We start from the raw sequence: 72,089 nt of genomic DNA, 5'->3' as shown, positions 1-72,089 counted from the left end.
AGCAGCAATTTTAATCATCACTAACTCTCATGCTCAACTCTAGTGCCCACATTTTTATTTTTTATTTCCATCTCTCAACTAAAATAAAGGACAACTGATAACCATATTTTAATCAGGAAAACTGAGGATGGGTCTGAAATGTCTTTCTGCTGTTAGAAATCAAGGATTATTTCAAAATGGGAAAGACCACTAGTCAAAAACCATCAGGAACATGTTTAGATTTTTTTTTTTTTTTTTTTAAGCTTACAAGGAAGAACACAGTCCAGGGGAATTTTGTGGTGTCAGGGAAATAGGTAATTGGGAAGAGCTTATTATAAGATTTTTGCTTATGTTGAGTAATTTTAGGAAGAGATTGAAGAATCAGGGACCATCTCTGGATTGGAAAATGTCAAGAAGCTAGGAGCAGTTTGGCAATTGAGTATCTAGTAATCTTTCTATAAAATTTGCTAGGAGTAAGGCTAGGCTGGGATGTCATTGGTAAGAAAACAAAAATCACTCAGATATATTTTTTCCTCTAGCTGAATTACAACTTTGGCTATGCTTGTTAGAGACTGTTTATCATAGCTTGATAGCCAGCTCGCAGGGCTGATATTCACTTTCTCGAAGATATTCAAGGCAGTGTAAAAAGTATAAAGAAACTGACTTAAAGGGATTCATACTGGCTAAATTGAGAAAATTTAAGCATCAAAAAGAGAATAATTATGACTATGAAAGCTATGAGGTCATTCAGGTATTCAAATGAAAAGTTAATGGAAGTATACAAAATGTAGCTTTAATAAAAAGAAAGGTGACATTGTGGGATATATTTAATTTTACTGATTACATAAGCTTCTAATTAATACCTACATGCAGATATTTTATACCTATGTGTTAAGAAATGTCAGCCATGCCAAGGATGAATAACATATTTCTGGGAATACAACATGTTTCAAAAGTTTAAAACCTATCTGAAAGGCAGAGACATAAAAGTCCCTTGATGTAATACATAAAACTTTATTATAAAAGAAAGCTCAGTCTAATGCCCCAAGGCTTGGGTTTAAATCACAAAGGTTTACACAATCAGGATTCTTGGCCAACCAAGATGTATCAGTTGCAAAATTCTACAACTTGTCATTTCAGCTGGTCTAAGGTGGTATTCTTTTGCTTTTGTCACTAGTAAAACTACTTCAGCCTTGAGAAACCTTGATAATACTTAAAAATCCTAGAAAGGAAGAAGCATAAGTACATATGATAAAATTTATCTTGATTTCAGTACCTTTATAACTGGTTTAAAATGAAAGTATAATAGAGATTTAAAGCATTTCTTATTTTTGTATTTTGTTTGATTTTTCAGAAAATATAAAATATTACAGTACTTTAAATTATTTAGGACTTTTTTAAAACTTTTAAGTTCAAGGTACATGTGCAGGTTTGTTACATAGGTAAACTTGTGTCGTGGGAGTTTGTTGTACAGATTATTTCACCAGCCAGGTATTAAGACTTATACCTGTTAGTTATTTTTCCTGATCCTCTCCCTCCTCCCACCCTCCATCTTAAAATAGGCCCCAGTATGCATTTTTCCTGTCAATGTGTCCATGTCTTCTCATCATTTAGCTCCCACTTATAAATGAGAACACGTGGTATTTGGTTTTCTGTTCCTGCACTAGGTGGTAAGGATAATGGCCTCCAGCTCCATCCATGTCCCTGGAAAGGACATAATCTTGTTTTTTTTCACGGCTGCATAATACTCTATGATGTATATGTACCACATTTTCTTTATCCAGTCTGTCAGCGGTGGGCATATAGGTTGATTCCATGCATTTTGGACATACTATTAAAAATGTTTGTGACCAACAAGTAAGTTTTAGTAAATCTAATTTGTTTTATTCCAAGTCTATATTTATTAGTTTTGAAAGTACTATGTGAATACCTAAAATAGTGATGGTTTACTCCTTCAAAAATGATAATTTTTTAATAAAGTCATACAGTTAACAAATGGGGCATTAAACAATAGTAATGAATGTTCCTCTTTATGTACAGAAACTTTTCAGACATCAAAGAATCTACCCATAGGGCAGAGGTGAGGATGTCATAGAATTGAAAAGCAACGTATTGGAGAATCACTCATCCATTTTCCTTTGGTACGTTTTCACAACAAAGCTCCTTTTGAGAGCAGCCCATCACCTATAAACCTTGAGAACTTTGTGATTCTATCATCCTGGCTATAAATAGGTTAGAGAAGCTGATGTGTGTTTCTCTTGGCCTTTCTCTTCTGGTCACAAAATGTCACCTACAGATCAGGCAAGAAAAAGAATCAGTAACAAGGATGCTGCTGCTCAGAGCTGTCCACAGACAGGTGAATTCAATCAGTGATCTCCCACCTCCTTGCATTATGACTTTCTTCATATGAAAGTCATACATGGTGATGCCCTGAAGTTCCCAACTCTAATATGGGGTCCCAAGGGTTCCCTCCCTCATATTCCAACTAAGGGATGCATCTGATGTCTCTCTGGCTAAAAAGGTAAAGGAAGTTGAGAAGGAAATAATTTATGTGGGTTATTGCCACTTTGAAAAAACTTGGGCAATTTAATAAGGAAGATAAGAAATATGGATGTTGGGTGATCAATTGCAGTATCTACCACAGGTGTGATCAATTTCCCAAACCAGGTATAATGCTTCAAATGAGGAAAAGAAAAGAAAAATGGTTCATAGAGGGAAAACTCCCAGGAGATTCTTACCCAGGTGAGGACCAGGCACATAGAGCAGTCCATCTGGATGTGGGAAGATGCTATCTTTTGTGATTTGGGGCTTGACCTGTTGTAAGATATAGTAATCAATTGTGCATTCTAAGAGCCCTGGACTTTATCTCTCAACAGCAATTTTCCTCTCATGATACTCTCACACTTTCCCTGTCTCAGAGGCAGAAAAGGCCTGATGTCTATTGAGGTCATAATTGCAGTCTGCCCCTGTACCGTGGACCCCATTGATTCCAGCTTTATAATGTTCTTGTAGTCTGTCTGTGTGCCTCTGTCTCTCTTACTCTGATTTTCAATCTCTCTCATCCCCTTGCCTTCAAACATTTGTACATTTTTCTTTGTAAACTGTGAAATCACAGCCCTGACATTTAATCCATCATAATTTTTTTTCTATGATTCTTTCTGCTACTAAATACTTCAATCTCGTGTCTCAAGACCACAGTTTTTTTCTTGTTCTGGCCCTAAAATTTGAAGTTACTCATTTCACTACTTTATGAACTGTTTCCCTTAGAGGACACCCAGAATTCTTCCTTTACAAATAGAATGGATTTTTAAAAAACTTTTATTATCACTTTCCGACTTCTGTTGTAACAGGTATTCTTGACCTTATACTCTTCCTAAAGGCCTTTCCTCTTCAGTGTTCTTTCTTTTACAATTTTCTTATTAGCTCTTTTTCTCTCTCTGCCAATCTATTGATATCCCTGAAGACTGTTGTTTCCCATTTTCTTTTCTTCTGTCTTTAGAGAAAAAAAGTCACACAAATGTTTCACTGAATGTTCTGAGTTAGAAATTCCAAATCAATATGCACCTCTAGTTCTCTTGTCTCTCTTCTATACTAGTTCCACATTGTGAGTTGCCCTGGGAGATTTCCACTTCAAAGTTCCACAACCATTTAAAGCTTAACTAATCTCTTGGAAAACCATTTCCCCTTCCCATGGTCTCTATTTCTAACAGTGAGGCATGGTGCTTCTCAGCACAAACTTTGGAATCAGACAAATAGAAATCCAGCCCTTATGATTATGTGCCGAAGAACTTTAGGCAAATTACCTAACCTCTCTCTTTGTTTTCTTACCTGCAAAGTGAGGATGCCCACCTCAGAGGAGCTGATACTTCTTGTGAAGTTATTAGCTGTTTACAGATATTAGTTCTCTCCTTGTAGGTAAATAGGAGGGCTATATTAACCTGTCCTGTTGAACTCGGTCTAGGCATTTGCTTTGGTCAATGAAATGGGAGCTGAGGTGACAGGTTCCATTGCTCAGTTAAAAGCCACAACAGCATTTTTCACAATGGTGGCTTCTCTGGCAGAAAGAATGACATGGGGCAAAGTCTCACCCATCCTTGAAGGATGTGTAATGTTAGTGAGAAATAAACTTTTGTTATTTAAAGACTGAATTTTAGGATTGTTTTGTTACTGTAGCACAATGGAGCCTACACTGATTGTTACATCTTTGCACTAAGAACAAGACAGGGCCGTGGGGACAAGATGGCTGGCTAGAAACAGTGGTGTTCAGAGGCTCCCATCAAAAAGAACCATAATAAGCATGTGACTCCTTCACTGTCAACCAAAGTATCTGGGTTCTCTCATCAGAACTGAGTAGGAGGCTGGCGTGATCCACAGAGAGGAAGGCAGTGAGTGAGCATGCTCCCCAGCCAGGGAAACCATGCTTTTTTCCATGGAACTGTGTAACCTATGGATCAGAAGATTCCACTTGTGAACTCATGTCACCGGGGCCTTGTGTCCCAATCCTGGAACTATGCAGATTCTCAACAGCCTTTCAGCTGGAATCTGCTTAAGCCTACCGAGCTCCTGGGAGGAGTGGGTGACCAGCACCACAGCTGCGGCTGTGGCTGCCTGCTGTCTAAGCCATTTGCATTCTTTGGTGGAGAAGCAGCAGCCAGCACTGGGACTCACAACTGCCTAACACACTAGAATCCCTAGGTGGGGGAAAGGTGACATCCATCCCCGTAGCTCCAGGCTGTGCTTTCCCCTGCTAGAGCCAGGGAGGCTGGATGGCTTGGTTCCAAGATGTGTCCCCCACAGCCCAACATATCAGCTGGGGCAGACTGGCCAGAGTGCCTTTTCAGGCCTGACTCTGACCCATCCTTCCTCATTGGGTGGGGCTTCCAGGCAGGAACTCCAATAACTGCAGCTAGAGGCTCAGGTACAGAACCCAGATCTCCTTGGGCCTGAGCCCCTATGGGGAGGGGTGGCTGCAGTCTCTGTGGACCAACAGACTCAGCCTTTCCCCCTGGTAGTTCTGAGGAATCCAGGCAGCCCATATGAGTAGGTTTTACCCCAGTGAAGCACACCCCCTCCACCAAGAGACAAAGTGCTTCATTAAACGGTCCCATTCCCCATGCCACCCAACTGAGTGAGACCATCCAACGGGTTGGCAGACACCCTATACAGGAGCAGTCCTACTGGCATCAGGTTGGTGCCCCTTGAGGTCAGAGATCCCAGAAGGAGCAGGCAGCCATCTTTGCTGTTTTCCAGCCTCCATGAGTGACATCTCCAGGTGCGGGAGCAAACCAGATGAATAAGGCCTGAAGTGAACCCCCCAGAAAACTGCAGCAGCTCTACAGAAGAGGAACCTGACCATTGAAAGAAAAACAAGTAGAAAGCATCAACAACAATGAAAAGCCCCCACAAAAACCGCATCCAAGAGTCAGCAGCCTAAAAGATCCAAACTAGACAAACTCATGAAGATGAGAAAGAATGGAAAAACGCTGAAAACCCAAAGGCCAGAGTGCCTCTTCTCCTCCAAATGATCACAGCATCTCTCCAGCAAGGGCGCAGAACTGGACAAAGGATGAGATGGATGAATTGACAGAAGTAGGCTTCAGAAGATGGATAATAAAAAACTACGCTGAGCTAAAGGAGCATGTTCTAACCCAAAGCAAAGAAGCTAAGAACCTTGATAAAATGTTGGAGGAGCTGCTAAGTAGAATATTCCATTTAGAGAGGAACATAAATGACCTGGTGGAGCAGAAAAACACAGCACAAGAATTTCTTGAAGCATGCACAAGTATCAATAGCTGAATTGACCAAGTGGAAGAAAGCATTTGAATTTGAAGATACCTTGCTGAAATAAGGCATGCAGACAAGATTAGAGAAAAAAGAATAAAAAGGATTGAACAAAGGCTCCAAGAAATTTGGGATTTCATAAAAAGACTGAACCTACAATTGATTGAAGTACCTGAAGGAGATGGGGAGAATAGAAAAGAGTTGGAAAACGCATTTCAGGATATTATCCAGGAGAACTTCCCCAACCTAACAAAACAGGCCAACATAAAAACTAAGGAAGTACAGAGAACATAACTAAGACTCCATGAGAAGATCAGCCTCAAGGCTCATAATCATCAGATTCTCCAAGGTCGAAATAAAGGAAAAAATGTTAAGGGCAGCCAGAGAGAAAGGCTAGGTTACCTACAAAGGGAAGCCCATCAGACTAACAATAGACCTCTTAACAGAGGCTCTACAAGCCAGAAGAAATTGGGGGCCAATATTCAACATTCTTAAAGAAAGGAATTTTCAACCCAGAATATCATATCCAGCCAAACTAAGCTTCATAAGCAGGGAAATAAAATCCTTTCCAGACAAGCAAATGCTGAGGGATTTTGTTACCACCGGGCCTGCCTTGCAAGTGCCCCTGAAAGAAGCACTAACTATGGAAAGGAAAACCCAGTACCAGCCACTGCAAAAGCACACCAAAATATAAGGACCAATGACACTATGAAGAAACTGTATCAACTAGTGCATAAAAAACCAAATAGCATCAAGATGATAGGAACAAATTCACATATAACAATACTAATCTTAAATGCGAATGGGCTAAATGCCCCAATTAAAAGACACCAATTGGCAAATTGGATGGAGTCATGACTCATTAGTGTGCTGTATTCAGGAGACCCATCTCACATGCTCACATGCAGAGACACACATAGGCTCAAAATAAAGGGATGGAGGAAAATTTACCAAGCAAATGGAAAGCAAAAAAAAGTAGGGGTTGCAATCCTAGTCTCTGACAAAACAGACTTTAAACCAACAAAGATCAAAAGAGACAAAGAAGGGCATTACCTAATGGTAAGGGGAACAATTCAACAACAAGAGCTAACTATTCTAAATGTATATGTGCCCAATACAGGAGCATCCAGATTTATAAAACAAGTTCTTAGAGACCTACAAAGAGACTTAGGCTCCAACACAATAATAGTGGGAGACTTTAATACTCCAATGTCAGCATTAGATCAACGAGACAGAAAATTAACAAGGATATTCAGGACTTGAACTCAGCTCTGGATCATGTGGACCTAATAGACATCTACAGAACTCTCCACCCCAAGTCAACAGAATATACGTTCTTCTCAGTGCCAATGGCAGTTATTATAAAATCAGCCACGTAATTGGAAGTAAAACACTCCTCAGCAAATGAAAAGAATAAATCATAATAAACAGTCTCTCAGACCAAAGTGCAATCAAATTAGAACTCAGGATTAAGAAACACACTCAAAACCACACAATTACATGGAAATTGAACAACCTGCTCCTGAATGACTCCTGGGTAAATAATGAAATTAAGACAGAAATCAAGAAATTCTTTGAAACCAATAAAAATAAACAGAAAATGTACAAGAATCTCTGGGACACAGCTAAAGCAGTGTTAAGAAATTTGTAGCACTAAATGCCCACATCAGGAAGCTGGAAAGACCTCAAATTGATACCCTAACATCACAATTAAAAGAGAAAGACAAGAGCAAATTAATTCAAAAGCTAGCAGAAGACAAGAAATAACTAAGATCAGAGCAGAATTGAAAGAGATAGAGACACGAAAAACCCTGCAAAAAAATCAATGAATCTAGGAGTAGGTTTTCTGAAAAAATTAACAAGATAGATAGACTGCTAGCTAGACTAATAAAGAAGAAAAGAGAGAAGAATCAAACAGACACAGTAAAAAATGATAAAGTTGATATCACCACTGATCCAACAGAAATACAAACTACCATCAGAGAATACTATAAACACCTCTATGCAAATAAACTAGAAAATCTACAAGAAATGGATAAATTCCTGGACAATATGCCCTCCCAAGACTAAATCAGGAAGAGGTCAAATCCTTGAATAGACCAATAACAAGTTCTGAAATTGATGCAGTAATTAATAACCTACTGTATTAATCTGTTTTCATGCTGCTGATAAAAACAGACCCGAGACTGGGAAGAAAAAGAGATTTAACTGAACTTACAGTTCCACATGGCTGGGGAGGCCTCAAAATCATGGCAGGAGGGGAAAGGCACTTCTTACATGGTGTAGGCAAGAAAAAATGAGGAAGAAGCAAAAGCAGAAACCCCTGATAAACCCATCAGATCTCGTGAGACTTATTCACTATCACAAGAATAGCATGGGAAAAACTGGCCCCCATGATTCAGTTACCTCCCGCCTGGGTCCCTCCCATAACATGTGGGAATTTGGGGAGATACAATTCAGGTTGAGATTTGGGTGGTGCCAAACCATATCACCTACCAACCAAAAAAGGCCCAGGACCAGATGGATTCACAGCTGAATTCTATCAGAAGTACAAAGAGGAGCTGGTACCATTCTTTCTGAAATTATTCCAAACAACTGAAAAAAAAAGGGACTTCTCTCTAACTCCTTTTATGAAGCCAGCATTATCCTGATACCAAAACTGGGAAGAGACACAACAAAAAAATAAAACTTCAGGCTAAGATTCCTGATGAACATTGATGCAAAAATCCTCAATAAAATACTGGCAAATCAAATACAGCAGCACATCAAAAAACTTATCCACTACAATCAAGCCAGCTTCAACCCTGGGATGCAAGGCTGGTTCAACATATACAAATCAGAAACATAACCCATCACATAAACAGAACCAAAGACAAAAACCACATCATTCTCTTGATAGATACAGAAAAGGGCTTTGATAAAATTGAACATCCCATCATGTTAAAAACTCTCAATAAACTAGGTATTGATAGAATATATCTCAAAATAATAAGCTATTTATGACAAACCCACAGCCAATATCATATTGAATGGGCAAAAGCTGGAAGCATTCCCTTTGAAAACTGGTGCAAGACAAAGATGCCCTCTCTCACCACTCTTATTCAACATAGTACTGGAAGTTCTGGCCAGGACAATCAGGAAAGAGAAAGAAAGAAAGGGTATTCAAGTAGGAAGAGAGGAAGTCAAATTGTCTCTCTCACTAGACAATATGATTTTATATTTAGAAAACCCCATCACCTCAGCCCCCAAACTCCTTAAACTGATAAGCAACTTCAGCAATCTTAAGATACAAAATCAATGTACAAAAATAAGCATTTCTTTACACCAACAATAGGCACACAGAGAGCCAAATCATGAGTGAACTCCCATTCACCATTGCTACAAAGAGAACAAAATACCTAGGAATCCAACTTACAAGGGATGTGAAGGACCTCTGCAAGGAGAACTACAAACCACTGATCAAGGGAATAAGAGAGGACACAAACAAATGGAAAATCATTTCATGCTCATGAATATGAAAATCAGTATCATGAAAATGGCCATACTGCCCAAGGTAATTTATAGATTCAACGCTATTCCCATCAAACTACCGTTGACATTCTTCGCATAATTAGAAAAATTCTAATTCTTTAAATTAGAAAAACTTTAAATTTCATATGGAATCAAAGAAGACCCTGTATAGCCAAGACAATCCTAAGCAAAAAGAACAAAGCTGGAGGCATCACACTACCTGACTCCAAACTATACACAAGGCTACAATAACCAAAACAGCATGATACTGGTACCAAAATAGGCATATAGACCAATGGAACAGAACAGAGACCTCGGAAATAACACCACACATCTACAACCATCTGACCTTCGACAAACCGGAGAAAAACAAGCAATGGGTAAAGGATCTCTATTCAACAAATGATGCTGGGAAAACGAGCTAGCCACATGCAGAAAACTGAAACTGGCCCCTGTCTTTACACCTTATACAAAAATTATCTCGAGATGGATTAAAGAGTTAAATGTAAAACCCCAAACCATAAAAACCCTAGAAGAAAACCTATGCAATACCATTCAGGACATTGGCATGGGCCAAGACTTCATGACGAAAATGCCAAAAGAAATTGCAACTAAAACCAAAATTGACAAATGGGATCTAATTAAACTAAAGAGCTCTGCACAGCAAAAGAAACTATCAGAGTGAACAGGCAACCTACAGAATGGGAGAAAATTTTTTCAACCTACCAATCTGACAAAGGCCTAATATCCACAATTTACAAGGAACATGAACAAATTTACAAGGAAAAAACCCCATCACAAAGTGGGCAAAGGATGTGAACAGACATTTCTCAAAAGAAGACATTTACATATCCAACAAACATATGAAGAAAGCTTAACATCACTGATCATCAGAGAAATGCAAATCAAAACTATAATGAGATACCATCACACACCAGTCAGAATGGCGATTATTAAAAAGTCGAGAAACAATAGATGCTGGTGAGGCTGTGGAGAAATAGGAATACTTTTACAATATTGGGAATGTAAATTAGTTCAGCCACTGTGGAAGACAGTATGGTGATTCCTCAAGGATCTAGAACCAGAAATACCATTTGACCCAGCAATCCCATTACTGGGTATATACCCAAAGGAATATAAATCACTTTACTATAAAGACACATGTATGTTTATTGCAGAGCTATTTACAATAGCAAAGACATGGAACCAACCCAAATGTCCATCAAGAATAGACTGAATAAAGAAAATGTGGCACATATACACCATTGAATACTATGCACTCATAAAAAAGGAAAGAGATCATGTCCTTTGCAGGGATATGGATGAAGGTGGAAGCCATTATCCTTAGCAAACTAATGCAGGAGCAGAAAATCAAACACCGCATGTTCTTGCTCATAAGTGGGAGTTGAACAATGAGAACACATCAACACAGAGAGGAACACCACACATCAGGGCCTGTTGGGGGGGTGGGGGGCGAGGGGAGGGAACTTGGAGGATGGGTCAATAGGTGCAGCAAACCACCAATGGGACACGTATACCTATGTAACAAACCTGCATATTCTGCACATGTATTCTTTTTTTTAAGAAGAAATAAAACAAGACATGTAGTTCTTGACCTCTTAAAGTTCATAGCTGAATGGGGGAGAATAAACACTGAAAAGTAATTACAGAAGGCTTTTCCGTAGCAGTTCTTATGTCTTTACAATTTAGCATTTAACACTTTCAAGTGCTATTAGCTCTTTGACAAAAGCTTCCCTTTTAGCTTACCTAAGTCCTTTCAGTTGCCATTAAAAACATTTGTTTTATTTAAGTTGCTTTCAAGTGGAAGCATTCATTAAAATCACCTGAAGGGCTTGTTAAAACAGTTTTTTTAAAAAATTATATTTTTAACTGACAATTGTATATATTTATATAGTAAATATGATGTTATGATACATGTATACATTGTGGAATGATTAAATCAAGCAAATTAAGATATCCATCCCCTTACAGACTTATTTCTTTATGGTAAGAATATTTAAAATCTGCTCTTAGAAATTTTGATAATAGCCATTCTAATAGGTGCGAAGTGACAGCTCATCATGGTTATAATTTTCATTTCCTTGATATTAGTGATGTTGAGCATCTTTTCATACACCTGTTTTGTATTTGTATGTCTTCTTTTGAGAAATGTCTATTGAGGTCCTTTGTCCATATTCTAACCAGGTTATTTGTTTTCTTGCTATTGAATTGTTTGAGCTCTTTATATATTTTGGACATTAACTCCTTATCAGATGTATGATTTGGAAATATTTTCTCCCATTCTGTAGGTTGTCTCTTTACTCTGCTATTTTTCCCCCCTGTGGAGAAGCTTTTTAGTTTGATGTAATACATTTGTTTATTTTCACTTTTTTTGCCTATGCTTTTGGGAGCACATTTTCCCAGACCAATGTTACGGAGCTTAGCTTTTCTCTTATGTTTCCTTCTAATAGTTTTACAGTTTTGGGTCTTATGTTTAAATCTGTAACCCATTTTTAGTTATTTTTTTGTATATGATGTGGGATAAGGGTCTAATTTCATTCTTCCACATGAGGATATTCAGCTTTCCTAACAACATTTATTGCAGAGACCCTTGTCTCCCCATTGGGTTCTTGGTATCCTTGCCAAAAATTAATTGACAGTAAAAGTGAAAGGTAATAAGTGTTGGCAAAGTTGTGGAGAAAAGGAAACCCTTGTACACTGTTGGTGGAAATGTAAATTCGTATAGCCATTACGGAAAACAGTATGAAGGTTCCTCAAAAAATTAAAAATAGAACTACCATACAATGCAGCAATTATATTACTAAGTATGTATCCAAAGGTAATGAAAGCGGGAAGGGATAGCTGCACTCCCTTGTTCACTGAAGCATTATTTACAATAGCCAAGTTACAGAATCAAATTAAGTGTTTAGCAATGAATGGATAAAGAGAATGTGATATATACACAATGAAATATTATTCAGCCTTAAAAAATTCTCTCATTTGCAACGACATGGATGAACTTGGAGGACATTATGTTAAGTGAAATAAGCCAGGCTCAGAAAGACAATAATACTGTATAATCTCACTTATAGGTAGAATCTAAAAAAAGATGAATTAGAGTAGAATGGTGGTCACCAGGATCAGGGACAGCGAGGATACAGACTGGGAGATGTTTGTGAAAGAACATAAAATTTCAGTTAGGAGGAATAAGTCAAAAAGATCTAATACACAACATGGTTACTATAGTTAATAACAATGTATTATATATGTGAAAATCATGGAGAGTAGACTTACAGGTGTTCTCACCACAAAAAATGATATGTGAGGCCAATTTAGCCATTCCATAATGTATACACTAATTTCACCATTCTGTAATGTATACACATTTCAAAACATAATGTTGTACATATAAACATGTACAATTTTAATTTGTCAAGACAAAAATAAAAAAGCAAAAAAAAAGTTAAAAAACCAGATTGTTAGGCCCCACCTGAAATCCTTATTCAACAGGTCTTGAGTGGGGCCCCAGAGTTTGCATTTCTAGCAAGTTGCCAGGTGATACTAGGGACCACACTTCAAGAACTACTGTTTTACCAGCTCTGGTCCCTAATGACATGGAGCTTTGTCATCTTCTGTAATGCTAGTCTTCCTATACTCACTAGATACTGTTAGGTCCAGCTCCAGTTCATGGGAATTGTTTATATAACACCAGGGAGAGAAAGAATACTGGTGGGTATTTGGAAAGAAAAACCACAGGAGTAGGAGTCGTGATGTTTGGATTTCCTGGGGTCTTTGTGATGTTAGGAGCAAGGCAAACAATGTTTTCTTTTTTTTTTTTTTTTTTTTTTTTTGAGATGGAGTCTCGCTCTTTCACCCAGGCTGGAGTGCAGTGGTGCGATCTCGGCTCACTGCAGGCTCTGCCCCCCGGGGTTCACGCCATTCTCCTGCCTCAGCCTCCCGCATAGCTGGGACTACAGGCTCCTGCCACCTCGCCCGGCTAATTTTTCGTATTTTTAGTAGAGACGGGGGTTTCACCGTGTTAGCCAGGATGGTCTCGATCTCCTGACCTTGTGATCCGCCTGCCTTGGCCTCCCAAAGTGCTGGGATTACAGGCGTGAGCCACTGTGCCTGGCCAGCAAACAATATTTTCAAACTGGAGCTCTAACCATGGTGGAGTTCAGCACTGCTTTTATTGATTAATGAGGGGGCCACATTGTCTCTGCCAAGAGCTGATCTTGGTAGAAAAATAATGGGATTAAATCCTCCCTAGAGCATCGGCCTCCTACCTTCAGCTGTCTACTCACACAAAAGGAGCCACCCTTACAGAAGAATTGGGTCCAGGATAAAATAAAAAGTCTGGTGCAGACTGAGCCATGTTGATTTAGTCCATAAGGTATAGGTTTGTAGATTTTCTTAAGACAAAACAGAATATATTGAAGGCAATTTTCATTTAAAGTGCAGACAAAAATCCACTATATCTTAAACGTCCAACTCATTCCTTGCTATTCCTTTAGGAACCCTAACCACTGATGTTCTTTAATAGCTTGTTTTCCTTCTACAGTTTGTGGATCCTTGAAAAATAATAAGTATAACTAGTGTCTACTACATCCCAGATGTCATGTTAAAACCTTTTATTGCTCATTATCTTATTAAATCTTAACTTCAACACTAATGTCAACAAATTAATTTTAATCCTAACTTTGATGTGGGCATTGTTATTCTCATCTTCTTATAGTCAAGAAAACCAAGGCCCTGGGAGGTAAAATTGCCTAATTTTACCTGGATCGTAAATGTCAGCATTGAGGCTAAAACTCTGGCTTCTGAATCCAGGCAGTTAAATACTGTGAATAATGTGCAAAATCTCAGGTTAGGCTTACGATTAAACTGGAAGTCCTCTCCTTCCTTCTACACTTTTTCAAACTTTCCTTTCTGTGTCAAAAGCACCCAAAAAGGATCATTAGGCAACAGGATGAGTCAGAACAGGGGATGGAAAAAGAATAACCCTAGGTAGGTTTGTCTCCAAAATTAACTCTTATTTTTGACTTTAAGACAAAATGGGGAATTTTTATCTTTAGGCTTTTGGCTGACATTCCCAGACTCGTCCTCTTTTTAACATCTTTCTGATGTTTTTAATTAAGGCCAGAACCCTCACATATTTGCCTGATTACTTAGTAGATATTTAAGTGCCAGATGGCAGGTCTGCCCAATACCCTCCATCTGTGATGGTGTAAGATCGTGGCCTAGAGAAATATTTTTCCTCAATGACAGTACCTTTCTTCACACAATATATTACATGGTGCTTCCATATATAAAAGACATCCTAGTGGCACTGTTGAAGTTGGGCCTCACTTGCTGACCCTTCCCTCCACTCTGGTGGTTCTAAGGACATAGAGGGGCACTTGTTCTGATGGTCAAACCTCACTAGAGCATCAACTTCCAGCCCTCCCTTAGCTGGGACCACTGACTACATATTAAACTGACTTTCAACCAGTCCTGCTTTCAGCACTACATTTACCTCCTCTTTCAGAACTACTTGGTGCTCTGAAATTCCTGAGCCATTTGGGATTCTTCAGTATAAATGAGTTTGCCTTTTCCTGGCATATTTCAGCACTCTTGGGTCTGTTGGTTTCCATATTTTTCTATCTGCTTCTCAGCTTTTATATGTATGTATGCACATATGTATATAGCGTATGTATTTAGTCACTCCTTCCATTTTGTGGGATTGTGCCTTTACAAATCCATTCATGATCACTTTAGTAGAGTTTTGAGAGGGACAAAGGGGCTTCTTTAAGCAGAAGCCATCACTGACTCTTATTTTTCTTTTCTTGTCGGTATATAGCAGATATGCATATTTATGGGGTACTGATCTATTTTGACACAGGTATGAAAGCGGAATAATCACATTATAGAAAATTGGGTGATAAACTCAAGCATTTATTCTTTGTATTACAAACAATCCAATTATACTCTTTTAGTTATTTTAAAATGTACAATTAAATTATTATTGACTATGGTCCCCCTGTTGTGCTAACAAATACTAGGTCTTATTCATTCTAAATATTTTTTTTGTACCAATTAACCTCCCCACACTGCTCCTGCCATCTCCCTACTACCCTTCACAGCTTCTGGTAACCATCCTTCTATTCTCCATCTCCATGAGTTCAATTGTTTTGATTTTTAGATCCCATAAATAAGTGAGAACATATTTGTCTTTCTGTGCTTGGCTTATTTCACTTAGCACAATGACCTTCAGTTCATCCATGTTGTTGCAAATGACAGAATCTCTTTTTTTTTTTTTTTTTGGCTGAAGAGTACTTCATTGTGTATATGTACCACAACAGACATTTTTCTTTACCCATTCATCTGTTGATGGACACTTATGTTGCCTCCAAATCCTGGCTATTGTGAACAGTGCTACAACAAACGTGGGAGTGCAGATATCTCTTCGATATACTGATTTCCTCATTTTGGGTATATACCCAGCAGTGAGATTGCTGAGTTGTATGATAGCTTTATTTTTACGTTTTTGAGGAACCTCCAAACTGTTCTCCATAGTGGTTGTACTAATTTACATTCCCACCATCAGTGTACAAGTGTTCCTTTTTCTATGTGTCCTGGCCAGTGTTTGTTATTGCCTGTCTTTTGGATATAAGCCATTTTAACTGGAGTGAGATGATATCTCATTGCATTTTTTTTTTTGATGAAGTTTCGCTCTTGTTGCCCAGGCTGGAATGCAAAGGCATGATCTCGGCTCACTGTAATCTCCACCTCCCGGGTTCAAGTGATTCTTCTGCCTCAGCCTCCTGAGTAGCTGGGATTACAGGCACCTGCCACCACACCCGGCAAATTTTTTTTTTTTTTTTTTTGTATATTTAGTAGAGATGGGGTTTCACCATGTTGAGCAGGCTGGTCTTGAGGTTCTGACCTCAGGTGATCCACCTGCCTCGGCCTCCCAAAGTTCTGGGATTACAGGTGTGAGCCACCGCGTCTGGCCCCTCATTGTAGTTTCGATTTACATTACTCTGATCAATGATGTTGAGCACTTTTTCATATGCCTGTTTGCCATTTGTATGTCTTCTTTGGAGAAATGTCTATTCAAATCTTTTGTCCATTTTTTGTTATTAGATTTTTTCCTACACAGTCGTTTGAGCTCCTTATATATTCTTTTTTATTTATTTATTTATTTATTTATTTATTTATTTATTTATTTTTTATTATACTTTAGGTTTTAGGGTACATGTGCACAATGTGCAGGTTTGTTACATATGTATCCATGTGCCATGTTGATTTCCTGCACCCATTAGCTCATCATTTAGCATTAGGTATATCTCCTAATGCTGTCCCCGCCCCCCTCACCCCCCACCCCACAACAGTACCCGGAATGTGATGTTCCCCTTCCTGTGTCCATGAGTTCTCATTGTTCAATTCCCACCTATGAGTGAGAACATGCGGTGTTTGGTTTTTTGTCCTTGCTATAGTTTACTGAGAATGATGTTTTCCAGTTTCATCCATGTCCCTACAAAGGACACGAACTCATCATTTTTTATGGCTGCATATATATTCTTGATAGTAATCCCTTGTCAGATGAGTAGTTTGCAAATATTTTCTCCCATTCTGTGTGTTGTCTCTTCACTTTGTTGATTGTATCCTTTGCTGTGCAGAAGCTTTTTAAACTTGATATCGTCTCATTTGTCCATGTTTGCTTTGGTTGCCTGTGCTTGTGGGGTATTGCTCAATAATTTTTTTCCAGACCAATATCCTGGAGATTTTTGCCTAAGTTTTCTTGTGGTAATTTCATAGTCTGAAGTCTTAGATGTAAGTCTTTAATCCATTTTATTTGATTTTTATAGTGAGAGATAGCGGTCTAGTCTCATTCTTCTGCATATGGATATCCAGTTTTTCTAGCACCATTTACTGAAGAGACTGTCTTTTTTTCCAGCGTATCTTCTTGGCACCTTTGTCCAAAATGAGTTCACTGTGGGATTTGTTTCTGGGTTCTCTATTCTGTTCCATTGGTCTATGTATCTGTTTTTATGCTAGTACTATGCTGTTATGGTTACTGTAGTTCTGTAGTATAATTTGAAATCAGGTAATGTGATTCTTCTAGTCTTTTCTTTTTGCTTAGAATAGATTTGGCTGTTCTGGGTCTTTTGTGGTTTCATATAAATTTTAGAATTATTTTCTATTTCTGTGATGATTGTCATTGGCATTTTGATAGGGATTGCATTGAATCTGTAGATTGCTTTCAGTGGTATAGACATTTTAACACTATTGATTCTTTCAATCTATGAACATGAATTAGCTTTCCACTTTTTGCTGTTCTCTACAATTTCTTTCTTCAGTGTTTTATAGTTTTCATTGTAGAGATCTCTCACTTCTTTGGTTAACTCCAGGGTATTACATTTTATTTGTAGCTATTATAAATGGGATTGCTTTTCTCATTTCTTTTGCAGATTGTTCATTGTTGGCATATAGAAATGCTACTGATTTTTGTATGTTAATTTTATATCCTACAACTTTACTAAATTTATCAGTTCTAATAGTTTTTTGGTGGAGTCTTTAGGTTTTTCCAAATACAAGATTATATCTTCTGCAAACAAGGAGAATTTGACTTCTTCCTTTCCAATTTAAATGACTTTTCTTTCACTTGTCTGACTGCTCTAGCTAGGACTTCCAGTACTATGTGGAATAACAGTCATGAAAGTGGGTATCCTTCTTGTGTTCCAGATCTTAGAGGAAAGCCTTTCATTTTTTTTCCCATTCAGTATGATACTGGTTGTGGGTCTGTCAAATATGGCTTTCATTATATTGAGGTATGTTCCTTTTATATCTAGTTTTTTCAGGTTTTTTTTTTTAATCATGAAGGGATGTTGAACTCTATCAAATGCTTTTTCAGCATCAATTGAAATGATCATCTGATTTTTGTCCTTCATTCTGTTGATAGGATGTATCACATTGATTGATTTGCATATGTTGAACCATCCATGAATCCTTGGGATAAACCCCACTTGGTCATGATGAATGATTTTTTTTTTTTAATTTCAATAGGTTTTTTGTGGGAACAGGTGGTGTTTGAATACACGAATAAGTTCTTTAGTGGTGATTTCTGAGATTTTGGTGTACCCATCACTCAAACAGTGTACGCTGTACCCAATGTGTTGTCTTTTATCCCTCATCCCCCTCCAACTCTTTCCCCTGAGTCCCCAGAGTCCATTGTATTGAATTATCTTTTTAAATGTATTGTTGATTAGTTTTCTAGTGTTTTGTTGAGGATTTTGCATCAATATTCATCAGAGATATTGGCCTGTAGTTTTCTTTTTTCTTTCTTTCTTTCTTTCTTTTTTTTTTGATTTGTCTTTGTCTGGTTCAGGTATCAAGGTAATAGTGGCCTCACAGAATGAGTTTGGAAGTATTTATTCCTTCTCTACTTTTGGGAACAGTTTGAATATATTGGTATTAGTTCTTTTTTAAAATATGGGACAGTTTGAGTATATTGGTATTAGTTCTTTTTTAAAATCTGGAACAGTTTGAGTATATTGGTATTTGTTCTTTTGGTAGAATTCAGCAGTGAAGGCATCGGGACCTGGGCTTTTCTTTACTGGGAGACTTTTTATTACAGCTTGGATCTCATTACGTTTTATTGTTTTGCTCAGGTATTGGATTTCTTCCTGGTTCAATTTTGGTAGATTGTATGTGTCTAAGAATCCATCCTTTTTTTTCTAAAATTTCCAGTGTATTGGCATATAGTCGCTCATAGTAGCCACTAATGATCCTTTGAATTTCTGTGGTATCAGTTGTAAAGTCTCCTTTTTCATGACTAATTTTATTTATTTGCGTCTTCTCTCTTTTTTTCTCCATTAGTCTGGCTAAAGGTTTGTCAATTTTGTTTATCTTAAATTATTTTGTTTCATTTATCTTTTGTATTGTTTTCTTCGTTTTAAATTCATTTATTTCTGCTTTGATTTTTATAATTTCTTCTACTAATTTTGGGTTCGGTTTGTACTTACTTTTTTAGTTCTTTAAGATCCATCATTAGGTATTTATTTGAAGTTTTTTTTTCTTTTTTGTTGTAGGCACTTATAGTATAAATTTCCCTCTTAGTAACTGTTTTTGCTGTATCTCATAAGTTTTGGTATGTTGTGTTTCCATTATCATTTGTTTCCAAAAAATTTTCAATTTCCTGTTTAATTTCTTCTTTGACCCACTGGCCATTCAGGAGTATATTGTTTAATTTCCATGTGTTTCTATGGTTTCCAAAATTGCTCTTGTATTAGTTTCTAGTTTTATTTCATTCTGACCAGATAAGATGTTTGATATTATTTCAATGTTTTTGAATGTTTTCAGACTTGTTTTGTGACCTAACGTGTGGTGTATCCTTGAGAATAATCCATGTGTGGAGGAGAAGAATCTGTATTCTGTCGCCTTTGGATGAAATGTTCTGTAATTTTCTATTAGATCTATTTGGTCTATAGTGCAGATTAAGTCTGATGTTTCTTTGTTGATTTTTTATTTGGAATATCTGTCCAATACTGAAAGGTGGGTGTTGAAGTCTCCAGCTATTATTACATTGGAGTCTGTCTCTCTCTTTAGCTCTAATAATATTTGCTGTATATGTCTGGGTGCTCCAGTGTTGGGTGCATATATATTTACAATTGTTACATTCTCTTGCTGAGTCGATCCCTTTATCATTATATACTGACATTCTTTGTCTCTACTTATTGTTTTTGGCTAGAAATCTATGTTGTGTGATATAAGTATAGCAACTCCTGTTCTTCTTTGGTTTCTATTGGCAAGAAATAACTTTTTCCATCTTTTTATTTTCAGTCTATATGTGTCTCTTTAGGCAAAGTATATTTTTTTATAGGCAACAGATCATTGGGTTTTGTTTTGTCATCCATTCAGCCAGTCTGTCTTTGGATTGGAGAGTGTAGTCTATTTACATTAAATGTTATTACCGAAAAGTAAGGACTTACTCCTGCCATTTTATTTATTTATTTTGTGGTGGTTTTGTGGTTTTCTTTTTCCTTCCTTCCTTCCTCCCTCCCTCCCTCCCTCCCTTCCTTCCTTCCTGTCTTCTTTTTAGTGAAAGTGATTTTCTCTGGTGGTATACTTTCATTTTTCACTTTTCATTTTTTTGTGTGTATGTATCTGTTATATGTTTTTTTAATTTAAAGTTATTGTTATGAGGGTTGTAGATACTATCTTGTAACCCATTATTTTAAACTGATGACAACTTAACAGTCTTTGTATAAGCAAACATGCCAATAGAAAAGAAAAACTTTGCATTTTAACTTCGTCCTCCCACTTTTTAACTTTTCTTATATCTCTTTATGTCTTATTGTACAGTTTGTTTTGAAAAGTTTTAGTTATTATTTTTTATTGTTTTATCATTTCATCTTTCTACTTAAGTGTAGTTTACACACTAAAATTACAGTGTTGTACTATTCTGTGTTTTTCTGTGTGCTCACTATTACTTGTGAGTTTTATACCTTCAGATGATTTCTTCTCATTAACATCCTTTCCTTTTAAATTGAAGAATGCCCTTTAGCATTTCTTGTTGGACACGTTTGGTGTTGACAAAATTCCTCAGCTTTTGTTTTTCTGGGAAGGTCTTTATTTTTCCTTCATGCTTAAAGAATATTTTTGGTGGATAGGCTATTCTAGGGAAACAGTTTTTTCCCTTTAGCACTTTAAGTATGTGATGCCATTCTCTCCTGACCAGTAAGGTTTCCCTTGAAAAGCTGCTGTCAGATGTATTGGAGCTCAGTTGTATGTTGTTTCTTTACTCTTGCTGCTTTTAGGATCCCTTCTTTCTCCTTGACCTTTGGGAGTTTGCTTATTAAATGTCTTGAGGTAGTCATCTTTGGATTAAATCTGCTTGGTGTTTTATAACCTTATTGTACTTAAATATTGATAAAACAAACCTTTCTCTAGGTTTGGGAAGTTCTTTGATATTATACCTTTGAATAAGTTTTCAACCCTTATTTCTTTCTCTACCTCCCCTTTAAGGCCAATAACTCTTAGATTTGTTCCTTTGAGGCTGTATTAGTCCACTCTCATACTGTTATAAAGAACCAGTGGGGGTTGGGACCCCCACTGGGGCACTGCCTAGTGAAGCTGTGGGAAGAGGGCCACCAAAATAGTAGATCCACAAACAGCTTACACTGTGCACCTGGAAAAGTTGCAGACACTCAATGCCAGCCCATGAAAGCAGCTGGGAGGAGGTCTGTACCCTGCAAAGCCACAGGGGCAAAGCTGCCCAACACCATGGGAGCCTACCCATGGCATCAACATGTCCCATACATGAGACATGGAGTCAAAGGAGATCATTTTGAAGATTTAAGATTTAATGATGGCCTTGCTGGATTTTGGATTGTATCTTGACCCACTGGCCATTCAGGAGTATATTGTTTAATTTCCATGTGTTTCTATGGTTTCCAAAATTGCTCTTGTATTAGTTTCTAGTTTTATTTCATTCTGTTTATTTCATTAGTTTTTTATTTCATTAGTTTCTAATTTTATTTCGAGACTAAATAATGTTTAAAGGAAAGCGGTTTAATTGAGTCACAGTTTTGCATGGCTTCAGGAAACTTCAGGAAACTTACAATCATGGCAGATGGGGAGCAAACACGCCCTTCTTCACACGGTGGCAGGAGAGAGAAGTGCAGAGTGAAGGGGAAAGAGCCCCTTACAAAACCATTAGATCTTGTGAGAACTCACTCACTATCACAAGAACAGCATGAGGGAACCACCCCAAGATCCATTCACCTCCCATGAGGTCCCTCCCCCAATGTGTGGGGATTGCAATTTGGATTACAATTCAAGATGAGATTTGAGTGGAAACATAGAGCTAGACCATATTATTCCACCCCTGGCCCTTCCCAAATCTCATCTTTCTCACATTTCAAAGCATGATTATACCTTCCCAACAGTTCCCCAATGTCTTAACTTCAGCATTAACCCAAAAGTCCAAGTTCACAGTCTCATCTGAGACAAGGCAAGTCTCTTCCACCTATGAGCCTGTAAAATCAAAAGCAAGTTAGTTACTTCTAATATGTAATGTGGGTATAGGGGTTGGATAAATGCACCCATTCCAAATGGGAGAAATTGGCCAAAACAAAGGTGCTACGGCTCCAGGCAAATCCAAAATCCAGCAAGGCCATCATTAAATCTTAAATCTTCAAAATGATCTCCTTTGGCTCCATGTCTCATGTATGGGACATGTTGATGCCAGGGGTAGGCTCCATGGTGTTGGGCAGCTTTGCCCCTGTGGCTTTGCAGGGTACAGACCCCCTCCTGGCTGCTTTCATGGGCTGGCACTGAGTGTCTGCAACTTTTCCAGGTGCACAGTGTAAGCTGTTTGTGGATCTACTATTTTGGTGGCCCTCTTCCCACAGCTTCACTAGGCAGTGCCCTAGTGGGGGCCCCAACCCCACATTTCCCTCCTGCACTGCCCTAGCAGAGGTTTGCCATGAAGCCTCCACCCCTGCAGCAAACATCTACCTGGACATCCAGGGATTTCCATACATCTTCTGAAATCTAGGCAGAGGTTCCCAAACCTTAATTCTTGACTTCTGTGCACCTGCTGGCCCAACACCCCATGTAAGCTGCCAAGGCTTAGGTCTTGTACCCTCTGAAGCAATGGCCTAAGCTGTACATTGGCCCTTTTTAGCCATGGCTGGGACATAGGGTACCAAGTCCTGAGACTGCACAAAGCAGCAAGGCCCTGGTCCCAGCCCACAAAATCATTTTTTCCTCCTGGGTCTCCAGACCTCCGATGGGAGGGGCTGCCATGAAGACCTCTGTCATGCCCTGGAGACATTTTCCCCATTGTCTTGGGGAAAGGAGCCAAAACATTAGGCTCCTTGTTACTTATGAAAATTTCTGCAGTGGGCTTGAATTTCTCCCCAGAAATTTTTTTTTCTATCACATCATCAGGCTGCAAATTTCTCAAATTTTACGCTCTGCTTCTCTTTAAACATAAGTTCCAATTTCATATAATCTCTCTCAAGTTCAAAGTTCCACAGATCTCTAGGGCAGGGGAAAAATGCCACTTAGTCTCTTTGCTAAAGCAAAGCAAGAGTGACCTTTGCTCCAGTTGACAATAAGTTCCTCATCTCCATCTGAGACCACCTCAGCCTGGACTTCATTTTTCATAATACTATCAGCATTTTGGTCAAAACAATTCAACAAGTCTCTAGGAAGTTCCCAACTTTTCTGCATCTTCTCATTTTCTTCTGAGCCCTCCGAAGTGTTTCAACCTCTGCCTGTTACACAGTTCCAAAGTCAATTCCACATTTTCAGGTATCTTTATAGTAGTGTCCCAGTACCTCAGTACCAACTTTCTGTATTAGTCTGTTCCCACACTGCTATAAAGAACTGCCTGAGACTGGGTAATTTATGAAGGAAAGAGGTTTAGTTGACTCACAGTTCTGCATGGCTGGGGAAGCCTCAGGAAACTTACAGTCACGATGGAAGGGGAAGCAAACACACCCTTTTTCACAGGCTGTCAGGAGAGAGAAGTGCAGAGTGAAGGGGGAAAGAGCCCCTTATAAAACCATCAGATGTCATGAGAACTCACTGACCGTCATAAGAACAGCATGGGAAAACCACCCCCGTGATCCAATCATCTCCCATAAGGTCCCTCCTCCAACAAGTGGGGATTACAATTCAGATTGCAATTCAAGATAAGATTTGGGTGGGGACACAGAGCTAGACCATTCCGAGGCTATTTTCTGGATCTTATAGGAATGCTTTATTGTTTTTTATTCTTTTTTCTTTTGTCTCCTCTGTGTATTTTCAATTTGCCTCTCTTTAAGCTTACCAAGTCTTCTTTCTGCTTGATCAATTCTGCTGTTAAGAGACTCTGATGCATTCTTCACTGTCATTTGTCTTTTTCAACTCTAAAATTTCTCCTTGATTCTTTTTAATTATTTTGATGTCTTTGTGAAAATTACCTGATAGAATTCTGAATTTCTTCTCCATATTATCTTGAATTTGAGTTTCCTCAACAGTTATCTTTAATTCTCTGTCTGAAGGATCATATATCTGTTTTTTCCAGGACTGGTTCCTGGTGCCTTATTTAGTTCATTTGCTGAGGTCATGTTTTCCTGGATTGGGTTGATGCTTGTAGATATTTGTCAGTGTCTGGGCATTGAAGAGTTAGGTTCAATATTGTTCAATATTGTTGTATTCACAGTCTTGATTTGTTTGTGCCTGTCCTTCTTGGGAAGGCTTTCCTGTTATTCGAAGAGACTTGGGCTCCAGGCTCAATAATGTTGTGGTTTTGCACCAAAGTAACACCTTATTGGTTTTGGATAAGATCTGGAAGAATTCTCTGTATTAGCAAGCAGGGACTCTTGTTCTTTTCCATTACTTTCTCCTAAATGAACAGTCTCTCTCTCTGTGCTGAGCCACCTGAAACTGGGGATGTGGTGATGTAAGCACCCTTGTGGCCACCACCAATGGGACTGTGCTTGGTCAGACCTGAAACCAGCACAGCACTGGGCCTTGCCTAAGGCTCTTCCTTTCAGGGAAGTGAGTTTCCCCAGGTCCCAGGTGTGTCCAGTGACTCTGTCTGACTTTTGGTTCTTGAGATGGTGCTTTTCTGTATGCAGATGGTTGTTTAAATTTGGTATTCTAGCATGGAGGGGTGACAAATGTTATAAGCTTCTATTCCTCCATCTTGCTTTGCTCCCTCTCCCTCATTAACTCTATAAATCTTGACTCTCCACCTCTTTCTTCTGGCCTCTTTTTCTGCAACATGTTTTGGCCATATGTGGGTTGTTGTTAGCCTATCCTCCTGTGTATGTAACTTCTAATTTACATACTTATAAAAAGTTTTCTACATTGATATGTTCTAAATTTCTTAATACTTTCTTCTCATTTACTTATTCTTTCCCACTAAGATTATTTTATTTCAGTGATTATGGTTTAATTTTTGGTATTTCTGATGGGTTCTTTTAAAAATATTAAACTGTTCTTGATTCATAATTGCTTGTTTTTGTTGCAGAATTTATTTTTCTTGTATGTGGATATTAGTCATTTCTTTATCTCATTGAGGATTTATACTATTTTAAAGTCATCTTTTACAGAAGCATGCATTATTACTTACAATCTTATAAAAGGGAACTCTGTTATTTGTTCAGTTTGTTGGCTATCTTTTCTGACATTAATTTTGCTCTTGTGATTTGAAATTTTAGTTTGTGAGTTTAAGGGGGTGGATATTTATATATACGACCTTTTTCTTGTTGTGCTCATCCTTGTTGCTTCCTCCATTCTTCTCAAAGCTCCAGAACCAGGGTTATGCTGGTGGCTTAGAGCTCTCTTTTAGGGACGTTGCAGGTTTATGAGTTCACTGGTAGCTGCCTCTGCTTCTTCTGGTGTTCCCAGGCAGCATCATGTTACAGCCATGGATACGGCACTGGCCACAGCCTCGTTATCCTTCCGGGTAACAGACGGAGATGCCAAACCCACCTCTAGTTTTACTCCAGGTGCCAGGCTTTGATATACCAACATCTTTGGGGACCATTATCTCTCCCAAGCCCAGTATATCCATGGCTTCAGCCCTTCAGCTGTTCTTGTGTTGTGCCATAATTGTTCTGTGTGTTTCAATCTCACCTCCTCAGTAGTGCAAGCCCTGTTCTATTTATGGTGTTTGTGAGTGAGGTTAACACTTGTATGCTGTTTTTGGTGTGAATGAAGGTTTTGTATACAATCACAGTTTATCCTGTCCAAAAATCAGGTCTTTCAGATTCCTTGTAAGATACACCTTCCTTTTGCTAATATTTACACCTTTTCTTGTATAACTTACATGAATCATTGGTAAGATCTGGAAGAATTATCTGGATTACCAGTCAGGAACTCTTGTCTTTTTCCTTACTTTCTCCCAAACAGATGGAGTCCCTCTTTCTGCTGAGCCACCTGGAAGTGGGGGTTGTGGTGATGTAAGCACCTCTGTAGCCAATAATTGGTTAATAAAGCTTGTGTCTCTTTGCCATAGAACCCTTTTCAAGCCTTTTTAGGAATAAAGTTTAAAGGATGTAGGCTTTTCAGGGGGAAGGAAACTCTATTCAGCTGTAAAATATATTTTTCAGGTCAGTAAGATTAATTAACATTGATCTCATTTCTAAACTGAAGTTTACAGTGTTAGAAACTTTTAAGGGTCCAAGAACTAGTGGTTAGTTCTTGGACTTCAGATGTTTTCTTCAAGTCTTAGCTCAACTGTTTCCTCTTCCATAAAGACTTTTCTCACTGCTTGAACCGTTTTCTCCTATGCTTTCCCCTACTGTTACATGCAAACACATTCAGAGTTTGTGTATGGTAGTGTCGCTTACTTAAATTCCTTGTTTGGGAGAGGGGCAATTTGAGCTGGAATTGTTCTGTTTCAATCTCACCTCTTTAATAGTATAAACCCTACAAGGGCAGGCTGTATCTTTTCCCATGAGCACATTATGATGGTTTATGCAACAATAAATGCTTATTGAGTACAGATTTATTTTCTTGGAGATGTATGAGATAGTTCCAGCCAGGATTGCTACCCTAGGTGTGCAAGTTTTGACACATCTTGGAATCTTATACTTCCAAGACCAGAATTTATCTTCTTGTGTGGTGTATTTCATGTCTCCAGTGCTAGAGAATGTTAGCTTGTCAGATAGCTATTGGATTGGAAGGAATATTGGGGGCCTATGATCCAGTGGTTTTCAAATGTTTTCTTATCCAGGGAGTGTTGCCTTCAAAAATCTTAGTGTGAAATAGATAGAGAGTGATAAATCTGTTCTTCTTACATGGGATCTGGAGGGAGGGACTCACACTCCTTTACCTCCATGCCCTTACTGTTCTCTTCTCCACCTTTCCAGATGTGACCTGAAGTATCACTGGGGAATCCAGAATCTGCAAAGCATATTTAGAAACTGTGATCTAGTCCAAACTTATCATTTGTACAAATTGAGGCCCACAGAGGAAAAGTAGTTTGTCCAAAGTCTCATGGCTGGTAACAGACAGCGTTAGGACAGACTCTTTACTCAACTCTGCTTCTACTAGGGTGCTTTTTCCACTTTACCATGGTGTTTTAACAGAGGCAGAAAAAAGTGAAAATTTAAATTAGACTGTTAACCAAAACGTTGCTGAATGCTCCCCACTTTCTAACCTGTGCCTTCAGAATCCCCATCCTGTGGTGAGCTCCAAACAGCAGAATCTGCTCAGCCAGCTGCCTGACTGACACAGCAGACCACCTCCTGGAGACATGTGAGAAGGCCTAGGCTTCATGTGACCTTCCAGAAAGTGTTTCATTGAATGTGTAATGAGGAGGAAACATTTAACTTAGCCCAACAATTCCTTCTAGCCCCCATTAAGCCTCTGACCCATGCACAATACCCCAGTTCATGAGGTCTTTGCTAAGAGCACAAGTAAGCAGAGAGCTGAGGTCTGGGGAGGATTCAGATATAAGGGTGAGGAAGTGAGACGACACAGGAAGGCATTAGATTCTGTGACCCACTTTGTTCACCACAAGATTTCAGTTAACTTCCCTGCTAATTTTTTTTGAAGTTGAATATGCTAAGGTTTCCTTTGAAGGTCAGAGACCCCAAATTTTTCACAGCTTTGGGATTATTTTTATTTTATTTTATTTTTTTTTGAGACGGAGTCTCGCTCTGTCGCCCAGGCTGGAGTGCAGTGGCGCGATCTTGGCTCACTGCAAGCTCTGCCTCCCGGGTTCACGCCATTCTCCTGCCTCAGCCTCCAGAGTAGCTGGGACTACAGGCGCCCGCCACCATGCCTGGCTAATTTTTTTGTATTTTTAGTAGAGACGGGGTTTCACCGTGTTAGCCAGGATGGTCTTGATCTCCTGACCTCGTGATCCGCCCATCTCGGCTTTCCAAAGTGCTGGGATTACAGGCGTGAGCCACCGCGCCCGGCCAGCTTTGGGATTTTTTAAAGATGTATTCCTACAAAAGTCAACAATTGAATTTCTTAAAAGAAATGAATGATCTTCAGGATACATATGAAAAGCAAGCTTTCCCACATCATTCAGCTACATTAATTCACATACTTAGACTGCAGAACAGTCTATAAAGTATTTTTAAAGATAGCATCTCGTTGAATTTTCACAATATCACCAAGAAGAAGGTATTATTAGTGCTGTCTTACAGATGAGTACATTGAGGCTGGGAGTAGATAAATAACTTGTTCTTGCGGTTCAAAGTGGTAGAAACAAGCCCGAAATCCAGATACTTCTGTCTCCAAATTGCATGTTCTTTTATGTCCTTAAAAAGCAAAATACTGGACAAGACAGACCATTGATCTGAGCCAGTTTGGTAGTTTTTATGCACAGTGATGCCTCATTAATCTCATATTACTGGGGAATGAGCTGTTCTACATAAGTGAATATTTCATGTAATGGAAGCTTTAAATACTAAAGCTTAGCATAAAACTTAACCATTTTAAAGGGACTCTTTTTGGCCTGTGTTAGATATTTTTCTTCTGTAGGTCACTTCCTGTGCCAGCTCCATTTTCTCTGTCTCTGGTGTTGTCTGTCATCTGCAGACCCAACCCTGCATAGGCTCAGGACCAATGACTGTGGACCTGGGTGTGCGTGTGTAGTCCCTACCACTGTGGAAATTGTAATCTGAGTTTTCAGCTACAGTTGCTTGGATTTAGGCCCTTGGATGCCTTTATAATCACTGAGCTGTGGCTTCCCAGGCTGATACTATCTTGTGCCTGGATAGTAGCTGTTATTGGCCTTTTTTCTTTGTGCCTCCTGCTCAGTTACCCCATTAGAGACTTTGGAGACTGACCTGAATGACTAACTATTGTCTCCAGAACTGGAGGCCAATCCATGACTCTCCATGACCATTTTTCTTAAGACAGAGGCCTGCTTCAATTCTTGACTTATTTAGGGCCCCTGAATTAAAGGCTTGTGCTCTTACCTGATGTCAAGAAGCACAAAACTCAGATTATTTTCATTGCATCTTGCCTCATCCCTTTGGACAAGACCCCTTGGACTTTGATGATGTCTCAGGTCACCCTCAACCTTGCTGGTCTGGTCAGTTTTCCATAAATCCCCACACTAGGGTCATTCTAACTTGATTGCATCATGCAATTATTAGGCTCTTTATGATATCTGACTTCATTTTTAAAGTAGCTTAAAATTTTTTACCAAGTAAATTTTTATCAAAATTAAACAATTAAAGTTAAAAGAAAAGCAAAACAAAAACCAAACACAAAATAGCACTTTCCTGATCCACTTCTCCCTAAACTCTATTGAATAGAATGCTAGCTCTTGGTTTATAAAATTTTATCATTTTTTCACTTTTTATTGGCTTATTACGTAGATGAGGATTTAGCATACTTATATAATCCAACATCCTTGCTCCCCCTCCTGTTTTCCAAGTAAAATTATATAAAAATGTTTGGATAAAACAATGTAAAATGTTTTCCTAATTTTCCACCTAGTATTTTGTATTTACATTTCCTTTCTTGTTCAGAATGTTTTGCTTTCTAGAGTTAATACTTAACTCATTTTTTTCCTTACTTGATTGATTGTGTGTATTCCTATCACTATTTTCAAACTTCCCAACACCAATGACTGTTATTTCTCAACCAGGCAGAAGCATCAGCTTTTCATTATTCTTGGAAACACTCCTTCAGGAGTCCTCTCTCCTCTTTCAGGCTGTGCTCTGGGTGTTCTGTACAGCTGGCCCCTGGCCCTTCTCTTTACCTGTATCCCAGGATGTATCTCTTATTTCCTGCCTCCCCATCTCTTTCTCTTCTTTGGTTATATCCTGATTTCAGTAGAGCATCTCCAGTAGCTTCTTGAGAAAGCATGTGTGAGCAATATTTTTGACACCGTGAAAGTCTTAATATGTATTATTCTTTCTTCACATTTTAATTGGTAATTTGACTGAATGTAGAATATGAGGATGCAAGTTTTCATTCCAAATTTGAAGCTGTTGCTCCACTGACTTCCAGCTTTGATGTTGTTGAGAAATCTGATGACATACATTCATATTTCCAGTCTTTTTTTTCTGTGAACTAGATATTTATGATGTGAAGATTTTAGTATCTTCTCTTTATCCCAGATGCTCTGAAAATTTATAGTAGTGTGACATGGCGTGGGCAACCTCTTTATTCATTGTGCTATACATCCAGATGTCATAGAGAGCCAACAGACTATTTTAATCCAAAAACCCATGTTTCTCAGTTAAAGGAATATTTTGGGCATCAATATTTTGATAATTCTATTTATTTTACTCTCTTCTCTCTCTCTTTTTTTTGGAACTCTGTTATACTGTGGTTAGGCTTCTTGGACTGATTGACACTCAAACTTCCTCTTATCTACTACTGTTTTATCTCTTTGTCTTTTTGTTCTGAGAGATTCTCTTGACTGTGTATTCCAAACTTTCTATTGAATTTTTTTCTGTTGAATTTTTTATTTCAAGTATCATATTTTCCAGTTTTAAGAGTTCTAATTTGTTTTCTGTTCCTTAAAAAAATGATGTCTTATTATTTTGCCAAGGATTAATATTTATATTTCTCTAAAGATATTATTTCTGTACAAAATTTTCTTCTCTATCCATTGTCTTGATTTCCTCTGAGTTTTTCTGTTAATTTTAGTCTTGTTTTTTCTTACTGGAGCTTAATTTTAGAATTTTTTTGTCTGTTGATACTTGAGAATATTACATTAGAGCTGACTGGTCACTCTTTTTGGATAGAGGCAGAGCTTGTCAATTACAATGTGCTAGTTGGGCATCCAGCTGTTTGTGGGAGAAACCTGAGTGTCAGAATCTAGAGATTCTGGGTATATTCCATTTCACCACCTAAGAATCCTCCAGTTTCCTGCCTGGGAAGGTGGTAGTGGGAGAGTTATATCCCCAAGCTGCCAGTATTTTTAAGCCCAGAGAGTCCGGGAACTTGGAGGCTCCTTGTTCTGTATGTACACTCACTCACACCCTTGTTTTCAGATGTGTCTCTCTCCCTACCATCTCCCGCAATCCTGGCTAACCTTTCTCTGTATCCTTTTCTTTGTTGAATAAATCCCTAGTTTACTGCCAAGGTAGGAGAAGAAACTTGAGAATTTAACTACTTTCTTTTTTTTTTAATTTAAAGATTTTTAAAAATTTTTATTATTATACTCTAAGTTTTAGGGTACATGTGCACAACGTGCAGGTTTGTTACATATGTATACATGTGCCATGTTGGTGTGCTGTACCCATTAACTCGTCATTTAGCATTAGGTACATCTCCTAATGCTATCCCTCCCCCTCCCCCCACCCCACAACAGTCCCTGGTGTGTGATGTTCCCCTTCTGTGTCCATGAGTTCTCATTGTTCAATTCCCACCTATGAGTGAGAACATGCGGTGTTTAGTTTTTTTTGTCCTTGCGATAGTTTGCTGAGAATGATGGTTTCCAGTTTCATCCATGTCCCTACAAAGGACATGAACTCATCATTTTTTTTATGGCTGCATAGTATTCCATGGTGTATATGTGCCACATTTTCTTAATCCAGTCTATGGTAGTTGGACATTTGGGTTGGTTCCAAGTCTTTGCTATTGTGAATAGTGCCACAATAAACATACATGTGCATGTGTCTTTATAGCAGCATGATTTATAATCCAGACTTTAGACAAATTCTCCTGATGCAGTCCAGCTCCTCATGCCTCTTGTGTGGCTGCCTCTGATTTCTGACTTTTCCACAGATCTGAGGTGCACCTGGCTGGTTTCTCGCTGGATCCCTTCTGCAGGCCCTTGCTGTTCAGCTTTATCAGCTCTGACAGTTTTATTTGATGTTTTCTAGTCCTGCATATATTGGCTGGCATTTCTTGTCCACTGTCGATCCTTTCTTCTCTCTTTTTCCTTGTGGGGATCACACAGACACACTTCAATTTTTAGTAGAGTATTTGGGGGAACAGAGATAAACATGTGCTCAATATACCATGTTTAACCAGAAGTAGTAATTTTTCATCTAAATGAGAGCTTGCTGAGCATAGCTTAAATTTTCCTTGCTGAGTCTTAGCCACCCGCATGAATATTAATTGCAGCATGTGAAACAATCATTAGGAGGCTCTCCCAGATCACTGTACTTACACAAATTTTATCTGCTTTTTGTAAGTATTGTTTTCATTCATTCATCCAACATGTTTTGTGCACATACTATGTGTCTGACACTGGGTATGTAGCAGTGAGCCAGACAAAGTCCCTGCCTTTTTGAAGTTTTCTCTCTGTTTTTTTCTTTTTCCTATGGCCTTTTACTTATTATTGTCAGTGTTCTTGCCTGTTTGTTTGTTTGTTTGCCTCTTCTGGTGTGTTGTGAGCCTAGTGAAAAAGGAAATCAAATTCATTAGGCCAGCGTATGAAGGAAGAATAACTTCATGCTGAATATGGACCTATGAGGTTCTGGGAAGCTTAACATGTGTGGACTTTGTAATATTGACTTATGCTTTTCATGGATCTTTCTCTTTCCTTTTTTTGCACCCTATTTTTGATTCATGGTTATATTTTTGATAGTTAAAATAGTCAGAAAAAGGGCTTCTAACTATAGAATTTGTTTAGGATCAAAGGATTTTAGAGCTGAAAGAGATCTTTGAGGACACACAATAAATTCTTTTCATTTTGTAGCTGCAGCAATTCATGCCTAGAGAGGTGAAAAGAATCGCTGTAGGTCACACAGCTAGCAATTTGCCGATCCAAGGCTAGAACCCAGGCCTTTGGGGCTTTGTGCTAAAACATGCTTTGATTTATATCTTAAGAAGCATGCATGGAAACAGCAGCAGCCAGTTTAGGTGACGGGAAGTTATAGCAGAGATGGGGTTGCCTTTTCTGAAGGGAGTGGGTCTCATTAAATTGCCAGGGCATCTGTAGATTGAGCTACCTTAAGACCTGAACAGGAAGGGCTTTAATATCTGCACCCTTCTTATGTGTAATGCAGCTACATTCCCCCTTCAGTTTAACTGGAAAAAGGGGCTTGAATTTACAGTGTGCATGATCTTTATGTGTTTTCTGCTGATCACTGCTTAACAAGGTATTCCACAGAAGAGGTTTGTTAGTTTTAATAGCCCTTAAATTACTTATGGCAATTACCTGCATCACTTTCATCTCCATGGAGGTTATTAAAATGCTCTCATGGCAACAGTAAAGAAATATAAAAATAGGTAAAGATGATATTATGCCTGCTCCCTGAGGCATTTGCTTGAAATGTATTTGCATTGCTTTTATACAGGGGGATACATTTAGTTCAAGACAAATATCTTAACTCTGAGGTTGGATCAACTTAAAAGCAGATATGTATCATCTTAAAAATTATTTTCACACTCCACCAGTTTTATTCCAGTGTTGTCTTCACAGAGGTAACTGGAAAATATTTTGCTTAAGATTTAATAAGCATTTGTTGAGACTCAGACATATGTCAGGTACTATACCAGCTAATGTCACATATGCTATTTTGTTTGAGACTCAAAGAACCTCTGTGATATTATACCTATTTTATAGATAAGGAAACTTAGATTTATAGAAGTGAAGTGATAATCATAACATCACATGGCTGGTAATGGCTAGTAAGTATAACAGATGGGGATTCAAATTCAACCTCGATTCCAGCATGATTTATAATATCCCACAAGTGCTGCCTACTAATGTGATGGCCTTACCTATAAACAGAAATGCTTCCGTAGTATTTTTTTTGCAGAATTCAGGGGACATTTTATGTCTCATGGGTTCCATCTGATCACTTAAATGCTATCATTTCTTGTATTCCTGTGGGCTAAAGTGCTCTCTCTGGGATTATCTTCTTAAAACCTAAGGCTGGATAAAGCTTTACATAGGTCTTTAACCCCCAGTGCCCTGCTACTCAAAGTGTGGCCCATGGCCCAGCAGCATCAGCGTCTCCTGGAACATCTTAAAAAATAGAATCTTAGTTTTCACCCCAGACCTACGCAGTCAGAATCTACATTTTAACAAGATCCCCGGGTACATATGAACATTAATGTTTGAGAAGCACTGCTGTAATGTGAGAGAGTCTGCCAGAGACTTCTTTTTCTGTTGAGGGTATTGACCATTGTGGGAGTGGGGTGAGAGGAAGCGGGAGGACTTCTACGCAGAGGGGGAGAACCCTGCTGTATAGAAGGACATTGCACATGAATCTCACCCACATCCCAGGCTTGTCCAGGACCTGCCCCAAGTAATTAACCACAGGAGGGAAGTAGTGCATCTGCATGCTGAGATTACTTTCTCATGATGCGTATTACGATTTTCCATAGAGATGGCCCACAGCATTTTTATGTGAAATGCGTGGATGCGTGTTTCTGCTTTCTATGGTAAAGGTAACCTTCCCAAACCATGCCTCCTTAACCTTTATTTTTCATCCTGTTCCTTTTCTGATCTCCCATCTCTATCTCTGACTTATTTCTGAGCATCATACTCCAAGGGTCTCATAGTGCTTCTAACTTAAAATCCTTAATGCCAAATACATTCCCTTTCTCTCCTCTTCTATCTGTGGTTAACAGTGACATTGATTTATGAATTACTCTGGTCTATCATTCTACATAGAGTTATGATGTAACTGCTATGAATTGATCACTGTTAATGGTTCTGTTCTTAAGGAGCTCCACTCTAATAGGGCAGATGAACTTGTAAACACAGAATTTCAGAAAAATGTGCTAAGTGTTCTATTAGGGCAGCACTGTCATTCAGCAACCTCTAGCCACATATGGCTACTGAGTGCTTAAAATGTGCCTAGTCTGAACTGAGATGTGCTCCAAGTGTAAAACACGCACTGTACTCTGAAGTCTTAGAATGAAAAAAAGAATGTAAAATATATATTAAGAGACAGGGTCTCACTCTGTCCTCCAGGCTGTAATGCAGTGGCACTATCATAGCTCACTATAATCTTGAACTCCTGGGCTCAAGATCCTCCTGCCTCGGCCTCTTGACTAGCTGGGATCACAGACGAATGCCAGCATGCACAGCTAATTTATTTTTCAATTTTTTGGTAGTGATGGGTTCTTGCTATGTTGCCCAGGCTGGTCTCTAACTCCAGGGCTCAAGTAATCCTCCTGCCTTGGCCTCCCAAAGCACTGGGATTACAGGCACGAGCCACCACACCTGACCTAAAATATTAATATTTAAAAATGTTGATTACATATTGATAGTACTTTGGATATATTGAGTTAAATAAAATGTATTAAAATTAGGTTCATCTGATTCTTTGTTCTTTTTAAAATGTAGTTACAAGAAAATTCAAAATTACTTGTGGCTAACATTATATTTTTATGGAGCAGTGCTCCATTACTGGTTTGGGAGCACAGTGGAACTACAGAGTCAGGGAAGACTTCAAAGGAGGGTGGAGGGGAAATAGGAGCTTTCCAGGCAAAGGAGAGAATTATCTGTGGCTTTAGTTACTAGGAAAACAGGTGAGTTGAATTAAAGGAAATTAGCAGGACTATTGCTTTTTCATTACTAACAACCATATCACCACTGAGGTCCAGCCAGAGAGCAAGAGTATATCTCTTCCTGCAGTTATATTATTGAATGGAGCCCTGCCTGGCTGTGTGGGGCTTTCTGAAGAATCACCCCATCTTTCCTTCAGTCCCTTTGAAGTAGAGACCTTGCTTCTACCTGCAGGCTGCTGTGAGAGAGTGAGATAAAATTCATTTTTAGCTCCAGATGAAGGGTTAAAGATGGTTCAAGGTTTTTCTGTTCATGTTGTTTTCCCTTCTAAATGGTGACTTAAACTCAAATGGCAAAAGGCAAAAATTGCTGATTCTTGAGGATTTGGCAGGGGGGAGGCTGGCACTTTCTCTCCCTCTTCCTCTCTTCCTCTCATTTTTGTCCCTTAGATAAAATCTGGCACTTGAGAGCCCACATTTGTCCCATGACTGATGTGAGATGGTACATTTATACCACATGGGAATCTTCTACTCCACATCCAGAACAATGAGAACCATGGGCTCCGTAGATGCAAGAGGAGGCCATTCTCTCAGTTGGGCAGCATCTGCCCTCTTTGTAGCCTGCGGGTCTTTTCATCTGTCTTCTGTTTTGGAAAACACAGGCTTCTGCTGGGAGGCCTGAGATCTACAAAAGAGAAAAGGATGAGACAGGAGCTAGAGACCTAGGTAAAAATCCCAACTGATGTACCCTGGATTCATCTTTCAGCTTTAGAGAGAGAGCCTCCAGGGGAAGATAATGAGATTTTGTCTGTGGGCTCTGACCTGGCTCTGGACAAAATGTGAAATTTACTCACTAAATATGGATCAAATTATTTCCTTCTGCCAGGCACTGCTTGGAGTGTGAGGAAAGGAAGAGAAACCCGACTGTCCTGTGTGATAGCTATTTTTATTCCTATTTTATGGATGACAAAACTGAGGTTAAACGCCTTGCCTGCACCACAAATAAATGCTAAGTATGTGAGATGATGTGTGTGCTGAGTAGCTGGATTTAATCATTCTACAGTGTATACATATATTGTGACATCACATTGTACCCCATAAAGATACACAATTATTATTTGTCAATTAAAAGTGTAAAAATATAAATGCCTTGCTTCGTTTGGTCTTAAAACCCAGGTCACTTGCCAGGGGTTTGTGGTTTTGTCCTCTGCAAGGCCATAGGACTTCCCTGCTCCCCTTTGCCTGCTCTCTCCACTCCCATGCTGTTGACACCCCCGGGTGAATATATCTTAGTCCAAGAGAAGCAGTTTGGACCAGCTGCAAGCACCCCCCTTCCCTCTCAGTGTGTATTTTGAGGAGTAAGGAATGGGGAGAGGCAGCCTGGGGGCAGGCTCTAAGCTCCCAGTGTGTGTTTTGAGGGGTCAGGAGTAGGGGGTCAGGTGCTGAGTAAGCACATTCTGCCATTTCTGCCTCAGGGCACAGATGGCTGCTTTTTTAGGTAAAGCAAGAGGGGAAACAGCTGACAACAGAATTCTTTTTGATTCTTCTTTCTTCTGTGACTTAGTGTGTCTGAGACTGGCTGCAAATATGTTTCTCAGATAAAGTAAAATTTTCCTCTAATTTATCAGATAATGTACCATAATCCCTAGCCCACAAAGCTAATGAGCGCCCCAAGAGTACACACTTTGGGCCGGGCACGGTGGCTCATGCCTGTAATCCTAGCACTTTGGGAGGCCGAGGTGGGAAGATCGCCCGAAGTCAGGAGTTTGAGACCAGCCTGGGCAACATGGTGAAACCACGTCTCTACTAAAAATACAAAAAAATTTAGCCGGGCTTGGTGGCAGGTGCCTGTAACCCCAGCTACTAGGGAGGCTGAGGCAGGAGAATCGTTTGAACCCAGGAGGCGAATGTTGTAGTGGGCTGAGATCGCATCATTGAACTCAAGCCTGGGTGACAAGAGTGAAGACTTCGTCTCACACACCGAAAAAGTACACATTTCTTCTGAGCTCTGGTTGCCAGGTGTCTGTATCAAATATTGAAAACCACTTTTGAGGCCAGGCGCGGTGGCTCACGCCTGTAATCCCAGCACTTTGGGAGGCTGAGGCAGGTGGATCAGGAGGTCAGGAGTTCGAGACCAGCCTGGCCAAGATGGTGAAACCCCATCTCTACTAGAAATGCAAAAAATTGGCCGGGCATGGTGGCATGCGCCCATGGTCCCGGCTACTCCAGAGGCTGAGGCAGAGAATTGCTTAAAACCTGGAGGGGTGGAGGTTGCAGTGAGCCGAGATCGCACCACTGCCCTCCAGCCTGGGCGACAGAGCGAGACTCCGTCTCAAAAAAAAAAAAAAAAAAAAACACTTTTGAGTACTAAATTGTGAAAACATCAGACTTTGTATGTAGAATAAGTTTTTGGCTGATAAATATTTGTCAAGCATGTGAGGTATTTTTGTTGAAACCCTCTGGCTGGCTGATCTCTCCTTGCTACTCCTTCAGACATGCCAGGATTTAATGGCTGGAGACCTAAACACTGTGTCAAAGGCAGGTTTGAAAGAAATGAGGAATTTAACCAGTCATAGCACCAAAGAGAAAAGACAGCTGAGGAAGGCTTTAGAAATCTTCCATCCAGCCTTTGTTGAACAGATGTGGAAACTGAGGCCAGAAGGGAAGTGGCAGAGTAACCTAGCTTGTAGGGGGCAGGGTCAGGTTGGGAACTAGGATGGTTGATGGCTGGTCCAGCCTAGCCTCTTTCAGGGAGCGAACGGTGAGGGGCTGCCTCTCAAGAGTTTGTCTGTTAGGAGCAGAGAACACAAAAATCCTGTGGTGCCTTCACCAGTCCTTTCTCCAGGCTAGAAAAACGATGATGTCAGAAGGAGCTCATAAGCCCTGTGTGGAGATTTGGCATTCAGCTCCTCACTCTGCCCTGGAGAGGTTTTGTTATGCCAGAAAGGGGCTCTGAACATCTCTGTCAGTGAGTGAGAGGCCTATTGGACTTGCGGGCTTCATCAGGAAGGTGTGGAGAGATGTCAAGAGACCCTCCGGAGGATCCAAATCAATACTAGGCATGAAAACAAAGCTGGCTTTGAAGCCCGAGTTAACAAAGGAAAGTTTCTTTGCTGCTTAGACAAGTTAGAGCCACACAAAAATGGTTAGAAGTATTTTAAGATCTTTTCCCCACCTCAGATAGTTTTGGCTTTGAGAAGAGATTTTTCCCATGGTGCAACTGGGCATACTTGGATCTATATGAGGAGGAAAAGTAAAAGTATAAGGTAAATGAGGAGTTTGCCTTCTGTTGGTTGATAATCTACAAAGCTTCCACTCACCTTCTGTCCCAGCACCCAGGACTCATATTCCTCTCTGACTGCCCACTGCTACCAAATCAAGCCACTCTCCTGCACATCAGTCCTCATTCTGCAACTTTGCTGCTTTCACCCAAACTTATATGCACAATGTTCACACACTCCCTAACCCCTTATTCCTTCAAGGCCTTGCTTGAAGTGCTTGAAGCTGGTTAAGCAGCTAGATGCTGTTTAAGTTTATAGTTTTGGATATAAATACTTTAGGAGAGAGACTAATGCTCTGTGATTTTGGACAAGCCATTTAGTATCTTGGAGCTTCCATTTTTCTTATCAGTGAATAAGTGATGTTTGCTCTACCAATGCAAGAGAATTGTTGCAAGATTTAAAACCCGTGTGAATTAATGAATGTAAAAAAGACCTTGGTCAAACTGTTGCATGCTTTATAATAAGTGAGATAGCATGATTAAATGCCTTAAAGACGTTAATTTTCAAGGCTTATGTCTGTCTAAGGGGTAGATAATTGTTGGTAGATAACCCCCCACTCCTAGATTCACCAGCAGAACTTACATTCCTCTGCCTGTGTCTGTTTTGCCCTACTCCTTTGTTTAACCCCTTCCTTGTCTTAGCTTTCTTCTAGAGAGGGGAAGGGGTGCCCTTGGTGACTTAACTTCTTGTGCATATTATTACATTGAGGCAAATCTAAAATGAGCCTCTGCAGGAGGAGAACAAATGCCAGCCCCTGGAGAAGGATCAGAATGCTTTGCTTTTTATTTCTTTCAGGGGTCTAAGTGTGTGCCGGATTGCATGGTCTAGGGAGGAGATACTGAGTGCAACTTTTCCTGTTTCTCAGAAGTGGTGCCTGGCGGCCCAAAAATAAGGATGAAAAGGCCCCAAATAACCCATGTTCTAAAGAGAGAAGCCAAAAAATGCACCAATTTCCCAGCCCAGCCTTCCTGGTCTGTGGTTGCCATCCCAGGTGTCATCCTCACTCTCCACCCTACTTTCTGGTTCATTGTGCATCCCTCTAAGGGATGAGAACACGAGGAGGGGAGAGAGTTATCACTATCGTGAACCTCAGGTGTGATGTGCTCATGGAAAGAGGTGTTTCCTACTATCCCTGAAAAAAATAATACAGTTTGTATTTGTACCCACCACCCACCATTGAGCTGTCAATCCCCCTCATTAAGACACTTGTACCAGGGAAAACGAGTAATGGGCATAAAAGACAAGAGCAACTTGAGTCTTCATTTCATTGCTCACATCTCTCTGTCCTGCTTCTTTCTTCACCGAAGTACTGCGTTTCTATTCCAAACCAGCTACAATGAGCAGTCTTCATTAGGAATTGGGACTATAGTCTCAACATGGGACTATTGGGGACCCTCTAATAGCCTTGTCCTTGACACACATGACTTTGGCCACCTCAGTAGCAAGAGGCATCTGAAGGGATATGCTTGAGATCCCTGGAGTCCTCAGAAATGTCTACAGGCAGGTGTCCTGGGGTCTTGCATAGGAGGCCCTGAGTGAGCTCAGCGGGGCCTCCAGACTCACCCATCACAGCCAGGTCGCTCTCCTGCTCTCCTGGTGCTGATTCCAGCTCCTTTCTGTCATTCTGTAGCCCTCAGGATTTGGGTGTCCTTCGGACTGTCCTGTTGGGAACCCTTCCTCACAGTCCTCACATTGACTGAGCAGCCCGAGCGGGCACCACGTCTGGTTTCTTTGCTTATGCTCAGCTACTGGATTGCAGTCCCAGAAACGCCACCTTGACAAGGTTAGCCTGCAATGTGTGAGGCGAATGAAGGCCACAAGGTGGCAGCAGAGGATTACCCACTTGCTAGTGGAGTTGTGAGGCTCTATGGGGGAAGGGAAATGGAGTTTCCTTACCACAGGGCAGGTTGGAAAGCAAGTGAACCAACATTTTAGAGGACTAAGAGATCAATAGGAACAGGTGCAGAAGATTCCAGGAGGGTGTTGAGGTAGGACTTGAATAGAAAGACTAATATTCATGTATTAAATGTTTATTATGAAGCAGGCAATGTGCTTAGCACTTACACATTACATGATCCATTTCTTAGAACAACCCTGCAATTATTCCTATTCTACTTGTGAGAAAATAGAGGCTCAGATTAATTGAGTTACTGGCCCAAGTTCACATAGCTATTAATTGATGGAATTAGGAATAAAAACCAGGTCTGACAGACTATAAAGCCTGAGTTTTGAACTTCTATGTTAAACAGTGCAAGCGTCAGGATAGACTAGTGGTTCTCAAAGTGTGGTCCTAGAACCCCCCGGGATTGGCATCACCTGGTAACTTGTTATAGTGCGCATTCTTGGCCAGTCGCAGTGGCTCACACTTGTAATTCCAGCATTTTGGGAGGCCAAGGTGGGCAGATGACTTGAGGTCAGGAGTTTGAGACTGGCCTGGCCAATATGGTGAAACCCCGTCTCTACTAAAAACACAAAAATTAGCTGGGCATGGTGGCAGATGCCTGTAGTATCAGCTACATGGGAGGCTGAAGCAGGAGAATTGCTTGAACCCAGAAGGCAGAGGTTGTAGTGAGCCAAGATTGTGCCATTGCACTCCAGCCTGGGCGATAGAGTGAGACTCCGTCTTTAAAAACATAATAATAATAATAAAAAATGCAAATACTCAAACCTACTGAATCAGAAACCCTGGGGTGGGGCTCAGCAATCTGTGTGAGTGTGTGTGTGCACACGCGTGTGTGTGTGTTTTAATTTTAAATATATATTTTAGTAGAGACAGGGTCTTGCTATGTTGCCCAGGCTGGTTTCCAACTTCTGGCTTGAAGTGATCCACCTCGGCCTTCGAAAGAGCTGGAATTACAGTTGTAAGCCACCCTGCCTGGCCCCAATCTGTGTTTTTAAAAGCCCTCTGCCAGGATTCTGATGCTGCTCCAGTTTGAGAAGCACTGAGATAGATAATATTCCAGCCTGTCAAATGCTGAGCTGTGGATTTGCCTGTCATGGTGCAGTCACCTCTGATGGAGCTGGAACTGCCCCAACCTTGACCTTGACATTAGGCCAGCTGGCTGCAAAGGTAAGGAAGTTGTTCACTCCAATTCTGCCCCTTACCTGCTGACATTTTTCTCCCTCTTTAGCTGTAGGTGGGGGAGAAAAGTCTTTGTGGAACTCAGAACTGGAACTTTTCTCTTCATTAACATGACAAACAGGCTACCTCTATCAAGGACAGCCCGGTGAGACTGGCCTGGAATTTAGAATCTCCTTATAAATAAAGTCTCAGCTTTAAGCATTAATGAAAGACATGAGATCTTTATGGTGCCATTCATTTCTGATCTTGCCAATTTGGTAGCTAAAGAGTGACTGCTATCTTTTTCCAAGCCACTAATTATGCAACTCTGTCCTGATATGTGCTAGTTCAGGTTCTTAGCAAAAATTGTTATTCCTCTAAAAATATTATATAACATTTAAGACTGGAAGGAAAGACTCCAAATAATTAATCTTTGTATTTTAGCTGAGAATTTTGGAGTGATTTTAAGTTGTTTCTTTGTGCTTTAAGAAATTTTTGTTTTTAACTTTGAAGTGTGTACACATTTTTCAATAAGAGAAGAAAATAATGCTGTTTTATAAACAAGTCTTTTATTCTGTGAGATGAACCCATCAGAATGAAAGTTATGTGCCTGAAATTCCTGATGATTTGACAAGAGAAGACTGAAGCTTTTTGTATAGCCATTTAAAGAAAAAGAAAACTCACTAATTTTCAGCTTATTCATTTGATATTTGTGCTTATATCCATAGGAGATAGGAGGTATTTGTTTGTTTGTTTGTTTTTTTACTGAGGTTACAAAAGGATATTAAGAACAAGGCAATGTTTAGGAGAGCAGATTGTTTAAATGGAGTTTGAACTACCTTTGACATTCTCATCTATATGCTAACACTGATGTGCTTATTACAAATTTTTTCTTATATATTCATTCATCAGATTATAGATGGTGTCTCTCTACATTAACACCTATCTGTAGCTTTAAAATCAGACTGTAGGATATATTAGTATACCCAGTAAGCTCTAATCATTTGTGACTGTTTATTCAGACACGTACAGAAATGACACGTTCAGGAATCCTCTTTCTAAGGTGAATCCCAGAAGACCTCCAATGGCTTGGATATCTAAGGTTGCAGATGTGAAGCAACAAGATCTGTGTAAGTGATCATCTCTCACAGGATGGGCTTTGGGATACTTCAAAAATGTATGGAAGCCAAGTAGCCATGGGGAGGTAAAGACCTCTTAAGGTGAACTCCTCATTAGCAAAGGACCCTTCTGATGTAGAGAAACCAAGACCTTTGGGTGCCCCTCAAAGGCAAGCTGGTTCTCAGACTCCATCAGATCTCAGATAAGCTTCTGAGGACAGGGGGCCACAGCAGCAGCAGTGGTGGCACATTCCAGCTGATCCCCATGGACTGAGCTGCGGAGGACCCGCCGGCCTTGCTAGAAAGGAAAGTGACTCTTCTGAAGCTGGGGGCACTGAGCAAAAGCACCACCTGGCAGAGCCCCTCCTCTACAGGGCTCCATGCAGACAGGCCAGAGAATGAAAGATGTGTATTATGCATATTATCTCATTTATACATTTGTCCCTTGCTTGTCTTCCCCATTAGAATTGTTAAAAAGGAAAAATCTCAAGTTTAAATTTATCAGAGTTTGTATGAGCAAAAAACCCCAAAAAACAACAACAAAAATGATTAGTGAAGTGAATCTGGCAGCCCCAGAACCAGAACAGGGTCAAAGAGCTTCTGTGTGCTACATGATCAGACAGCAGTATTTATGGACAGAAAAGGGAAGTGAGGTAAAAAGAACAACTTAGTTATAGCTCGGCATTTTGTCTTACTTGAATCAGCTGACCACCTACCATATTGACTGAAGTTCAGCTGCTTGTTACATGAGTATACTTCTAAATTAATTTGTTTCATTTAGCATGGATTACCACATACTGGTTTGATCTGTTGGGCTAGGAACCCAATGCAAATCAATGGAATGCTATAAATTTTATTTTTATTATTATTTTTAGAGATGGGGGGGTCTCATTATATTGCCCAGGCTAGTCTCGAACTCCTGAACTCAAGTGATCCTCCCACCTCGGCCTCCCAAAGTGTTGGGATTACAGGTGTGAGCCACTGTACCTGATTAAATTGTATTTTAACAGAATAGAAGCTTCCTAAAAGCCAGACCTTGTTTGTCAACTTGAAGGTGCATCTTCAGCATCTAAAACATAGTAGACAATAAATATGCAGTGAATGAATATGTGAAGGCTCCCATAAACTCTAAGTTTATGGTATTCATTGACACTTTCATTAAGTTATGGTATTTTTCTAATTCCAGCAATTCTTTCCTTTTCAGCAATTGCACATAACTCCAGTAACCAAAGTGCCAGTAGGAAACCTTGAAGATGATGCTGAGAAATAGTTTTCTGGACACAAAAACCCTGTGGACTCTTGACATCTAAGAACTTTTAGACAGTGGTTTTCACACTTATTTCTGCAGCAACAGGGCCCTTTCTTTTCTGGAAACCTGAGGCAGAGGCCCACGATATAAACAAGACAAAAGCAGAGATGCTCAGGTTCAAGCCGTGATATGTGCCTTGAGCCTGACCTGCTCAGACCTTGCCCTCTTTCCTTTCCTCCAAGAAATCCCAGAACAGTTTCCTGCAACAGTAGGATAGTGGTTCTCACCCTTGGCTGCACATTCGTCTCCTGGAAAAGCATAATTTCAGCACAGGAGATCAAGCACACAAGCTCTGGCTGTGATATATGCTAAAATAAAATGTTCAGATAGAGTTCGAAATTAACCCCATACTATGCTCTACGGAAGTCACTTCTGAATTGCATGTTATCAGTCCTAGCACAGCAATTCTCAATCCTAGATGCTCACTGAAGTCAGCTGGGGAACGTTAACAATTACTGATGCTGGGACTAACTCTGTCCCATTCTCCCAGATTCTAATTTAATTTGTCCGCTGTATAATCTGGGTGTCTGAGATTTTAAAGCTTTATGGGCCTGTTACAAACACTCTACTCCATGCTGGTGGGGAATAAGCAAACTACGACAGAAGCAGGCAGAGGGCATTCTGCCGTATGTTGTAGGTAGCTGTCTATCTTCTGTTATCATTGCTGTAAGTGATCCTGAGGGCAGGGAGTGTGTGTTATTCATTTCTTTATACTTTGTTTAGGACTGTCTGTTACTGCAGTCCCTCAGGAAAAGCATATGCTTCATTAGCTGAGTGATTGCAAGCAACTTCACCTTTCTAATCCTCAATTTCCTCATCTGCAAAATAGCAAAGTAATGGTATCTACCTTGTCTAGTTTATGTAAGGATTAAATAAAATATGAAAATGGTTTAACAGAGTATCTGATACATTATAAGTGCTCATTAAATGCTTTAAAGATACTGTTCTTCCTATTAGCTATTTATACCAGAACTAAGAGTTTCTGCCTTATATTGTAAGGGAGGTAAGACTTGGTCAGGTGAAGTTAAGATTAAGTTTATGAAACTTGTTTCTCATAAAAAGGGTTATATCTTAAAAGGATAAATAGGTTTAAAGAATATTTAAGCAAATATTTATATACAGCATTCATAGCAACTGGATTTTAGGGAAGTTAAGTATTCTTATTCCTAATGATTTGACTTAGAGGGAGGGCAATTTTGACTTCCCAGAATCCACACCAGGCTGTACCTTTAGAGAGAGGCTCCTGGATTAGATATGCCCAGTATGGAATTTCTTATGTCCCTAGGAATTAGAAGGCTTCATGTGAACAGATGTAGCTTTGGGATTTTGTAACTTTATGAATAAAATTTCAGATGAGGACTAATATCCTGTGGTCTACATGTATCCATCTGTTTTACGCGGCATTGTTTGTCACTGGATATTGATTTACTCCTTTCTTTGTCCAGCATGGAGAATTAGAATATGTGTTAACTTGTGTAATCACTGATTGCTGAATTTGCAGCACAGTCAGGAAATAAGCAGATTGTAAGTGGTGAGTAACACAGTGCTTTGGAGGAGTGTAAATTAACAGCTTTATGAGGTATTGTAGCCAACGTTTCTGCCTATGTCTATCATTTAGGGCAAAGGTGTCTGAGTACACAGCTTCTCCTTATCCATGACCCAGATGGAATAAAAGAGGTCCAGACAGTGTCTGGACCCTTTAGACCTTCCCATGCCTGGGTGCTCCTAACTTGATTCCTAGTAGCCACTCTCTCTGTGTCTGAGAGCTTGCCCCAATGCGGCAGAAAGCCACTGGACCTGCACTTATGTCAGGCCAGAAAGGCTGGGCAGCAACTTGTGCCCCAGTGGTCCTCACCCGTGACTCATGGGAGTTGAGGCATAAATGCCCATTGCTCCTTCGTCCCTTGGGGTGATAATTACGAGGTGAATTATCTGCACTGTTTCTAGAACCTGCCTGTGGAATTATGATTCAGTTCTCCACTGTGGTTGCTGGCTTCATAATGCCCACTTTATTCTCTTCCTTTACTTCATTGCTGTACTTCCCCCAGTAAATTACCTATGCCCTAATCCTCATCAGGGAACCCAAGCTATGACCCTGAGTTTTCTCACTTATCCTGTGCTCTTGGTTGGTCAGGTAGCATCTATGAGCCTCAGTGTTCTCACCATGTTTGTGAGGTTCCTACACTGCCATATCAAAGGACCACAAACCTTGTAGCTTAAAACAACAGAAACATGTTCTCTCACAGTTCTCCAGGCTAGAAGCCTGAAATTCACAGGGCAGGACCATGCTCCCTGGGAAGATTCTAGGGAGAATCCCTTCTTGCTGGTTTTCAGCTTCTAGTGGCTGCAGGAAATCCTTGGTGCTTCTTGGCTTAGGGCTGCCATCTGATCTCTGCCTCTATCTTTACATGGCCTTTTCCTCTGGGTTTCTCTAGGTATCCAAGTATTTCTCGCCTTTCTCTTATAAAGACACAAGCCATTGGATTTAGGACCCACCCTAAATCCAAGATAATTTTATCTTGAAATTTTTAATTACATTTGCAAGACCTTATTTCCAAATAAGGTCACATACTGAGGTTCCTAATGAACGTGCATTTTTGGGGGATGCCATTCAACCCACTACCCTGTGAAAGGGGACCAGGAATCCCTATTATCCATTGCTGTGAGGATGCAAGTTAGGCAAGTTCTTGGTAGAGGGTAAAGTGTTGTTCAAAGGTTCAAAGGTAAAGGTTTGCTGTGGTTGTTCTGGACTCAGGAGCTGCCAATGCTTGGTGGGGTGGTGGGGGGCGGGTAGTGGCAGTGGTTAAGCTCTGGTTCCACCAGTTGTTTCCCTCTGTCCTGGAGGCAGCTGCTGACAAGAGTACATTCATGATTTTCTCATTGGCTTTGCCCTCATATTAGTATTGAGTGTAGGGCTTGGAGTCAGACCAAGGTTAAAATCCTAGCCATGTACTAGTTCTTTGTGTTTGGACAAATTACATTAGCCTACTAAGCAAGAAGTTATTGAAAATCCCCCCTGATAGATCCCTATAGCAGACACTCTGTGGCATTTAGCTATATCTTTTATGTGCTTCTTTCACGCAAATTTTACTCAGCTTCTTTCAAACAAAAACATAAGGACTAGACTTTACATACATGGAGGACTCAACAAGTCCCATGTTACCATCCTCAAGTACAGGGCACAGGGAAGGCATGGAGAAAAACAAAACATTATGTTTCTGGAACACCTGCTCAATAACAACCCATCCACTGTCCCTCAGCTGGTGGTGTTGACCCATTACATGAAAGAGAACCTGTCCAGGGTTTTAGTAGGGCATAGTAGGGACTTATGTGGGCACAAGCATTGATGAGTAGATAAATAAATCAGTGAGTCAGCAAGATAAATCCAGAAAAGAAAATGAGGGAAAAATGGGGTAAGAAGAAAAAGAGAACAGGAAGGAGAGGAGAAATTCAGACACATTTGGAGGATGGCTGGTAACACCAGTTCTCATAGGAGGATTTTCAAAGTATAAATGGCTTAATTCACCTCGTAGAACTTTGTCTTTCAAGATTCTGAGGACCAGTGACTTTTCTCCTCCTTAGCAAGCAAATCAATGCAAGATTGACTGAGCAAGGGACACAGGTAATGTCTGTGTGGTGGGAACAAGATGATATTTTAAAAAATTTTTCTCAGAGCCATGTGAATGCTAAATAGACACAAATGCCACGTTCCACTCACTCACATGGTAGTTACAGTTTGTAAGGTCTGTACACTGTTTTTATTTGACCTTTTTATAAGCAACCTCTGAGGCAGGCAGATTGGGTATTTAAAAGGCAAAACTAATGCTCTACTCACACTGTCAGTGGCTGTTGTGAAACCTCAGTTCTTCTTAGTTTAAAAGGGTTTACACATGAGATGCACAGCAAAGGAGATGCAGCACAGAGCAACTTATTGCAAAGGAGAAGAATATTCTGAAACCTAGGTGCAGAATACAGAAAGGATTAATGGCAAGCTGCTCATAAAGATGAGATAGCAAAGACTGGCACTAGGGAGACTCCCTTCATGGGAGTCTTACATGACTATTCATAAGTAGGTTGGAAGAGGTGTTACTAGTAAGCATGTTCTTGGTGCACAGGCACAGTAGCTATACATGCTTTTTCATACATTGTGTTGCGGGAAGTCAGGGAACCCGAACAGAGGGACCGGGTGAAGCCACAGCAGAACATAAATTGTGAAGATTTCATGGACATTTGTTAGTTCCCCAAATTAATACTTTTATAATTTCTTACACCTGTCTTTACTGCAATCTCTGAACATCAATTGTGAAGATTTCATGGACATTTATCACTTCCCCAATCAATACTCTTGTAATTTCCTATGCCTGTCTTTACTTTAATCTCTTAATCCCGTCATCTTTGTAAGCTGAGGATGTATGTCGTCTCAAGACCCTGTGATGATTGCGTTATCTGTATAAATTGTTCATAAAGCATGTGTGTTTGAACAATATGAAATCTGGGCACCTTGAAAAGAACAGGATAACAGTGATTTTCAGGGAACAAGGGAGATAACCATAAAGTCTGACTGCCTGTGGGGTGGGGCAGAACAGAGTCATATTTCTCTTCTTTCAGAAAGCGAATATGAGAAATATTGCTGAATTCTTTTCTCAGCAAGGAATAACCCTGGGAAAACGAATGCATTCCCAGGAGGCGGTCTCGAAAATGGCTGCTCTGGGAGTGTCTGTCTTATGCAGTTGTAGATAAGGGATGAAATTCGCCCTGGTCTCCTGCAGCGCCCTCAGCCTTGCTAGGATTAGGAAATTCCAGCCTGGCGAATTCTAGTCAGACTGGTTGTCTGCTCTCGAACCCTGTTTCCTGTTAAGATGTTTATCAATGACAATGTGTGCCCAGCAGGACATGGAACCTCATTAGTAATTCTAATTTCTCCCTGGCCTTGTGACCTTGCTCTGCCCCCATTTGCCTTGCGATATTTTATTGCCTTTGAAGCATGTGATCTCTGTGACCCACGCCCTATTTGTACACTCCCTCCCCTTTGAAAATCGCTAATAAAAACTTTCTGGTTTTGTGGCTCAGGGGCATCATGGAAACTGCCAACATGTGATGTCACCCCCGGAGACCCAGCTGTAAAATTTCTTTCTTTTCTACTCTTTCTCTTTATTTCTCAGACTAGCTGACACTTAGGGAAAATAGAAAAGAACCTATGTTGAAATATTGCGGGCTGGTTCCTCTGATAATATTGCATATTTAATTAGCATCTCCACTGTGGGGTATTTTTTTTACTATTATCATGAGCAAAGGGTCAGTTTGAGGACAGGTGAAATTAAAATGTGCATGCTGTCTGGGAGTGGGTGGGGAGTGGGATTTCCTACTGGAGATAGCTTTGCTGGGGTAAGCGTAACTATAATGTGAGTGCTGGGGCTTATCATCCTGACTGTATGGCCACCATGGCTGCCACACCCTGAGAACATGGTTACTTCTTGACTACCTATCCTGCCTCAACACAACACTTCTGGAACCAAATGTGTGGGTTTTATTTTTCCCCAACATCAACTACCTCTTGGAACACTGCCTAAGTGTCCTACAAGTTACCTCGATTCTGACACTAACTGCCTGGAATTAGCACAGACCCCATAGATTAAGGGCTGAGTCCCACAAGACTGCCCCCACTTCAGGAACCAAATCACAAGTCCCAGGTTGTCACCCGTACTTCTAATCCAAAGGCTATAAATGGAAGTTCCCACAACCTTCTCCTCATGTTCAATAATTTGTTAGAACAGCTCACAGGACCCAAGGAAATAGTCTACCTACTGTTACCAATTTATTACAAGGATATTTAAAAATACACAAATGAGCAGCTAGATAAAGAGATACACAGAGGTCTGGAAGGGTCCTGAGCACAGGAGCTTCTGTCCACATGGAGTTTTGAAGCGCACGACCTTCCCAGAAACTGTGTATAGTCTTGTTCACCAACTCAGAAGTTCACAAACCCTTTGGTTAGGGATTTTATGGTGGCTTTGTTATGTAGGCATCATTGATTACATCATTGGCCATTGGTGATTAGCTCAACCTCCAGCCCTTTTCCTCTCCCTGGAGGTCAGGGGATGGGGCTGAAACCCTTTACCCACAGGTTTGTTCTGGCAAACAGCTCCCCATTCTTAGGTGCTTTCTGGAGATCACTCCATTAATATAAACTCAGGTGTGATTGAAGGACTCTTGTTATGAATAGCAAAACGAGAGTTTTTTTTTTTTTCTTTTTCACCCAGCAGCTATTTCAGGAAGTGGGGACAAAAACAAAACACAGCAAAAGATGCTCCTATTGCTTTTATCTCTTGCGAAATTGTAAGCGTTTTAGGAGCTCCAGTCAGGAGCTGGGAATGAAGATTAAATATATATTTATTATTATATGACAACATCACAGTATTGTTGTCCCCACTTTATAAATCAGTAAGTGCGTGAAAGTTAAAAACAATTATCCCAAGTTTCCAGGGCTGGGAAGTGGAGATTGCTAGAAATCACAACTAAAACTTCTGCTGTCAGATTTGGGACTTTGTGTCTGAACAAGGTTCATAAATTCATTACTACTATTCTTTCATAAACTCTGAGGTCTGTCAGGCCTCTAAAGTTTATGGTCCCATAATGTCTCCCCCAGAAGCCAGGTTCACCCTCACCTCTTTCAGTGGCAGAGATCAGACAGGGTCCAGGGTTTGGGTTGGTCATGTCTGGAGAGGTTGGAACAAGGAAAATGTTCTGCATCCTCAAAAGCAGTATTTGCCAAATGGGGGATAAACTATATCTTTAGATTTGATTTGGACAGTCTCACTTTTTGAGTGACTTTGCAAAGCACTATATTAATAATATTGTCTCATAATTAATGGTAGGCTGGGAGCTGATGACATAGCTTTGGGCTGTTAGCTAATATGGTTATTACTTTAATGGGAACCTCCCAAGCCCTCGTCTTTTTGGTTCATAATAGAAGCCATTTTAAGGGAAATAAAAGTTTTCTTTGAGTCAGAAGAATTTTAAAGATGAGATATTATGCAAGAAACCTCTTCTTAGTAGAGTTCTTGGGGCATGAGTGTGTGTGTGTGTGTGTGTGTGTGCATGCGCGCATGTGTGTGTCTCTAAACCTAGGTCTTGAATGCTTGGGAAAGTTAGTGAGGAAGGTGGGTGACCTCTTCAATCTTCATCAACAGAAGTACTCACAGAGGCACTATTGAAGTAGTTATTTCATTTGAAATTTTTGATTCGCTTTAGGAAAAAAATGAACAAATTAGTTAAATTCTGTGTTACAGAAGAGAGAGTGCCACTAGAAAAGAGCTAGAGTTGGGGCTATAGGCATCTAGGTGTAGCCAAATTATGGCTCTGGCTACCTGTGGCCCTTGAGTTCATTCTCTCACTCTAGACTTATGCTGTCCCACTGAGGCAGATTGGCCTTGATGTCTGTCACTTAGGCAGATATCAAGACAGACAGAATGGCTCTATAGTGAGTGTTGTTCATTTTGGGCTATCTAGCTTCTATTCTACCTCCCAACAGCATCTTGGTTTCCTTCTTGGGAATTACCTCTGTCTTGTGGAGCAATGAGGGTGGGTGCTGGGCTTCTCGCCACAGACTCCTCTGAGAGATCCCTGGGGATTCCCTTCCAGCCCTGGAGTCCCACAAGACTGCTCCTACTTCAGAAACCAAATCACAAGTCCCAGGTTGTCGCCTGTACTTCTAATCAAAAGGGTATAAATGGAAGTTCCCACAACCTCCAGCAAGCAGCATATGACATAAGTTCAGCCAATTAGATCTTCTCTTCCAAAACTGTGACCCTGAAACAGAAGGATCCAAATGGGAGGAATGGTTCGAATCTATGTATCTGTCAGCAGGTTCTATGCAGGGAACAGAGAGATGGTTGGATCTTGTCTTCACACTTTCTGGAGCTGTTCCATATTCTGAGAGTTACAAGCCTCGTTCTCCAGCCTCCCCTTCAACCCTGTACCTCCATAGCTTTGATTCATTCCTCTTTTGCTTCAGTTGGTTAGCATTTTGTTGTTTGCAACTACAAAACTGTAACTGTAGAAGCCCCTTCACTGATCCCCTTGCCTCAAGAACACCCTGCACATTTTGCCAAGTTGCAAGTAGGACCATAACAAGCCCGTACCTGAAAGGTTTCAAAGTCTCTGTTTCCTGTGCAGAAAGCTCATGCTCCTTAGTATGGCAGAGAAGCCTCCCCCTTCCCTTGCCACTAGGTGGTGCTACCTCCTACTCAAAAATAATCTCTCTCCCAGGCCTTTGTCCTCCTATCACAGTTCACCTCCCAAGTACCTCACCATTCTGAACTTAGGGCAAGAGTCACCTCCTGTATGAAATCTTTCTTGACCTGCTCCTCCCTAGAATTGACTACTCTGTACACAGTTCTGTTTTGATCTGCTTATTTGTGTCTCTATGACCCTAGTAACTGAACTTGCTTTGAAGGTGGGCATTATATCACACCCACCTTTGTATTCCAAGAATAGATTTTTCATTTTGTATTTGTGGAATAGATGGATAATGAACAAGTGTTGCAATCATTAAGGCCTACTCACACATGTAAGTCTGGCCCCTGTTCTTCTAAATGCCTGGGACAGGGCATGCACCTGGCTTGTAATCACGGAAATGATCCTGATGATAGAAAGAGAGTGTAGTGACCTGTTTATAAAGATGGCTGCAACTATTGCTCCCATCCTGTGCACATACACCCTGGCACTGTGACTTTACTGCTCCCCCCATGAAAAAGTGGGTTGAATTCTCCTCCAGTTGAATCTGGCCCTGTATGATGATTTGACTATGTCCCCCAAAATTCATGTGTTGGAAACGTAATCCTTAATGCAGCAGTGTTGGAAGGTGAGGCTTAATAAGAGGTGATTGGGTCATGAGGGCTCTACCTTCATGACTGAATTAATGTCATTGTTGCAGGAGTGGATTAATTATTTTGAGAGTGGCTTTGCTATCTTGAAAATGGCTTTGTTATAAAAGCAAATTTGATTCCCTTTTTCTTACTCTCTCTCCTCGGTGCTCTCTTGTCCTTCTGGCTTCTGCCATAGGATGATGCAGCAAGAAGGCCCTTGCCAGATGCAGGGCCCTTGAACTTCTCAGCCTCCAAAATTATAAGAAATACATTTCTTTTCTTTATAAATTATCCAGTCTGTAGTATTCTAATAGTGATAAATGCACTAAGATACCGTGTGACTGACTTTACCCAAATGAATGTGTTGAAGTGATATTGTGAGACTTCTGAATCTCAGCCTCAAAAAGTCTTAGGGTTTCTGCAATTGCCCTTTTGGATTGCTGACCTGAGACCACCATAGAAAGAAATTCTGCCCAGCATGCTGGAGCATGAGAATGAAGGCACTGCAGCGAGCAGCCAGCACCAATTTCCAGGCATGTGAACCAGGCCATCTTCTAGCATCTCTCCCTGAGACAAGCTGCCAGGTGGCTGTATCCATGTGAATGGCCTCTAGAGACAGCAGCAGAAGTGCTGCCCAGATGCTCCAGCCCAAATTGTTGGCCCAGAGTTGTGAGCAAATAAATGGTGATTGTGTTAAGCTGCGAAGTTTTAGGTGGTTTGTTATGTAGGGGTAGAGAACGGATACAAAGATATTGGTAATGAGTTAACATAAAGAACAGGGATGCATTGTCCCCTGAATGTCCTCTATTCTTTAATAATTGTGACAATTTGCCTCCAGTGTCCATTTAAGATGTTGACCATTGTGGCAAATGGTCAGTTTATCTCAGGCTCTTTGCTGCCTGGATTAGTGTGCATGGGCTGCCATAACAAACTGCCACAGGCTTAAATAACATAAATTATTTTTTTCATAGTTCTGGAGGTTGCAAGTCTGAGATCCAGATGTCAGTCAAGTTGGCTTCTTCTAAGACCTCTCTCCTTGGCTTGTAGATGTCTGTCTTCTTCCAGTGTCTTCACATGGTCCTTTCTCTGTGTCATTTGGTATGCTAATCTCTTCTTCTTATAAGGACACCAGTCATACTGTATTAGGTCCCACCTATATGAACTCAACTTACCTTAATTACCTTTTAAAAGATGCTGCCTCCAAATATAGTCTGTACAGTCTGAGGTACCGGGGATTAGAGTTTCAACAAATAAAATTTGGGGGGGGGATATAATTCTGTCTAATCACTGCTTAAAGTCTAAGCACTAGCTTATTTTACCATCAACTCCTTGCCTACTGGTAGTTGAAGTGATAGTAACGTGCTTGGACTGACCAACAATTAAGTAGCCAGGAATCATTCTGAGAAATACCCTTCCAGGTCTGCAAAAACCATAAAGCAATTTAGGGAGTTGAGTTCCCTATGTCACCTTCCTATCCAAGTACCATGCCTTTTCTGGCTGTTTGCTGGGGCTGTCTGAACATTTTCTGGAGGCTCACTGCAAAAGGCAAGTAGGGGCAGCCTGAGGTGGGAGTTTGGCAATCCGTAGAGGCTGCCGCAAGCTGGGACCACCTCTGCAGATGCTGTTGGATTCCTACTGTGGGAGATATCCTCTTGCTAACAGTAACACATTTCCCCTTGAGTAAGTGACAGGGTGGGAATATAGCTTTTGCCAAACTCTCAAATAGAAAAACAAACTCACATGATCTGGAGAGAAGGAATGTACTTAAAATCTGATAATTAAATCTGGTCCCTTAGCAGCCAGCCCACAAATGCAGACAGTGAAGGCAGAGGTCAGTGGAGGCAGTAAGATGGACACACAGATGTGTGTCTTTGGATGTTTACCTTGATTAATGGATACACATACAGCAAAGGAGGAATTTGGTTAATAGAATTATCTAGATTTCTGAGGTGTAATCAAGTTAGTATTTATCGAACGTTTGCTGCCTGTGAAGCCCTGTATTATGGGTTGTGAAGAAAGATGCCAATCTGAACTCTTGCTGTTTAAATAATTTGAGATGCTTGAGTCAATGTTTCTGCCTAATTAAGTCTAAGTTAGCTTGCAAGACTGAACCTGATGACTGGCTTCTAGACAGCCTCAGGGTGCTAATTCTTATTCCTAGTGATTATTGGTACAGGGCTGGAGCTGGCTGTGGAAAGATGATTGGGCTGCGTGTCAATGGATCCGATCCATTCTTTCATCTATTTACACAACAAGCATTCATTGAAGATCTCATTATGGATGCCAGACCTGTGTTATGCACCCTGAGATCTGCAGAGAATACTGAATCAGGGCTGCTGTGTCGGAGAGCTTAATCCCAGTAGGTTCTTTAGAGACTCAACCTAGAAATTGCTCATTTGAGTAAATTCTTAAAAATAATAGCTCATGTCCTGTTACTTGTATTACTCTAAAAATGGACTTCAACTTACTAGAAGGATTCATATAAATTAATACCAGTTAGGTTACATGAAATTTTATGTGTTCACTTGAATCATACATGTTTCATTGCATAACTATATGTAATGATCATTCTCATTAATCAAGTCATTGCTGTTACATGCCTGTCCTTGCTTACATGTATATACAGGCACAATGACATAGAAATTGACTTGTATAAACATGTCTGTGTAAGAGAAGAGAAACTTCATATGCTGCCATTCCTAAGAGAGAGTCCACAGGGGCAGCTGCTAGCATGAGATTTTGGAGAGGGTGTCCAGTCTAAGATTCATGGTGGGTGGTCAGCTGCAGGTACTGGCATTCACTGGGAGAACAGGTTTTGGTGCTGAAAGCACAACCAAGGGCTAGCACGAGGAGGGAGCAGGATGCAGATGAGGTGACAAAATAGAAAAAAGTCTAAAATATGTGGGGCAGTCAAGGCCAGAATGATTCTAAGTCTACTAGATAGTGCCTCTGTGGGAGGCCGCCTTCTGTAAAGAGCTTTCATCTGGAAGCTAGAAGGACTTTGTTCTGAATACAGAATTTCTGACTCTTCTGCATATTAGTTACCTCCCTCTGTCACTTATTGGGTAGCTTAAATAAAATAACATATGTGAAGCACTTATTATAACTTGGAAATCTTTCAACAAATGTTGGTTTCTTTCCTTTTCTGGCTTGAAGCCACTTTTGGTGCCATAAAGGTGTCACCCGGTAACAGGAAAAAGACAGATCATGCAGTGTCCCCAGAAATGTACGTCCCAGTTGAATGAAAGTTGAGAAATTTTTCTCTTTTCCACCACTTTCAGAGCTATTTTACTTCCCAGGGAGCAGAAGAAATATCTGAGAACTGAATTCCACATCTCTCTGATCTTAAAGTTGACAGAACTAGGCACGTTTTCTTAGAAGGCTGAGGTGCCTGCAGATGGCAAGTGAAGCATATAAATACTGACACATGCAAGAAAATTATACGGTGAAAAGAAACTGTTCAGGCAGAATATTGATCATGACAGCACAGAGCTTCCATGGGGTCATGTTTCTTGGCTGTTGTTAGGGCATGGCAAGCATGATCATTGGGTCTGAGTAAGCCGAGGAGAAACTTTAAGGGCAGAAAAAAGATGTAGCTAAGTCCTATAAAGCATTAAGTGTGTGCCAGACATTCTTTCTTCTAGCGCTCTTACATATTAACTCATTTAACTCTCAGAAAAGTGCTCTGGTGGGTACTATTACAGCTGGGAGAGAGACACAGAGAAGTAAAGCAGACTGTCAGAGTCACACAACTAGTGAACGTCTGAGCCATGACCAAAACACAGGCGGCCTCCAAGCCAGTGCTCAAGACCATGATGCTATGGTTCCCATTACAATTTGACAAAGAAGTTTGAAACATTTTAAAATTTGATGCCAGAAGGATAAAAGATCTAAATGTGAGAAGCAGAACTATAATTCTTCTGGAAGTGAGTATGAAACGATATCTTTATGTGCTTGGAGCAGGGAAATATTTCTTAAATAAGACCATGAAAGCAGTAACTCTAAAGAAGAGACAGATAAATTCAACTCTGTGAAAACTAAGAACTTCTGTTCAACAAAACACACCAACAAGAAAGTGAAAAGACCAACCATGGGGGTGGGAATGGTATTTCCAACAGTTATCACTACAAAAGACCAGCGCCCAGCACACATGTACAACTCCTTCACCAAGTAAGAAAAAGGCAAACAATACGAAAGAAATAGTGGCAAAGGAATCTAATACATTCATCACAAAATGAAAATATAAATGGCCAAGAAATATGTGAGGATGTGTTTAACTTCATTAGTCATTGAGGAAATGCAAAATAAAACCGCTGAGGAAATGCAAAATAAAACCGCCAAGGAATATGGATAAAATTAAACACTCTGAAATACCCTGTGTTGGTGAGGATGCAGAAGAACAGAAATGCTCAGTCACACTGGTAGGAACATAAGATGGTGCAAATGCTGCAGAAAACTCAGTTGAAGATTTTCACACTTTATGAAGAACACCTAGGGCATCCTTTGCTGAGTCTATGCCTAGAAAAATATATGTACAAGTGGACACATGGAAAAAAACAATGTTCATAGCAGCTTTGTTTAGAGTTGCCCCAAACTGGATGCAACATAAGTGCCTATTAACAGAGAAGTGGAAAAATAAATTGTTGTGCACTCATACAACAAAATAATATTCAGCAGTGAAAAGGAATGAACCATAGCTACACACAATGACATGCATGGATTTTACAAACATTAATGAATGTGAATGATTAACATAAGAAAGGCATTGCTTCTGCCATTGCCAATACCAGACCCCGCCCCCTCCTAGCACCACATTCCTTGCTACTGGGGAGGGGCAAGAAGCAGCCTCTGATCCTCACCAACCATAAAGTGGGTGAGGTTCAACAGTTTCCCTGGGGCTGGGCAGGGTGACTCACACCTGTAATCCCAGCATTTTCAGAGCCTGAGGTAGGAGGATCTCTTGAGCCTGGAATTCAAGGTTACAGTGAGCTGTGATCATGCCACTGCACTGCAGCCTGGGTGACAAAATGAGACTCTCTCTAAAAAAATAAATAAAAAAGAATTTCCCTGGACCTTTCATCCAGGGTCATGGCCTGGTCTGTTCTCTCTGAATTGCACAAACCAAATGGGTTATGAAGATGCTCTCAAAGTAGCATGTATATTTAAAAGGAGTCTTCTGGAGAAAGTGAAAAGAGTACCACAGTGGGCCACTGGGGATAGACTTGGGGACAAGCTTTCATTTGCAGCAGAAAGAATGGCTTGTTCATTGTGAGACCGTGTGACCTAGAAGCTCTTCTGCAGTCTATTGATAAACTCTGAGACAGGGTTCTAACAGGTACAATTTGAGATATTTCCTCTGGCTTGGAATTAAGAAGAAACACACATGGATGGTTCTAACATGGCAGAGAGTGACTGAACTTTTAGAGGAGTCAATGTTCTTGGAGCAGATAACTTCCCAATTGGTCCAATTTTCCCTGCAGTTGCAGGAGAGGACAGCAAGGATGGTGTGAAGGGCAGTTTTTCATAGTTAACCCTCAGCATGTCCTGTATTTTCAACCTTACAAGAAGAAAGGCCCTAGGCTAGATAGGTCTCAGGAACTCAGGGTTCTAGACCTGCCTCTGACATTTTATAAACTTTGGAACTTAATTTCTTTCTCTGTACAATGAGAGATTTAAACAGAATGATTGCTAAGTCAATGTTAATTCTGAACTACATTCCCCTTTCTCCCTACACATTTCAAGGAACATAATTCAAGCCAGCATATAGCTTTTACAACTTTCATTTGGTTGCCACCCACTCTCTGCCTATGGATGGAATACCTGCATCTTTTATTGGCTGATAATGCCCTAGACACCTGCTGGGTGCTTGATTTGGGTTGAAGAATCCTTATGTGGTGATACGTGTTTGATGCACTTTGAATCAGTCACCCAGACTCTATCCAGTTGGGTGACCTTAGGGTGCAGTCTGAAGAGGGCTGTCCTACATACTTAAGTCCTGGACCAGCCACGTGGAACAGAGAGGTATTTGTGGGGCTTTCTTCATTTTGACTGTATTTCTAATATCATGGGGATGCAGGCCTGGCCTAAGGCCAATGTGGCTGAAATGCTATTCATGTGTTGTGACTTAATCCCCCCATGCCTAGGGCAGATATTGCTAATCCTTTATAGTACAACACTCTAATTGATCACAGTTGGCATCCAAGATGGGATCAATTTATCAACTTTGAGAAGGAGGAAGGTATATACATTTAACTCAGGTGGGAAATAGAGTATAACCTAGTTTAGCCCCAAAATGCATGGCATGCGAGGATCCATAGCTTCTCACTTGATTCTGTGAATTGCCGAGACTTGCTTTTTCAGGGCCTCTTCTGCCTTCTACTTCTGTGACATGTGCTTTTCCTGTTATACTTAGTATTCACCTTTAATGTCAAATTTTCCCTAGTAAGTACACATCATGGTTTAGGAAAGGCTTTTGCTGTCTCTTGGGATCCCTGTCTTTGAATTCTCCACCCGTCTCCTGACCATCTCTCCTCCAGGGGTAAACAGATTGCTCTTTCCCTTTCCTTCATGGCATAACAGCTTATTGAAAACTTCCTTTGTTCCAGGTACTAGTTTTAATTCTTTGCAAGTATTATTTCATTTAATCTTTACACAACCTCTGAAAGATCCACTTTCATTATCTGCTGAGGTATAGAAGAGTTAAGTAAATTGTCTAATGTCACACAGCTAACAAGCAGCAGAGTTGGGATTCAAACATACCCAGCCGTGTTTCAGAGCCCATGATCTCAGCCCTGACACTGTACTGTCTCTTATTAAAGCATTTCTTCTAGACAAATGCAGGATTCTTCCTAAGAGGAACTTTGGTGAACAAAAACTTCTTCATCTTTCTGTAAATATGCATATTTTAAAATTTTGCCTTGGATAGTCAACATTGGGAATAGTCAACATTGAAAATGCTGTTTTATTGATTCTAAGACACTATAGAAGGGAAGGTGTACCATTATTTTATGTATTAAACTATGACAACAGCATAATGGTAATCTACCATAACTCATAACTTGGTTACATTTTTTCAAAATTTCTTAAACAAATTCCAAAAGCCTAGGCAATTCCTCCTGCCTTCTATCTCAGTAACAAAATATTACATGCTACATCCATTTGTAGACAGCTTTCTTTCTTAGGTCCTGAAAAGGGCTTGCTTGTTATTTTCTAAGAAAATGTAAAATTTCAGTCATTCCTTCAACGTCAAGCATTTGTTTTACTAATATCACATTGACACCTCACTGCTCTATTTTTCTCCCTTTCTGAAAACACAATAAGCATTTCATTTTAATGCTGAATAATTGTATATTTTGGAGACCTTTTTTCCTTTTTATTTTAGAAATGTTTAAACATATAAAAGATGGAAAGTATAAAATAAACTCTGTGAATCCATTATCTAACTTCAACAATTACATTTTTCTGGCTTGAAGACATCTTACATAACTAAACTCAGTACATGAGTAAAGAAAATGGGAATATCTCTGTGCATGTTGGGACATGTGGGCAACGACAATTTTGCTGTAACTATTCTCTGGCTAGGAGGGACTGGGGGCCACCGTTACTGCGAGGACCACTCCAATTTCAGAGACATTAAAATGTGAAAAAAAATGTGCATCTTATAACTGATGAAATACAGAAGCAGTGAGGCTAGGCTGTTTTAATTATAAATTTGTATCTAATGGGTCAGAATTTTCCTTAATGTTTTGCGACTTTTAAAATATTTATTTTACTGTTTGTCCTTTCAGCCCCTCTCTACCACCAAAACACAAAGAGAGAAGACCATTTCCGTGTTTCTTCACCTAGACTTTGGACTTTATGGTCAGATAGGTGTTTAGCACTCCACTGATTGCTTTGGTGAGGCCTCAGTGGAGATAGTCCGGTGCCTGTTTTTCCCCAGCTAAGAACAGAACCTTGTCCCCGGGGCATTGGGCCGCTCACATGTGCCTGGCAATGTATGCACAGCTCAGATCTAGCTTGCTCTAGGGTTTTGAGCCGCATCCAGGACATGTGCTTATGTAAACAACAGGGATGCTCACTGTTTGCAGATTTAGTATCTGAACCAGGTACCGAATCCGCTGTACCCTCTCTTGCCCTGATGGTCTTGTCACTTGGACTCAAGGACTTCCCTCTCTTCTTACTTGCCTTTTTTTTCATGGGGTCACTATTCTCTCTCCTGTCAAAATGTCTTCTTGGATTAGTATTCTGTTGACAGATATCCTAGGTCTGGAAACAGACACCCAAATCTGTGAATTCTCATGTTGAGGAACTTGTTCTAGGCTTGCAATGCTGAGCATTCTGAGCTGAGTGCCAGAGCCTGGAGAGGACAGTTTGGCCAAGAGATGCCCTCTCCCAGCTCTGACCCAATGGTGTTACCATGTATGGGAAGAACAACATTGGCAGGAAACAGTCTGGGCATTGGCAGAAACCTCATGAGGAGGAGAGTCAGGAGAACTGAGCCATAATGTCAGAGGGAGTTGTGATAGTGGGAAAAACCCTAATAGGATGTCAGGGAACCGAAGTTGAGATCTTAGCCTTGTTGATTGTTAGCTGTTGAAGCCAATACAATGACACACACATACCCAATGGGCCTTGTCATTTCCAGGCATTCTGACCAACCTCCACTAGCCAGCCTCTGCTTCCTTTTGTCTGCAGGCTTTTTCATTTTTTTTTTTTTTTTTTTTAAAGAGCCATGAAGTCCACTCTGCTCACATCCTGCCCCAGCAGCCTCAACCAAGGACTCTGCAGGACTGGCATGCAAACACCCCAGCTCCCTATTCCATGGGCAGAATAACTTCAAGGCCTGCATTGTACTCCATTTCCAGAATTTCCTCAGGGAATTAACTTTCAGTTGTCCCCAGAGGCAGCAAGACTGATAAATCATTTTACTGGCTACCTTCTCTTCCTTGGTTCACTTTTCCACTCCTCTGACAGTTTTTCTTGCCTGTCTTAAATACACTACTTGTATTTGATTGCTTGTTTCAAGGTCTGGGGCACACAAACTAAGACAATAGGTAAGTGGGTCATTTAATTTCTTAGGCCACAGGTTTTTCACCTGTTAAGTGATAGAAAAGCTGAGGAGATAGAAAAGCTGCTAGAGTTTCATAAGCTGAGGACAGACTTGTGAGTAGGCAAGGCAAGTTTCACTATCCTTAATTTTTCAGATAGGGAACCAGAGGCCCAGAAGGTTTTTCTGGATTGTTCATGGCGCCTACCACTGATAACTGGCCAAGCTGGGGTGGAACACAGACCTTTGAACCCTGAAACCAGTCAGCTTCCATCCCAGTGTCTCTTGGTCTCTACTGTTTCTTTCCAAGAGTAGTTCTTACATTTCCCACAATGCAAGAAAGAAGAGTCCAGTGTCAGAGATAGATTCTGTTATCTGGGTTTTGTTCTCTGGACTGTGGTCAGTCTTGGCTGGCGTCTCTGGTACCCTGGATAGGCTCAAAACCTCCTGCACAGATCATCTTCTGGGGCTGAGTTCTCAGGGCTACAGAGCCTTAAGGAATGTATGCATATCTCATGTCCCGCCTTCTGGCAGATCCCTGGAGTTCTCTAATGGGCTTTGGGCAATCAATCCCAGGGCCATGGTTGAGAAATTTTTGATGGATAGACTGTGGTGCGCCAATTGAGGGAGTCCCTACCCAGTAATAGCTATACCTATTAGCTGCAGCAGTGCCTGAAACTCTCACAACACTGTGGAATTCAGGTTGAGTCAACAGAACCCTTGTCAAAGTAGCAGTGCTGCCAGAGAGGGGTAACACAGGAGTGACTTTCAATCTTCATTTAATGCCTTAGCACACATGCAAGAGCATCCTGACTCTCAGAGTGGAAGGTACTTCCTAGGAAGTCAAATGATCAGGTTAAAGTTGATCAGTTGCCCAGAGAGAAATTGAGGGAGAAGAACACAGGTAGGGATAGGTACGTTTTGAAGGGATAGAAGGAGTCAGCGAAGCCAAAGTATGAGGTTCTGCTCATGTGGGCAACAGAGAAGAGTTGCCTTGTTTAGCAAAAGGGTAGAGAATGAGGGCCCTGGGCATTAGGGGTTGGGAAACAGAGGGCACCTGGGGTAAGGGTAAAAAATATGTAAGGGTCACCAAAGGTTATCCTTCGCAGTTTTGCCTCAGATCATCCCTTACCTTGATCTGCACTGACCACATTTGTCCATCCATTTTGCAAATGTGACACCCCAATTTTTCATCCTCTTTTTTTTTTTAATGCTTAAAGGCAATTGTATTCAGTTCCTTTCCATGCAGCACACAATAAGATTATCTATGTGCTTATTTCTTTTCCAAATCAATAGTTCGGGACAACCTTTCAGGATCCACTCATCCTCCACAGTCAGCCATCTTGCAATGTATTCTTGTAAGTGTCTTGCATAGGGGTAGAGGAACCCTCTTGCTGACCTACAGACTGACCAAGTAGGAGGTGTACTGGAAGAAGAGCTAAGGACTATTGTCTCTTCTGCCGCCATCAAGCTCATGGTGCCACATTAACTTGTGCCAACAGAGGCTTATAGAAGCCAATCAAGCTCATGGTGCCACATTAACTTGTACCAACAGATGCTTATAGAAGCCACTCGGATTTGCCACAGCAGGGAGGAAGGCATGGGAGAAGAGGAGGAGGGACTCAGTGTCCTATGATGGAGTGTAGAGGCTGCTGGCTGGAAAAAAGCAGGAACAATGAAAATGAGGTCATCTTCTTCAGGATGCCATGCCAAGCAGAAAGCCTCCAAAAAATCCCCCAGTCACTAAAACATTCTTCTTCACAAATGACACAACCTCCTCAGCTTTGTTCCTGACCTGGGTAGGTATCTGATTGCTCTTAGGGATCTTCAGCTGCTCTTTGGCTTTCTTCATGTCCTTCTCCACTCGTTGCCAATCAACTTTGATGTACCCAGAATGGTTTGCAAGCTGAAGGAGAAAAAATCCACCTCCCACAGCTGTTGCAGCCAACTTTCCAACCTTCTGGAATATGAAACCCGTGCACCATCCAGTGACACCTCCAATGAACAGCTGGGTTGCCACACTATACTTTTCGGCTGAAAGTCCAGATTCTGGCCCGAACAGCTTATGCCACCATGGCTGCTGCTTAGCAAATTCTGCAAGGTCCACTGACTCAAAATTTCCCTCAAAGTTTCCTTGACTGGACGCGGCCATTTCAGTGAGCTAGTCTCGCGAGGACACACTCAGGGGATCTGCGAGATTATGCTGCAGAGTGGTGCTCTGTCGTGGCCACCACCGGGCTTCCTGCACGTGGGGCAGATGTTTCCATTCCCACCACCGCCGCAGAAAAGGGCGGGCCTGGGGCGCTGCAACCGCTTCCTGTCTCCGCAAGCAGCTGCATCACAAAGTTCAGCGGGCAGCGTCACAAGCCCCGTAGCCCCGCCCAACAGATGCCATCCTGTTTTTGTTTCCTTTTTTTTTTTTTTTTTTAGAAGCAGTGTGGAACGGTGGAAAGAGCAATGGACCACGTGTCCAAGGATAAGACCTGAGTCTCTGCTTTCTCATCTATAGAATAAGAAAAATACGGTATTATTGTGAGGATCCAATAAAATTATGCGTGTGAAATATTTTGTAAATTGCAAAACTCCTAGGCAAATGTCCAGGTGAATTATCTTTGAAAACACTTCCCTTCACACTGTCAACAGTCTCCCCTTTTGAGACTCAATCAAAGATTTTTGTACTATATTTGGGGAAACCTGTAGCCTCTCTGGATTTTGCAAAACCTGAGTGAGAAATTACTTCACCAGGCCTAGCATTTACTTTTTCTCTTGGACTTACCTGAAAAGAGCTGTCGGAAGTGTCATCTGTGGGAAGGTAAAGAGAAGAGGGGAATATGCTTTGGGAGGCAGATGGGGCTGGGCTGAAGACCCTTCAAACATGAAAAAGCTGTGCTGCCTGGGACCTTTTGTGTGGTGCTTTCTCAGCCTGCAACAAAAAGCCATTCCCAATTTGTAGGGTTTGGAATGGCAGAGGTTGTTGCCTGAGAACCCTCTGCAAATGTCAAACTCATTATTGGGCTGAGGAAGGCATGGTTCTAATTGAACTTTTCCGCCCACCTTCTGTTCTGCAGCCATAACAGGACTGCTTGTGCCATTGTGGCCTTTTTACCAGGGCTGGACTGGAAAAAAAGCAAATTTTATCCAACGCAGTATATGAACAGGAATTAAGTCTGAACTTTTGAAGTATATGGTTTTTATGTCCTGGTATCTTCTTGCTGCTGGAATTTCTTGTGCCCATCTTAAGGATAACATAACAACAAGTCTTCATCTAAGTAAAAAGGAAAATAAAAGCGAGAAAGGCAGAGAGAGAAATGGGCAGAAACTTTGATGGGTAGATCTCACTTTCCTTGTAACTCTATAAATGAGTTCCAGTTCTCTTTCATCTTAAAGGCTGCCCCCTTCAGCCCCTGCAAAACCCTTTTTTTGACACTGAATTCTTTCCCTCTTTGTATGGTTAAACTGTTCAAAAATAATCTCTATTCATCATCTCCACCTCTTTACTGCACATAACTTGCCCACCTACTCTGTCTGCCTTTTGCCTTGCCAAGTTCACTGGCCTTGCCCTCCTGATATCACAATTGATCTCTCAGTTTTAATCCTTTTCCTCTCTCTGGCCCCACTTCTGCTACTTTATTTCAGGCCACTGTTGTCTCATGGCTGAATTACTTCAACAGCCTTCTAATGGGTCCTCTTGTCTCCTATCTTGCCCCTCGCTAATAATCCATTCTTTTTACTGCTGCCAAAGGGATGCTCAAAGGCACTTCAAGGCTGTCAGGATGCTCCAAATCCCCCAGCCTGGCTTACTAAGCCATTTGAAGTGGCCAGTGCCCACCTGTGGTCTTATGGCCTGCCCAGTCCTTCTGGTGTTCTGCCCTCCAGCCATACTGATCTGTTTGCAATTTCCCTAAGGAGCTCTGCTGTTGTTCTTCTCAGGATCTTTACACTGATTGCCTTCTCTGTCACAAATGCCCTCTGCCTTTGCTGGACTGATTCCTATTCATCTTTCCAGCATCAGCACAGCCTCCCTTGTCTCCTGGAAGCCCTCTCGAGTCCTGGGAGTCTTGATCTTGGGTCCTTCCCATGTTCCCTTCCAGCGCGATGTGTTTTCCACATTCTTTCCCACTGTGTTTTTCTCTTCTCTTGACCATCTCCCTTTCTAGAGACTGGACACCTGAAGGCCTCAGAGACAGGGACTAACATTAGGGTTCATGCATAAGTGATATATTAAGGAAGGGCTCCCATGGAGCCTGGTAAGGAGTGGAGGTGCAGGACAGTGGAAGGGAGGAAACCTAGCAAGAGGGCGTCCTCAGGCAACATCCTGGGGGTGGTAGCTACAGCCTGACCCTGCAGGGGAGCTTTGGAGTATAAGTTACACCTTGGAATTGCCCGTGGAAGGCCAGGGAGATGGACTGCAGTATCCCAGTACCTATGGTTACTGGTCAAGGGCTGCCCTGGGGGAAGTAAATTCCTAGGATTCCAGCTCTTCTATGTGTGAGTGTGTATGGACAAGCCTCTGAATAGCTGGAGGGGTGTCCCTTACTGCTGAGGCATACTGAAGGTGGGTGTTGTGCAAAAATGGCAAAAAGGGAACCCCGGGGTCCTGGGTGGAGCATTGACATTGTCATTAGAGTCCTGCTCTTTGCATGGCTTGTCCTGGTGCCCACAATGCCTGGCACATAGATGTGCAGCAATGTGTTTTTTACATAAATGGATAACAGATTTCCTTTCTCAATTCAATGACTTGTTTGTGCTTTTTTATTTTCTTTTTCTTTTTTTTTCTGAGGCGGAGTTTCGGTCTTGTTGCTCATAGTGGAGTGCAGTGGTGCGATCTTGACTCACTGCAACCTCTGCCTCCTGGGTTCAAGCGATTTTGCTGCCTCAGCCTCTCAAGTAGCTGGGACTACAGGTATGTGCCACTATACCTGGCTCATTTTGTATTTTTAGCAGCGACGGGGTTTCGCCATGTTGGTCAGGCTGGTCTTGAGCTCTTGACCTCAGGTGATTCACCTGCCTAGCCTCCCAAAGTGCTGGGATTACAGGCGTGAGCCACTGCGCTCAGCCTGTTCGTGATATTTTACACTGTTCAAGTCTCCCTCCTTGAAAATCCCCATTCCCTTGGCTTTGAATCTCACTCTCGGTCCCTTTCTCCTTGCTGCTTCCTTTCTTGGCTCATTGTCCCTGCTTCATTTTTTCGCATGGCATTCCCAGGGGTTCTGTCCTCAACCACCGTCTCAGTTTACTCGCTGTGAGTGCTCTTGCCTGTATTTATATGTAGATTAAGTGTGGTCTATATGCCCAATTCATAATTCCTCCATTCACTTTTTCATTCATTTAACAAGTATTTCTGAGAAGCTGGAATGTGCTCACCACTATTCTAGGTTCTGGGGATATAACACTGAACAGATCATACTAAGATCGCTGCTTTCATAGAGCTTGCAGTCTGGTAGCTGGGTGGGAATGGGGGGAGACAATACACAATAATCAAAATGAGAAAATTATGTAGTACATTATAAGAAAAAAAGGAAATGCAAAGCAGGATGGGCAATATTGGAAGGACTGCCTACATCTTGGGCAGGGAGGATATTTGCAAGTGTAGATAGGGCGGTCTGGGTAGCTTTCATGGAGAAGATGGCATTTGAGTACTCTGAAGGAGCCAAGGGGATAAACTGTGCAGTTCTCCATGGGGAGAACATCCACGTGGAGGGAACTGCAGTGCAAATTCCTTGAGTTGTATTCTTGACACGTTCAAGGACATGACAAGGAAGCCAGTGTGGTTAGAGCAGAGTAATTCTGGGGAAGAACAGTAGGAAATGAGATCAAATGGAAATGTGGAGTGAGTAGATTATGTTAGGGTCCTATGAGCTGTGACAAGGACTTTGGCTGTTGCTCATCGTGACAGGGAAGCATTGCTGGGCTTTGGGCAGAGGCATTACCTATCTGACTTACATCTGTCTCCTGCCTCCAGACTGGTATATTCGATTGCTTTTTGGAGATCCCGTGGGCAGCTCAAGTTAAATGCTCAGTCCTATTATTTGCAAATTTTGCAATTGGGAACGTGCCTACTAGGTAAAATTTATTTGTAATCCCCAAATCAATATGTAAGATGCTTTTGTGGTCATTTGTGGCCATGCATAAAGTAATGAGAAGCTTGAGTCACCTGATAGCACATTCCCAGCCAAGGCTGAACAAAGTAATGCTCTGACTTCATGTTTCAGCTCTCACACTGTAAGTAAGTGCTCTTTTTGCGGTTTCTTGAGTGCCACATTTTTTTTTTTTTGCATTTTTATGCTTTTCCTTGGTTATTTCACTGTTTAAAATGGCCCCCAATCATAGTCCTGAAGTGCTGGCTAGTGTTTCTAAGCACTAGGAGGCTGCAATGTGCCTTATGGAGAAAATACATATGTTAGATAAGTTTCATTCAGGCATGAGTTATAGTGAGGCTAGCTGTGAATTCAATGTTAATGAATCAACAGTCTATATTAAACAAGATGCCTTTAAACAAAAACACACATAACACAATGTTATGTATTGATGAGGTGATGGAAAATGTTTTGACTAGAGGCTTCTCAGAACCTACCCCTGTACTTCCTTCAGGAGCAATGGTTCAGTATTCACAACACAGCGTTCACAGTGACTATAAAATATAGTTACTGTAAATAACAAGAATCAACTCTGTGTTTGTAATACACTGAACTCCTTGTCTTTCTTCCAGACAGGGTTCTCCTTTTGTATTATTAATCTTGATAATTTTAGCTCTGCCATTCACTGACTCACCCCAGCCAGATAGAAACTTCCTTACTCCTCACATCAAACAAGTTTGAAGCTCCCTCTCAAACATCCTCTTCTCTCCATTCCCATTGTCACAGCCTTAGTTAGATCTTCATCTTTTGCTGAGACTGATATGTCAACTTCCTAACTGATCTCTCTGTCTCTGATCTGGCCCCCTCTGATCTCTCCTTCATTCATCTTCTAGACATACCCTTCTGAAATGCAGCTCTGATCGCATTATTTCCATGCACAAGCCCTTCAGGGAGTTCTCTTTTTGCCGATAGCAGTGATTTGATCTGGTACTCATTGCTAGATACCTACTGAATATCCACCTCCCAACTTTTTTCAGGTGGTAGTGTGCCCCATTCACTTCCTCAGACTCCTTTATAGCATGTGGCCCAATACTCACCAACAAGTTATATGCAGAAATTACTGGGTGGCGCTGATAGGAAGTGCTTTAAAAAGGATAGACTTGACTGGCATTAACCTTTTGTCTTTTATCCTTCTTTCATCTTTCTTTCTTTTCCCTGGGACATGATTTTGATGTGGCAGCCATCTTGCTGGTCGTGAGAATAGAAGAAAAACACAAAGGATGGTGTTTCATTTGTTTATTGCAGTGCAACAAATCATCAAAAACTTAGTGGCTTGAAGCAACTACCATTTATTTCCTCACAATTGTGCCTTCTGAATTGGGCTAAGCTGAGTGGTTCTTCTGCAAGTCTTGCCCTAGGGTCATCTATATGGCTAGTCCTGGGTGGCTTCAATCATATGTATGTGCCTCTTTTTCCATCTGGTTTCTCCTTCTCTAGGAGACTAGGGCATCCTTACATGATTGTTTCAGGGCAGAAAAGTGAGGGCAGATGTTGCAAGACTTCTTGAGGATATGGCTCAGAAATCACACAAGGAAACTCTGCCATATTCTATTGGTCAAAACAAGTCATATGACCAGCTCAGATTAATGGGCCTGTGTTCCAGAATGGGAACCATGGTGATGGGCATTTTGCAACCAGTCTGTCATAGAGCACAAAATCAGAATGGAAAGAGCCTGGATCCCCATGGTTACTGTGAGTCATAATGCCAGTGCTGGACTTATTATATATAAGAACTATAAATCTTGTATGTGTAGCTTCCAGAGAGGTTGTTTTTGTCACATGGAGCTGGCAGTAATGGTGCCGGCCTTGGAGGTTGAGAAGAGAAGGGACGGATAGAAGATAAAATATTTAGGAGGTAGAATTTGCAGAATCCAGACATCCCCTGATAGTATTTTGAGAATTTTCCATAGACACCCTGTGTTAGTCTGTTTTGCACTGCTGTTAAGGAATACTGGAAGCTGAGTAATTTATAAAGAAAAGAGGTTTATTTTGGCTCATGATTTTGCAGACCATTCAAGAAGTGTGGTGCCGGCATCTGCTTCTGGTGAGGGCCTCAGGGAACTTTTACTTCTGGCTGAAGGCAGACGGGAAGCAGGCATGTCACGTGGTGAGAGACAGTGAGAAAGAGAAAGAGATAGAGAGGTAGGGAGAAGGGAGGGAGTTGTCACACTCTTAAACAATCAGCTCTTGCGTGAACTACCAGAGCCAGAACTTACTCATTACTATGGGGATGGCACCAAGTCATCAAGATCTGCCTCCATGACCCAACACCTCCCACCAGGTCCCACCTCCAACATTGGGGATCACATTTCAACATGAGACTCAAACAAATATCCAAACCATATCACATCCCCAAGTTTATTTCTGATTACCAGTTTCAAGCTGAACACATTTTTAACTGGTAAAAGTCATTTATAACTATGATGTTTTGTACCCTGGTGCTTCCCATCAGTTGTTGAGATCCCATGAGTAATTAATTATTACAAAAAGGTGCCAAAACTTATTAATGGTTCATAGCACTTAAAAAAAAAGGTACATTCACACTTTGGGAGGCTGAGGCGGGTGGATCACCTGAGGTCAGGAGTTCAAGACCAGCCTGGCCAACATGATGAAACCCCATCTCTACTAAAAATACAAAAAATTAGCTGAGTGTGCTGGTGGGCACCTGTAATCCCAGCTACTTTGGAGGCTGAGGGAGGAGAATCGCTTGAACCCAGGAAGTGGAGGTTGCAGTGAGCCGAGATCACACCATTGCACTCCAGCCTGGGCAACAACAGCAACACTCCATCTCAAAAAAAAGAAAGAAAAAGAGAAAAAATAGGGTACATTCAAGATACCAGTCTTGAATTATTTACCATTTTTTTAATGAGGAAAAAAGCAGAAAAACTCTGTGCTAAGGAGCAAAGCCATTGTTACTTCCTTGAAGCTGGTGCAGTTTTGTTAATATTCGTGTGACTATTTGAGTCCCTATTGGCTTTATTGTATGCTCTATAATTCTCACCCCCAAACCAGACTTTCCCTTATTCATTTCTGAGAGCCTCCAGCAGGGCTTCCAAGTGCATGCAAATCACTCTCAAATATTATTTACTACTGTTGCTTCCTAAGGCAGGACTTATAGTCCCGCAGATCTGACAGGCTCCAGGTGATACTGCTCTCAGCTGGAACTATTTTCCCCTTGATGTTGCCTAGCAGCCTGCAGACCTGGAGGTCCCCTGATGATGTTCTCCACCTCCTACCACCATGTAGCATTTATTGTTCCTCCTCACACTCCCAGCACGTGTTAAATGCCCCTTTCCTTGTTCAGATTAAAAAGGAAAGTGATCCTTTCTGGAGACACTTGCTTAGAATCCCCCAGCAAGGTGGACTAAATGCAAAAGTTTTACAGCAGAAAACTCTTGTGCTTCCTGCTGGAAATAACTATAAGACACACTTTCTCTTTCTCTCACTGTCTCTGATGGACTTCAGAAGCACTGCTCTGAGTTGAACCCTGTTCTTGACACTGTCTTTACCAGGGGAGCTAAAATACCTGCTGCACTGCTGAGATTTTAATCAACCTAGTGCAGGAAACCATTCAACACCTAGAAAAGCCCTTGTGCACTGAGAAAGGTGTTTCTTCTGTTT

General features: G+C 40.9%; 1 protein-coding gene across 2 annotated transcripts; it reads right to left on the bottom strand.

Annotated features, from left to right (window-relative positions):
• Positions 1 to 35,520: 35,520 nt before the first annotated feature.
• LOC116483391 (FUN14 domain-containing protein 2-like) lies at positions 35,521 to 64,631 on the bottom strand. 2 transcript variants are annotated; one of them, XM_058428743.1, is made up of 3 exons: positions 63,464 to 64,030; positions 38,825 to 38,885; positions 35,521 to 36,334 (listed from the first exon to the last, which is right to left on the bottom strand). In XM_058428743.1, exons 1-3 carry the CDS (start codon positions 63,523 to 63,525, stop codon positions 36,158 to 36,160), a joined length of 300 nt encoding a protein of 99 aa, XP_058284726.1. In that variant the 5' UTR covers positions 63,526 to 64,030; the 3' UTR covers positions 35,521 to 36,157. The 2 variants fall into 2 exon arrangements, with proteins under 2 accessions (XP_058284726.1, XP_058284725.1); XM_058428742.1 differs by lacking the exon at positions 38,825 to 38,885 and having other exon boundaries at positions 35,525 to 36,334; positions 63,464 to 64,631.
• Positions 64,632 to 72,089: the final 7,458 nt, after the last annotated feature.

The sequence above is a fragment of the Hylobates moloch genome, unplaced genomic scaffold, assembly GCF_009828535.3.
Source record: "Hylobates moloch isolate HMO894 unplaced genomic scaffold, HMol_V3 SCAFFOLD_15, whole genome shotgun sequence".
NCBI lineage: Eukaryota > Metazoa > Chordata > Mammalia > Primates > Hylobatidae > Hylobates > Hylobates moloch.
Note: the sequence above shows the minus strand (reverse complement) of the source record. Positions and strands in the feature narration are given on the sequence as shown.

Excerpts from the sequence above, each read along its gene's own strand:
- LOC116483391 (XM_058428742.1), bottom strand. The coding sequence starts at position 64,483 with ATGGCCGCGTCCAGTCAAGGAAACTTTGAGGGAAATTTTGAGTCAGTG.